General features: G+C 36.7%; 2 protein-coding genes, 1 long non-coding RNA gene and 3 pseudogenes across 9 annotated transcripts in view; 1 reads left to right on the forward strand and 5 right to left on the reverse strand.

The window, feature by feature from the left end:
• Positions 1–19,570: 19,570 nt before the first annotated feature.
• On the reverse strand, positions 19,571–20,578 carry LOC148694322 (protein FAR1-RELATED SEQUENCE 5-like; annotated as a pseudogene).
• A 20-nt stretch (positions 20,579–20,598) lies between these two features.
• Positions 20,599–21,127, reverse strand: LOC148694323 (protein FAR1-RELATED SEQUENCE 5-like; annotated as a pseudogene).
• Positions 21,128–28,499: 7,372 nt separating this feature from the next.
• Positions 28,500–40,629, forward strand: LOC137738861 (N-terminal acetyltransferase A complex auxiliary subunit NAA15-like). The gene is made up of 26 exons (XM_068478333.2): positions 28,500–28,739; positions 29,805–29,883; positions 30,981–31,063; positions 31,169–31,318; positions 32,597–32,712; positions 32,801–32,906; positions 33,820–33,891; positions 34,000–34,115; positions 34,758–34,890; positions 35,066–35,143; positions 35,229–35,282; positions 35,404–35,474; positions 35,791–35,845; positions 35,949–36,044; positions 36,741–36,869; positions 37,170–37,252; positions 37,348–37,578; positions 37,772–37,904; positions 37,980–38,087; positions 38,231–38,362; positions 38,672–38,728; positions 38,823–38,920; positions 39,024–39,082; positions 39,229–39,340; positions 39,443–39,543; positions 39,970–40,629. The coding sequence occupies exons 1-26, from the start codon at positions 28,689–28,691 to the stop codon at positions 40,158–40,160; spliced, it is 2,694 nt and encodes an 897-aa protein (XP_068334434.2). The 5' UTR covers positions 28,500–28,688; the 3' UTR covers positions 40,161–40,629.
• A 297-nt stretch (positions 40,630–40,926) lies between these two features.
• Positions 40,927–45,273, reverse strand: LOC137738862 (E3 ubiquitin-protein ligase At1g63170). Of its 2 annotated transcripts, none has more exons than XM_068478334.2 (5): positions 45,101–45,273; positions 43,396–44,233; positions 42,227–42,388; positions 41,839–42,127; positions 40,927–41,372 (listed from the first exon to the last, which is right to left on the reverse strand). In XM_068478334.2, the coding sequence occupies exons 2-5, from the start codon at positions 44,064–44,066 to the stop codon at positions 41,193–41,195; spliced, it is 1,302 nt and encodes a 433-aa protein (XP_068334435.2). In that variant the 5' UTR covers positions 44,067–44,233; positions 45,101–45,273; the 3' UTR covers positions 40,927–41,192. The 2 variants fall into 2 exon arrangements, with proteins under 2 accessions (XP_068334435.2, XP_068334436.2); XM_068478335.2 differs by having other exon boundaries at positions 42,227–42,349; positions 45,101–45,267.
• Positions 45,274–57,029: 11,756 nt separating this feature from the next.
• On the reverse strand, positions 57,030–58,168 carry LOC148694324 (uncharacterized; annotated as a pseudogene).
• An 11,071-nt stretch (positions 58,169–69,239) lies between these two features.
• Positions 69,240–72,089, reverse strand: part of LOC137738654 (uncharacterized) — a 4,196-nt gene continuing 1,346 nt past the window's right edge. For all 6 annotated transcript variants that reach the window (XR_015966131.1, XR_015966132.1, XR_015966130.1 and 3 more), the window contains 3 exons: positions 71,723–71,821; positions 71,351–71,449; positions 69,240–69,630 (listed from right to left, as the gene is read on the reverse strand). This is a non-coding gene — a long non-coding RNA (uncharacterized LOC137738654). The remainder of the gene's footprint in view (positions 69,631–71,350; positions 71,450–71,722; positions 71,822–72,089) is intronic.

Consider the following 72,089-nt stretch of genomic DNA (forward strand, 5'->3'; position numbering starts at 1 on the left):
GGGAGTGGGAACTCACGGCATTGTTGGGTTGTTTATGGGAGAATAAATGTATGATAATGGCTAAATAATTAAAGGGAATGAATGGGAGTGACACTAGGTTGGTTATGCATGTGAATGCAAGGAGGAAAGCTGAAAATGCAAGGGAAGCTCACGGCACAATGTTGTTTTGCTTCTTGAAATGCATGTGAATGCATTTGAGTGTAATATGAAAAGAATGACTAATTAATGTATGTAGGGTTGATATGCATGTGAATTAGGTTGGAAAGAGGTGGAAGTGGAATGTTATGCAATGATAATGTCTTGTAAAGATGCTAATAAATAATGCATGTAGGGTTAGCTAGGTTGGCTTTGTTTGGGTGCATGTATGTTAATGGTGGTTTTGCATGTGAATTGATGGATTGTTTTTGATGGAATGGATGGTTCTTTGCATGGCTATAAGGGATAGAATAAGAGAGAATGGGCTAGGCCCTTTGTTTTATGTCCAAAGTGAAAATAAGGCCTTCAAATTCGTCCAAACTTTGGCTCCATGGATAAGCTATCCAATCCATGCCCAAAAATGCTCCAAATGGCCTCAAAATGCACTTTCTTGCTCCCTAAGCCCTTAGAACCTGAAAACACACAAAAGAAGCATAAAGAACTAAAATAACTAAAGAAACATAACGTAAATGTACGAGAACAAGCCATTTAAGTCGCATGAATATGCTCCTATCAAATACCCCCACACTTAGCTTTTGCTAGTCCTCGAGCAAAACAGAATAAAAACAAATAAACAAAACGACACTAAACACGTAAAACACAACCTAAACCTTCCAACAACCGTCTTAGGGATTTCCAATGCACATGACATGTTAAAAATCATCATTCTCACAGATTTTTAGTCATCTTCACACTTAAGTACATTCTTAATCATAGTCACCATATACTAGTTCACAATTAAGCATTTAAAACCATGTTTTGAATGTAGTAACATGCCTTAGAGAATTTGCTCAATTCCTTACAAGATATGCACTCGATTTTCACTCAGAATTTCTAACTACACACCCTAATCTAGTCATATGTGAGAAGATTGATGTAAACATGAAAACGAACACTCACATATATGTATCATAAAGAGAGCAATTTCTGGAGTTAATAAGCATGTTTAGGTATGATCTCATGAATGGAATGCTACTACTTAGAATGAGAACCAGTGATTCCATAAGCTCATATCAATTTCAAACTCCGCAAATTGAAACACATAACACTCAAGATAGAAGTTGAGGGAGGTAACGGGGCTAAGGGTAATGGTTTAACAAAGAAAGGTAGAGTACACAAACGTTCTTAAAGCAATAGTGAGCAAAGTATTGAATTAGGCACTTAGAATTCCCTTTAGAACGCAGAAGTTAACTTTGAACACCCAAGGGGAAGTCACAACACTTAGGGCCATATTCAAACTTTTTGGGCCCTTTCATCAACAATCACACTTGTGAGTCCATTCTCACTTATTTTCACTCTTTTTCTTTTCTTTTCTTTTCTTTTTTTTTTTTTTTTTTTTTTTTTTTTTTTTTTTTTTTCTTTTTCCCGTGCCTCCTTTAAGACTTAGGCACATACATACACACAAAAATCCCTTCCCCCACACTTATTTTCTGCAACATATTAATAAAAAGGAATTCAATTAAGTCATGCTCACTATCCTTTAAGAACAAGGGTATAGGAAAGTCCTACTCTAGGCTAGGTAAGGGGTGATGTGGGTTAACAAAGAATAAAGGCTAAACGAGGCTCAACGGGGTTAAAACTTACAATAAATACGAAATATGGGAAGTAAGGCTATTTGGTTATGGTGGCAACTACACAACTTCATCTTGATATATGTTATGCAATTCAATGTCATGCTTTGAATGAAACGGATATAAGTTCTAGCATTTAGTTCTATCATGATACAATTGCATTCTAAGTAGTAACCAAGCAAGGAATAATGAGATCATGCAACAACTTTAGAAAACAAAGAATCACAGAAAATAACTCTCCAAAGAAGGTAATGGCTCGAGTCTCACAGGGTTGTAGCGTTTGTTTGAGTTCCTTCCTTCAAGCATGTTACAAAAACGAATTTTTCTTTTATGATTGCATGTGAAGTCATATATTATAACCATAACTAAGCATAAACCAAGAGTAAATCAAACTTTTCTCTATGTTTATAACTCTTTCTAACCGTCATGCAATTATAAACCAAATCCTTAACATTGTGTTGGAAGGTATCCTAAGACACAAACTCACAAAAACGACTCAAACACTCTTTTTAGGCTTTTCAAAACAATTTTTCAAATTTTTATGTGCTTTTCGGAGTTATAAAACAACACACACTAAAATAGTTTTAAAACAGTGAGAAACAACATGTGAAGTGATAGGTGATAAAATCCAACGAATTTGCATCAAATATACTTAGTTACCCCCCCACACTTAAATCAAACATTGTCCTCAATGTTTTAAGCATAGATTCACACAAAGCATAAGTAAATACACAAAAAGCACTTAAACATACTAAACATGGCAAAATGTAATTAACAAAGAGAAGAGTTTAGGGACGCAAATCTGGTTATGGAGTGTAAATTCCATCTTCTCTTTGTTGATTGCAATGAGGCTTGATCTTGATGATCCACAGGCTTACTCTCGAACTGGTTTCCGCCCATCATTGATTTTCCTTTGTGCTACTGGGCTGGAGGATTCTTTTGGTCTTCCCCGAAGGTCTGAGCTTATCCCTTTTGTCTGTTTCTTTGTTCAATCTGTGCAGGAGTGGTCCCTTCTCTGGAAGTGTATCAACCGTTGAAGATGACTACTCGAGAGCAACGCTAGGTAAGCAATCAGGAATAGGTTCCAGGCAGTTGGCTCCAGATCGGAAGACTGACTCCAAGTGCCGGCTGATTGCTTCTTTCACTTTGCCATGCGAGTAAGAACAAGGACAAAGAAAAAGACAGGGAGAGAGCATGATATGAGATACTTTTGCTTTTGACCTTGATGATATGAGATACCTTTGCTTTTGAAGAAGCGGTGAAGGAATCAGCGCATGTATTTCCTCCTGGGTCATATGTACTCCAGGTATCTGGTATCATCTTTGGGGAAGAAGAAAATTTTGAGTAATTCAAAAGGCTTTGCTGGGAGTGCGCCCTCAGAGGTGAGAGAGAGTTAGGCATTTTTCTTCAGGTTTACCCTGCCATAAAAGACGAAGGTCGACATTTATAGAGATAATATCAAGTGGTGGTACTTTTTACCTTCGTCGACAAACGTTTTGATCCCGCAAATCCGGCTTTTTGAAATAATGGCGCCTCTTCGATCTCTGAACACGCCTCTTCGATTTCTGAGCAGGCGCCCCTTCGAGTGCTGAACGACACGTGGTAGTGCAGATGCGGCTCCTTTTGACAAAGCTGCACGCGTCTTCTGAAAAGCTGAGAAAGTGTCGCCGAACTTTGCGCTTGTCGGCTAAAGACGTGTAATTGAGATGATGGCCTCCACGTGTTATCAGCTTTGTCAGATATCTTTTGACAAAGCTGAACGCGTTTTCTGAAAAACCGCGAAAGCGTCGTCGAAATTTGCGGAGGAAAATCCGGATCTCTGAATCGGTGGACGCGTCGCCATGGCTTTTTATGGAGCTATCGATCACCCCAACAAATACACTCTGAAGAAATCCCATTCTTGAAAAATCGACTCCGACCCTTTGAGAATTAACTCCAACCACCCCTTCTTTCTGAACACTTTTGAAAAATGGCAAACTCATCGAACCTTAGCTTGGAATTGAGCCTTAGCAGTGATACGGGCGCGCCGCGTCAAGGTAACGTATGGCGCCCTTCTTTCTTTTCTTCTAACGGTCCTCTCACAGGTGAAGACTCCGTGATGCAGGACGCCACAACAGCTACAATAGTAGCTAGGAACCTCCTCACTCCGAAAGATAGTAGGCTGCTGTCAGGACGGTCCGATGAGCTGGCCGTTCAAGAGTCCCTCGCACTTAGTGTTCAGTGTGCGAGTTCTGTGTCCAACATGGGCCAACGCCTGCTTGCCCGCTCCCGTCAGGTGGAATCATTGATGGCAGAAGTGGAAAGTCTCAAGCAGGAGATCCAGCAGCTGAAGTATGAGAATAGAAGTTTGCACGTGCTTGCAAACAACTATTCGACGGGCATGAAGAGGAAGCTTGATGAGCTGCAAGAGTCTGAAGGTCGGATTCACAGTGACCGTCAAAGGTTCTCGTCTTTCCTCCAGAGGCAACTTTTTCCTGGCTCATCCAGCGCTTGGCCAAGTATTGAGGCCTGGAATGCTCTATCTTCGATGCCTTCTGTTCCAACGCCTTCTGTTCCTACGCCTTCCGCTCCGATGCCTTCTGCTCCTACGCCTTCCGCTTCAAGAGTAAAGCCACGTAGTGGGGCCTCAAGCAAACACCCTTTGTGAAGCACCATCTTTCTTTGTTTAGCAGTGCCTATCAATAAATCAAACATTTTCTCAATGTTACAATCATAGACTCACATAATTAATAAACAAACAAACAATAACAACTAAACAACCTAAGTAGCGCTAAGACACAAACAAACACCAAAATGACTCAAATGACTCTAAAAACACATATTTTTGGGTTTTTCAAAAGATCTTTTTTTTTTTTTTTTTTTTTTTTTTTTTTTTTTTTATTTTTATTTTTTTTTTTTTTTTATCAAATTTTCGAAGTTTTATACCAAGACACTATAAAACACTCTAAAAACGCTTAAAACAGCAAGAAACAACATTCTAAGTGATAGGTGAATAAATCCCACGAAATTCATGCAAATACAAATTGTTTACCCCCCCACACTTAAATCAAACCTTGTCCTCAATGTTTTAAGCAGAAAGTCACAACAGAGCAAGCAAATAAACAAATACGAGAAAGAAAGCAAAGTAAGGTAGTAAAGAAAAAGAAAGGAATAAAAATAAGTCTCTTAAAGGGGTTTTTCAAGTTCTTCTCTATTCGGATGCATGGGTTGCCTCCCAAGTAGCGCTTTCTTTTACGTCTTGCAGCCGGACGGTACCTCCGTTTAAGCTTGACTAGGTTCCACGGCATGGAGGGGTACCTCCTCCACGACATGCTCCTCAAACATCTCGTAATAGGGCTTCAATCGATGCCCATTCACTTTGAATTCTTGCTGCGTCCTTGAACTTTTGATTTGCACTGCACCATGAGGGAAAACATTAGTAACAACAAACGGGCCAATCCATTTAGAACGCAACTTACCAGGAAACAACCGTAGGCGAGAGTTGAAAAGTAACACTTTCTGCCCAACTGTGAAGGTCTTGGTTCGAATCATTTTATCATGGAATGCTTTGGTCTTGGTTTTGTACATCCGGGCATTCTCATAGGCTTCATTCCGAATCTCCTCAAGTTCATTCAATTGGAGCTTCCTATGAACTCCCGCTGCATCTATGTCCATGTTGAAAATCTTCACGGCCCAATGTGCCTTGTGCTCTAACTCTACGGGCAAATGACATGGCTTACCATAGACGAGCCGAAAAGGTGACATCCCAATGGGTGTTTTGTATGCCGTACGATATGCCCACAGTGCATCATCTAAACGTAAGCTCCAATCCCTCCTTGTTGGTCCAACGGTCTTCTCCAAAATTTGTTTGATTTCTCGGTTAGACACCTCGGCTTGGCCATTTGTTTGAGGATGGTAAGGTGTGGAGACCTTATGGTTGACATGGTACTTTCTTAGCAACGCCTCAATGGTCCGATTGCAAAAGTGAGACCCTCCATCACTTATGATTACTCTCGGCATTCCAAACCTAGCAAAAATGTTAGTTTTCACGAAATCTGCAACCACCTTAGAATCGTTAGTACGGGTGGCTTTTGCTTCCACCCATTTAGAAACATAATCAACGGCTAGCAAGATATAAGTGAAACCATAAGATGGAGGGAAAGGGCCCATGAAATCAATGCCCCAAACATCAAAAATTTCAACATTAAAGACAGGGGTTTGCGGCATTTGGTCCTTGGTACCTATGTTACCCATTCGTTGGCAACGATCACAAGACATACAAAAGGTTCTAGCATCCCTAAATATAGTCGGCCAATAAAAACCACACTCTAAAACCTTGAGGGCAGTGCGTTGTGTGCCAAAATGACCACCACATGCATATGTGTGACAAAAGCTTAGAATTGAGTGAAATTCAGAATCATGCACACATCTACGTACAATTTGATCTGAGCAATACTTCCACAAATAAGGGTCATCCCAAACATAGAAACGTGCATCATTTTTAAGCTTATCACGTTGGTGCTTGTTTAGTTCATTTGGAATTTGTTTAGCCACCAAGTAATTCACTAAATCTGCATACCATGGTTCACTTACCTCAATGGAAAGCAGCTGCTCATCGGGAAAAGTTTCAGGGATAGGTACGGCATGTTCATGCTCCTCGTGGATCATTCGGCTTAAATGGTCAGCCACTACATTCTCGCTTCCTTTCTTATCCCGGATTTCAATATCAAATTCTTGAAGAAGAAGAATCCAACGGATAAGCCTCGGCTTTGCTTCCTTTTTCGTGAGCAAGTACCTCAAAGCTGCATGATCAGAATAAACGATTACTTTAGTACCAATTAAATATGAACGGAATTTATCTAAAGCAAAAACCACAGCTAGAAGTTCTTTTTCCGTCGTGGAGTAGTTCAATTGGGCATCATTGAGAGTCCGAGAGGCATAGTATATGACATGCGGCCGCTTGTCTCTTCTTTGTCCTAGAACAGCTCCTAATGCATAGTCGGATGCATCGCACATGAGCTCGAACGGAAGGCTCCAATCTGGAGGTACAATAATGGGGGCCGAGACTAGCTTCTCCTTGAGTTGGTTAAATGCCGAATTACACTCTCCATCAAACTTGAATGGCACATCTTTTTGAAGCAATCGGCAAAGAGGGTTGGACATCTTGGAGAAGTCCTTGATAAAACGCCTATAGAACCCTGCATGGCCAAGAAACGAACGTACCTCTCTAACCGAAGTAGGAGAGGGTAAATGACGTACAAGGTCTATTTTTGATTTATCTACTTCAATTCCTTTTTCTGAAACAATATGTCCTAAAACTATACCTTGTTTCACCATAAAGTGACATTTCTCCCAATTCAAGACAAGGTTAGTTTCAACACATCGTTTCAAAATTAAGGTCAGATTATCCAAGCAATTATCAAATGAACTCCCAAATACACTGAAATCATCCATGAAAACCTCAATGATCTTTTCAACAAAATCGGAAAATATACTTACCATACACCTTTGGAAAGTGGCCGGTGCGTTGCATAAGCCAAATGGCATGCGACGATAAGCAAATGTTCCAAAGGGACATGTGAATGTGGTCTTCTCTTGATCATCCGGGGCTATCACAATTTGGTTATATCCAGAGTATCCATCAAGAAAACAGTAAAAGGCATGACCGGCTAACCTTTCGAGCATCTGGTCGATGAATGGCAAAGGAAAGTGATCTTTCCTAGTCATGGCATTTAGCTTCCGGTAATCGATACATACTCGCCATCCAGTCTGAATGCGTGTAGGCACGAGCTCATTCTCATCATTCTTGATAACAGTTACTCCGGACTTCTTGGGAACGACTTGAACTGGAGAGACCCAACGGCTATCGGAGATAGGGTAGATCACTCCGCAATCCAAAAGCTTGATTATTTCCTTCTTCACCACTTCCATCATCGGAGGGTTGAGACGGCGTTGAGCCTCTCGGGATGGCTTAGTCCCCTCCTCAAGAAGTATACGGTGCATGCATGTGGTAGGGCTTATTCCTTTAATGTCGGCCAAAGTCCACCCTATGGCCGTTTTGTGCTCTCGCAGCACCCTCTCAAGCTTCTCCTCCTCCATTGCCGTGAGACTTGATGAAATGATGACGGGCAATGTTTCGCCTTTTCCCAAAAACACATACTTCAAATGGTCCGGCAACGGCTTAAGTTCAAGCGATGGTGCCTGAACAACAGAAGGTAGCATCTTAGTGGAAACTGAATTTGAAAGTGAGAGTGGAACCTTACCATATTGTTGTGGTAATGACTCAAGGGCTGCCACAACCTCAATTATTTCTTCACTAGAACCCATTGCAAAGAATTCCTCCTCCTTGCCGTGGCCTTGCATTGGCCCAAATCCTTCATTTTTGCGCTCTATGGCCTTAGTGATGGTTGTTTCCAGGGCGTCCTCATTCAATTCTTCAAGGTATACCTGCGCCAAAGAATCGATAACATCAATGGAAAAACAAGAATGGTCATCAACGGGATATCTCATAGTTTCAGAAATATTAAAATCAATCACTTCCCCATCGAATTCCATTGTCAAGGTGCCTTTGTATACATCAATCTTCGTTCGGGCCGTCTTCATGAATGGCCTACCAAGGAGAATCGGCAAAGATGTAGAATGGGCTGAATCCTCCATGTCTAGGACGTAGAAATCAGCCGGAAAAATTAAATGGTTCACCTGCACAAGCACATCTTCCAAAACTCCTTTTGGATACGCGTTAGAACGATCGGCCAATTGTATAATTACACCATCTTGTTTTAATTCACCCAAATTCATAGATGCATAAATCGAATAAGGCATGACATTTATGGATGCACCTAAATCAAGCATGGCATGTTCAAAACGATTATGTCCAATCACACAAGGAATTGTGAAACTACCGGGGTCTTTGCACTTGGTAGGCAGTTTACGTTGCAAAACAGCGGACACATTCTCGCTTACCTTCACTACCTCTTTGTTTGCCCTTCTTCTCCTTGTATTGCATAGGTCCTTGAGGAATTTAGCATACTTTGGAACCTGTTTGATTGCATCGAGAAGCGGTATGTTCACTTGCACCTTCCGGAATGTTTCAAGAATGTCCTTCTCGCTTTCTTCCTTTTTTTCTTGCATGAACCTGCGAGGAAAAGGTACATTGGGCAGATTAGGACGTGAAGTACATGAATTTGAACTTAAATTACCTGATTTGGCCGAGTTAGGGTGATCTGCCTCAGGTTGTGTCGTCTCTTCATCTACTTTCTGGGCAGATTTGGGATTGTTTGGCTCAGTCCCAACTTCTTTTCCACCCCTTAGGGTGATGGCCTTGGCGGATTCGAATCCTCCCTTTGGATTGACTGTGGTTGAGCTAGGAAGCTTTCCTTGCTCTCTAATCTGTCCAAGGAACTCAGAAATCTGCCCTATTTGTTTCTTCATATCCATCATCTCCTTCTCGTTATTTTCTATCCGGTTGTTTTGATTTTGCAACCCCTGCGAAATAGAGGTTAGTAATTGCATAGCTTGATTACTTTCCAAAGACGTACCTGAATGAGATGATGCTGAAGGTTGTTGGGATTGTTGGGGTGCATACGGCTTGGAATAAAAACCAGGGGGGTTTGGCCTAAATCCTCCTTGTTGGGCAGCTTGTTGTGGCTCCCTCCATTTGAAGTTTGGATGGTCTCTCCAACCTGGATTATATGTGTTAGAATATGGATCGTTCCTTGGTTGGTTTTGATTCCCATAGCCCATGGCATTGGCAGATTCCCATCCACCATTCTCGATTAGTTGAGGGCACTTGTCCGATGGATGCCCTTGAATTGAGCACACGCCACAAACTTGGTGTTCTTGTGCTTTTGGACCAATTACAACCTGAGAAACAAGAGAAGTAAGATTAGCAAGTTGTGATTGAATTTCAGAAATAGCACTCACCTCATTTACACTTTGTTGCCGTGGGGCTTCCCTTTGGCCCACTCCTTCATATTGTTGGGCGTTGAGCGCTCGGTTGGCTATGAGAATCTTGGCATCCCTTGGTGTTTTGTCCACCAATGCTCCTCCCGCTGATGCATCAAGCATTTGACGTTCGATAGGAAGGAGGCCCTCATAGAAATATTGAAGGAGAAGTTCCTCCTTCATTTGATGTTGAGGACATGAAGCTACAAGGCCCTTGAAGCGCTCATAATAAGCCGGGAATGTCTCACCATGATTCTGTTGAATACCACTAATTTTCTTCCGTAGGAGAATCACTCTCGAAGTAGGGAAGAATTTCTCCAAGAAAGCACACTTCATACTCTCCCACGAAGTCACAGTTCCCGGGGCTAGTTCGTAGAGCCAATCTTTGGCCTTGTCCATAAGTGAAAATGGAAAGGCCTTCATCTTCAATATACTCCCATCCACATTGACGGGGGTCATGCTCGAACAAACCACCTCGAACTCCTTCAAGTGTTTGTTGGGGTCTTCCATAGACAAGCCATGGAACTTCGGAATATGGTGTAACAAACTGGATTTGAGTTCAAATTCATCGGTCTTGCCTTGGGCAGCCGCGGGGTATTGAATGCAAAGAGGGTCTGCATTGGCCAAACCCGAGGCCGAAAGCTCCTTGATGGTTCTATTATCTGCTGCCATGGCTTGTTCTTCTTCAAAAATTTGATCCGTGGGCTTTTCTTCTTCACCTACTTCGTCTTCTTCAAGCCCAGGTTGTGGTGGCGGTTGTTGACTCCTCGTTCTCCTCAAAGTGCGTTCAAAATCACCGTCAAAGTCGGAGATGTTCTCTATAATAGGACGAGAGCTACGAGTCATACACAGTACCTAAAAAAACAAGGAAACAAACAAACTAAGAATCTGAAATAAGAATGCACGAAAAACAAAATATAAAAATAAAGACAAGGGATTAGCAACTTTGCTAATCCCCGGCAACGGCGCCAAAATTTGATGCGAGCATTATACGCATACAGATTAAACCCTATTTGTGACAATTGTAGTAATGATGTAAGTAGGGATCGTTCTAACCGGGGATTAACTAGGGATGCTAAACACTTGACTTAAATAAATAAAACTAACTTTTAAAACACTAAGACAAACTTAAAAGACTCAAAACAAGTTCAAAAGACTCCAAATACTTTAAAAACATAAAATAAGACAAATCAAATGATTAAGACTTAACAAAATAAGGGGGGGGAAGTTTGATTTGACGAAAATTGAAATAACAAAACAAGTTAATAAACTAAGCAAATTGTAAAACGAATAAACGTAAATATGAATGTGATGAAAATATGGATGATGGAATAGCCAAGGGGTTCTTCTCCACACATGTTACACTTGCAAACAAAATTGATTCTCAGTTGGTCTTTCGATAAATTATGAAACTCAATGCTCCAAGTTAATTAGGTCCGCTTAAATTAACTTTCAAATTTCCCTAAATTCATTGGATTGAATGGAATACGCATTACAACCAAATTATTCTTAATCAAAGTCCCTAACTATGGAATACGCATGATAGAGACATTCAACAAAGATCATTAAGTTCAATGAAAATTATAAGTGTTGACGAGGCACTCGTTACTATGGAATACGCATGAAACTTATGCCAAGAATTCGTTTAACGCGATTGTTTATAAGCAACCTCCACTACTTGTGAATATAAGTTCATAACGATTAGGTGAAACTCACTTATATTCTAGCGTCATATTCATGCATGAAAATTAAGCTTGCAATCTTAATGAACATACATAAATAATTTATCAATCAAACAGTTAAACGAATTGAATCCACAACTTATGAAATACCAACCAAAAGTAATCAATTCATATTGCAAATATAAACATAGTTTCGAATCACCCCCTAGCTAAAGGGGGTTTAGTTCCTCATAACTTTGAAATCAAAGAAACACCTAAACATTCCAACAACTCAAACGTGAATTGTATGAACGTTTAGGCACTCTTCTCTTCCCTTCTCATACGTACAAAACAAAGAGAATTAAATTTAAACTTTGAAATCAAAGAAACACCTAAACATTCCAACAACTCAAACTTGAATTGTATGAACGTTTAAGCACTCTTTTCTTCCTCGTTGTTGTAGCACAAGGTCTAAGGTGAGCTTTGGGGATTATGTGAAGTGTTTTGGAGGGATGGGAAGTGGTTGGATAGTGGCTGCAATGAAGGAGAAAAACTGCACAGAAAATGGAAGTGTTTGTAACTGAAAATGTGTATGGAAGAGTGAATGAATTTTGAGGAGTGTTGGATGCTTATTTATAGGTGAAATGGGGGAACAAAAGAGGGAATATTGCAGCTAGGAGGGGATGAATGATTATGGGTGCATGTGTTTGGAATAATGAAGGGGGAATGTATGTAATAAAACAACTAGGAAAAGTTATGGAAAGTTGGAAATGGGAGTGGGAACTCACGGCATTGTTGGGTTGTTTATGGGAGAATAAATGTATGATAATGGCTAAATAATTAAAGGGAATGAATGGGAGTGACACTAGGTTGGTTATGCATGTGAATGCAAGGAGGAAAGCTGAAAATGCAAGGGAAGCTCACGGCACAATGTTGTTTTGCTTCTTGAAATGCATGTGAATGCATTTGAGTGTAATATGAAAAGAATGACTAATTAATGTATGTAGGGTTGATATGCATGTGAATTAGGTTGGAAAGAGGTGGAAGTGGAATGTTATGCAATGATAATGTCTTGTAAAGATGCTAATAAATAATGCATGTAGGGTTAGCTAGGTTGGCTTTGTTTGGGTGCATGTATGTTAATGGTGGTTTTGCATGTGAATTGATGGATTGTTTTTGATGGAATGGATGGTTCTTTGCATGGCTATAAGGGATAGAATAAGAGAGAATGGGCTAGGCCCTTTGTTTTATGTCCAAAGTGAAAATAAGGCCTTCAAATTCGTCCAAACTTTGGCTCCATGGATAAGCTATCCAATCCATGCCCAAAAATGCTCCAAATGGCCTCAAAATGCACTTTCTTGCTCCCTAAGCCCTTAGAACCTGAAAACACACAAAAGAAGCATAAAGAACTAAAATAACTAAAGAAACATAACGTAAATGTACGAGAACAAGCCATTTAAGTCGCATGAATATGCTCCTATCATCATTCCTGGACAACTTTGGATTGTGTGATGACTGAATTTTATCTCGAAAGACAGTGATGAAATTTAGAATTGAGAACTATGTATATACATTTTAATGAGGCATATGATGGTTAAATTATGAAATATGTGGCAATTGGATCTTTGTGATAATTCAAAAATGATGAAAGACAAGTGGTGAGTCACAATTCGAGAAGAGAATCATGGAATAATGACAGTGATCAGATTGACTGATTAATCCAATATTTAGAGGAAAGTCATGTGTGGACGTGGTCACTACTTTTACATTTAATCATTTGATTTTACTTATATTCATATACGTTGTATTATTGTCACTCACACGAATTTCATAGCTTATCCAGGTTTTGCTTTGCCTGGAGTACCATTCCCACGACGCAGGGCTATTTTGCAGAGTAACGGGTAATAGTTAAAGAAGATAATTTCGAGTAGTGCAACTATTATAGGCAGTGCACTCGAGAGTAAAGATTGCCACCCTTTGTTGTAAGTTATTTCCGTTGAGCTTTGATGTTTATGGTATGTATGAATCTCAACATGAATTATACATTGTACCACTACTATACTACCTGTCACCTGTCAACTCCGAGCGTATCTCGAGATTGAAGCATGACAATGCGACCCTGATTTAAAAAGACTCAGGGGAACAAAAGTTGGTGTATTATATTTCTAAAGCTCTTCTCAAACCAGAAACATGATATCCTAATGTGGAAAACTCATCCTAGCATTAGTTACCGTGGCCAGAAGGTTTAGCCGTACTTTCAATCATTCAGGGTAGTCAACTTGATGAAATACCCCTACGATCTATCTTGGATAGTCCAGACGCATCTTCCAAGATCAAACAGTGGGTCATCGAATTGGGGCAACATGAAATCGTCAATTGTCTTAAAACCTCCATCAAAGCCCAAGTACCCGTAGACTTCATGGCATAATTCACAATGCTAAATCAAGACATTTATTCTTTCACGAATTCGCGGGACACACACGAAAGTCTCAAAATATGGAAGCTTTAAATGGACAAATCTTTGAACATAAACGAAGCATGAGCATGTATGGTCTTGATGAGACCAGATGAATCCATACTAGAGTAGGTTATGAAGATGAGATTTAAGGCTAGCAGCAATAGGTGGAGTACGAGACACTGCTCGCTGGGCTGAGGATCGCAACAAAACTACAGGAACTATCAGTATATTGCAAATCCGTGCTAATAGTGAATCAAGTCAAAGGTGATTACGACGCTCATCATCTAACGATTGGGGCTTTACCTCACTAAAGTCAAAGCATTACTTGAAGGGTTCAACAAGTACCTAATTAAGTAGATCCCCAGAAATAAGAATGGACACGCTGATGCCCTAGCAAACATCGCGTCAACCATTGACTACACGCTCTGGTGAACAATCTCATTCAAGTATCTCATGGTTTTGAGAATCCACTAGTCTGAGATGGAGTTAATAGCCGCTACAAACACTAGAGAAAATTGGATGGATGAGATAACCGACTATATGCAAGACAAAAAGCTACCAGAAGACCTTCAATTAGCCAATAAGCTGGTCCCAAAGGCTTCAAGACACACGGTCATACACATAAAATATATCACCGCTCCTATTCTAGACCCTACATGGTATACGTCACCTCAAAAATGGGTATGCAGATCTTAAACGACAACCATTCTAGTGTATATGGGAACCACATAGGAAGAAGATCCCTCACGTAAAAAGCGCCGATGACAAGAAATATTGGCCCACCATGCAACATGATGTAGTAAACTATGGCTAGACTTGCGACAAAATGTCAAAGGTAACGCCCCAATGAACCATCAACATACTGAAGAACTTTACACTTTAACAGGATCATGGCATTTTATGCAATGGGGCATTGACCTTGTCAGACCACTAAAGAAGGCATAAGGCAACAAAGAACACTTGATAATGGCCACATACTACTTCTTCAAGTGGATCAAAGCAAAGCCTTTATCCAAAATCACTAGGCAGCGGTAAAATCCTTCATATAGAAGAACATCATATGTCAATTTGGCATCCCTTATACCATGCTCATAAACAATGGATTGCTATTCACTAGCTCCGAAGTTACAGACTAGTACAAACAGCTAGGCATCCGCTATGTCACCTCCACTTCACGTAGTGAGTGCAATGGGGAAAGTTTTCTCTATTCATAGTAGGTACGAAGACCCTAACAGACCTTCCTAACATTCGAATACGTAACATGATCTCCTTCAACCCATTTTTTTGCCTATGGCAGAGTCATAAACTATATATATCATGGTGGAACTCTAAAAAAAAAACTTTTTCTAAGAACTGAGACCTGAAGCTTTTTTCCATCATTAAAAATACATTTTGTGTATTGCACCATGAGTAGTTCATTACCCCATCTTCTTATGTTGTAGCACCAAGTGAAATGTGAATGGTAAATGGAAAAGTCTCTCATATGCCTATAAGGTAATGGATAAGTAAAAGCTTTAAACAAAACCATTCTCAGTGCTTGAAGAAATAATTAGAAAAGAAGAGAATGGCCAGGAGAATTACCTGGAGTTTTGTGGGTATATTAGACCACTACTCGAAAGACGACTAGGATCTCCATGTCATATGAAACAAAAGTGGTCATTCATGTTCAAGTCACCGTCATTGCCTATGGAACATAAATCTTTTCAATAAAAGAGTTCTTAGAGTTATTCTATGTACTTGTTCGTTTATTTGTTTGTTTTTTTTTTTTCGGTAGTGAGAATACCCTAAAAGCCCAAATCACACAAAACTTTGAAACTTCACATTGCAAGTCAAACAACTCAAAGTGATAATGTCGAAAAGTTTCCTTTAGCCCACTTCGTAGTGTTTAGTTAGTAGCTTAGGAGACTCGAACTGTAATAAGCGCGATAACAATTCGGGGGCTACGAGCTCGGGGACATGGCATCCTAACTCAGAAGTCCAGTGCACTATCCAAGTTCTGGAAAGTTTATGCAACCTGTAGGTTGTGGGTTATATAACATTCAAAGATCCAAAAAGCGTTTTTGACCCACATGCAGGCAACCAAGTCCGTAATGAACTTTAGTTTAAGATTCACTAGGGATAGATCAACAATCTGGACTGGGAGGGCAACCCTTTCTCAATTACACACATTGCAATATCTAAAATCCTCTGACCCAGAATGGGGCAAGGTGAACGAACAAGAACGACATATCAAAGAAGGACCGCTTATTCAAAGTTGAACTCTAGGGTTATTTCGAGTAAATATATTATAAGTATAAAGTAAAGGATTTTTCATAGGCATCAGACTAGGTGTTAGAGTAAGATGGTACTTCGATAATCGCAGTGGGAATCCTTATTAATGCCAAGTTTAGGAGATTATGTTTTTCCGAATCAATGTTAGCTTAGGGATATTGAGCTTTATCTCGGGCCCACAAGCTTGCTCGAGTTCTATTCAATTACTTACTATTTTGAAGTTGGATCATTTTGAAGACATTTGTTGAATTACCAAGTTTTTACATGATCTAGATCAAGGGACAAAAAAAACTTTCCAACATTTTATTCAAACAGGATAAATGACTTGAATGAAATGGAAAATGTTTATAACATATAAAGTGCATGTTTATCGAAGTCTTATGAACAAGGCAAAAAAGGTAGAATTATTTGGTGAAGACAAACCTTCATCCCTAGCATGCAAACTTTCTTATAAAAATATGGAGCATGTTTGACGAGGATCGTCAACTATGCTGAGGTTCATTCGGGGTCAAAATACTCCTGTGAAAAGAGGCGAAGAGAGCTCCAATGAAGAACTCTCTCAAGAATCTCACGCCTTCCTAAACTTGAACATGCATGAGAAAACTAGGAAGATGATGTCGTATACATGAGGGCTAGGGATGAACGTTATGGAAATATTGCGAGTAGAAATGTTGGCTATTGTAAGATTATGGTTCATCTTTGTCTCGTTTAGTCTTGCTTGACTAAGACAAATATGGTTAAGGTATGTTTTTTTGCTGCAAATCCTAATCAACAAAGGCATAAGGAGAGAACTGGGTTTATAAGGTAAAACATGATGCAAGTAAGGAGGTTTCATGGTATAAAGGATAAAATGAGGCTAATTTGAAAACCATTGTTGCAATGAAGTTATTTAAAGGCAAAATACCAGAAAAATCTTACTGTTGAACCTGAAAAGTTTTCCTAGAGATTTGTGTGTTCAAAGAATGAAGATTGCTTGGTGATATGGAGAGCTACTCTTTGTTTAATGTGCACAAGTAATATGCCTTCTTTCATCATTGATGTATTCTTCTCAATATTCAAGGTCACACAGTTGAATCTAGAACATCAAAAGTTCACAAGAAACAAAACTAAAATGCCACTTATCTAAAAGGAAGAAAACAATACGTATTATGACTTACTCCGAAGATGATGATCTCTGGGTAACTATCCATCTTTAAGGGGAACAAGTCTTTTATGATGCCTAGTTGGGGCAATTATGAGACCTTGATTTTCTAAGGCTGAAGTAAGACGGATCAAAGTACACCTACCTCAGAAGTCCGGTCATAAACTTAACAACCTCCACACCAGAGCTAACTAAATGGATCAGCGGTGCCACCATCATCCTGTTCTGAAATCTGATGTGAAAATTAACTTGACACACAAATTAAACCTTATTTGTGACAATTGTGGTATATATGCAAGTAGGGATCGTTCTAGACCGGAGATTAACTAGGGATGCTAATCAACACATATAAGACTTAAAAACACTAAACTAGACTCTATATACTCCAAACTAACTTAAAACACTTAAAACAACAACAAACAATAAAAAAAACTCAATTCTAGACCTAACAAGTGGTTTTGATGAAAATAAAACTTAAATTGACTCAAAAGACTAAATGAAAACAGATTTTGATTCAAATAACAAGACTAAATGAAAGGGGGATTGTTTTTGATGAATTTAAAACTTGAAACATAAACTTTGCATAAAACACTTTGTAAAAACGAATTTGGGTGAATTAAATGGGTGAAAGGCCAGTTAGAGGGTCTTTCGCCACACATGACATATGCATATAAACCAATTTCCAGTTATTATTCCTTTAGACTATGAATGACAACGCTCCAAGTTAGTTGCATCGCACAACTAACCATCAGATTTTCCTTATTCCATTGAATTGAATGAATACGCATTACAACCAAATTATCTTTCTCAGGTTCTTTATATGAAACGCATAATAAAGATACATATCAAAAGTCATTAAGTTTTGTGAAAATCATAAGCATTGACAAGGCATTCATCACTATGAAACGCATGAGATTCATACCAAGGATTTACTTAACACGATTGTGACTAACAACCTCCACTACTTGTAAATATAAGTGAATAACTATTACGTGAAACTTCTTTATACTCTAGCATTAAATTCATGCATGCAAATTAAGTGTCGACCCTCAACCAACATACATAAACAAGTTTTGATAACTTAGATAAGCAAATCACATTCAAGACTTAAGAAACAATAATTGGATATCATCAATTCATATAAAACATATAATCATGGCTTCGAATTCACCTCCAACTAAAAAGAAATTAGTTCCACATGTTCATCATAATTGAAAACCAAATTAATATAAACATTGAACTAAAACTAAGGATAAAATACACCTAGAAACACTCCACACTCCAATGGCATATTTCAAACCCTCATTGGATGGCAGATTGCACAAGTCTTCTTCTCCTTCCTTCCTTGCTTGCGGCACTAGGGTGATGTGGTGTGAATTATGGTGTTTGATGGATGGATAATATGAATGGTGCAGCAAAAGCTTGAATTTATAGGCTAGGTTTTGCACAATTTTCTGAAGGAAAAGGATTGCACAATCCAATGGGAAAAGGACTAGGGTTTTGAACCTTCTAGAAATCTGAAAACCAAAGAGAATATGGAGAGGGTGCGGCACCTTTGTAGGAGGAAGATAGGGCTTCTAGAAAGGATGTTTGAGAGCATATTTCTGGACCTAAATGGACAATGACTCACGGCATAGGTGTAGAAGAGGGATTACAACTCCTAAACCTCCAAGGAATGGCCTATATGCGGCACACACAGGGATTAGGCTTCTAGAATCTGAATTATGTGTTTAAATGTATAACTAATCCCTTCTAAATAGCTTGAATTAAGGCCCAAACTGATTTGGATAAGATAAGATAATGTTTGATTTAGGAAAGGATAAGGTTGGTTAGGATAGGATAAGATAAGGTTGGATAATGTTCCTTATTTCTTGCTCTTTCCTTATCTTCTTTGTATTTGAACTTCTTTCTCTAGATTTGTAGCATTTCCTAGCCTTTCTTGACTTCAATTTCGTCCATCTACTTTGCTTCATAGTTAAGCTATCCAATCCATGCCCAAAACTCTTCCAAATGGCTCCAAAATGCACTTTCTTGCTCCTTTTGCCATTAGGACCTAAAAACATACGAAAATAGCTTAAAAGACTATAATAAGTAGTAATTAACTAACTAAATGCAAGGAAACAATATAGCTAAGTAGCATAAATATGCTCCTATCAAAATTAGTGGGTGAAGTTTGTCGACGTCATTGAGATAAACCATTCTTGTTCCACAAGTTTCAAAAAAATAATCCAGTAAGAAATCAACAGGTTTCCTATAATCTTGCAATCCTTACAATCTAAGGATTGACATGAACCGCAAGTAATCACACTCCTACGAGGATGCAATATCTACTTCCTAGATATCTTGGTCATCACTCTCCAATTTCCACATCTTTGCCCAAGTTTTTTTTTTCCTCACTCCCTGATAGATTACAAAATAACGAAAAAAAAAAAAAAAAAAGATTATACATAAGTGGGAAAAGTTAATTTGACGTACATTCATTAGTTGATTTAATCTTTCTTCTTTTGGGATTTGATGGCCAACTTTTTGTGTTAGATCGTACTAACTTATTGCACGAATGATATTTTCTTTTCTTCTTTTGTTAAGCCAACTCAATACCACGTTTTATCATTTTCAAATTGCTAATATTATCCTTCTTTCTGCCCTTAGTGTATGAGATATTTGGGTCCAATAGTGCCAGTACAAAAGAACAAATATTAGTCATGAGTTACTTTTTGTTGAAGAAGCAATGGTTGCATGTTGACAATAATATTTTGATAGCTTTTTGGATAGCTTATATATAGCTTCCATGAAATTTGTGTATGCCTCATTTGAAGTTGTAATACAAGTCAACTTAGTTGCTTAATGACATATACGGCTAGTCTCAAAGCTTCAGATTTTTCTTTACCATCATTTGTGACCAAACTTGTGGAATAAATGATCCTAAATTTGTTTGCTTCTTGTTTCCATCTTGGTAAAATAAAATATTCAAGTATTGCATCAATATCTAGGCGGACAAATCTTTCAAGAAGTGTCTGCAAAATATTCCAATAAACTCACACATACCTTTGTGCGTTTGCACATTTTGCTTCACCACAAATTCTTCTTGCTCTTTGAGTCATGCATGATATTCATTGTCACGTGGCATTTCTTTAACCTTGTACCGATTAATTTTACTCCATTTATCTTTGAATTTATTGAATACATTTCTAGTATACAATTTACTGCATGTTGTAGAAGAAATTCTCCTTCATTGACAATGTGATACTTGTGTTTTGATTCAAAATCTTCATCACTTTCCTTTTTTCATAATCTTCTTTAATGCTTGTTCATATTTGACGACAAGCTCTCTAAGATTTGTTGGCGTGACAAATCCACAAAAAAAAGTTCAGTTATGTTTTATCTTATTAAAGCACAACATCCAAATTGTATTGACTTCAAGTTATGATTTTCTCTAGTGAATGATGTAAAAGGCATATCATACTTGTTTGTCCAGTAGGTTGTATCAAATATAACATCACAAAAATAGCTATATGCCATGCGCAACTAAGCATCGACCCAAAAGAAATTAGTTGCTCTTCCATTTTCATCACATTGGATTGCCTTAAAAAATTGAAGATTTTCCGCTTACTTATCTTGAAACAAGTAAGCATTGAAAAAGCTTTTGTAATTGGCAAATACGTGCGCCACCAAGAATTGAAGAAACTTTTTCGATTGGAAAATTTTCTTTATTAAATGTTTCAGTGAAGACTTTAGCAGTTTTGGACAAACTTTATGACTTCATTTTCATTCTTCTTTCTAGTGTAACTGGTTTGTTGTTGTGAACATCTTTGAACACTTAAAAATTCCATTTATTTGACTATTTATCAAGTACAGTTTGAATACTTGCTTTACACCCACATTTCACTGTAGAACAATTCTTATTCATTTTCTTCCTATTCTCAATCTCACATGTTTTTCTATCTTCATTCTCTTCCAAAGCCTCATGTACTATATTTCATTGAACGTGTTTTCCTTGATGTGCACAAACAACTTGTCTACTTGTTATTTCGTCTAAACCGTTTCTTGTCTTGAATAAATATTAAGTTCGAATCCAAAATCCCTCTTGTGGCTCATAATCTTGATAATAGTTTTTATCTTATTCCATTGTGTCAAAAAGCATTCCTACATATAGAGCTTTCAAGCACTTTGAATTCTTATTTGGACTACTTGTTTAACCTTTCTCGACTTGAACTGTGTCTTGTACCTATTTAACATATTGATAGGAGCATATTTAGGCAACTTAGTTGGCTTGTTCTTGTGCATTTACGTTATTATTTCTTAGTTCTTTAAGTCTTTTAAGTTATTTTCGTATGTTTTCAGGTTCTAAGGGCTAAAGGAGCAAAGAAGTGCATTTTGGAGCCTTTTGGAGCACTTTTGGGCTAAGGATGGATAACTTATGCTTGGAGCCAAAGTGTTGGACGAAATTGAAGGCCTTGTATGCACTTTAGGACATAAAACAAATGGCCTAGCCCATTCTAACACCTTGCCGTGCATCCAACACACATTCTCTCCCAAAAACCGTACACACCATTCACCCTAGATTCTAATCAGCCAATCACTCATAAACCCTAAACTACAACCTCGCAGCCTCTCCACCATTCCTCACTCTCATTCCCCATCCACTCATTCATCAAACCATCTCAGCCACAAAAATCCCTTTAATCCGTAGCCTCCCATTGATCTATGAAACCATCTCAGCCGCACCTATTTTCTAACCCAAGGGCCTTTTCGTTGTTTCATTTTTCATTTACATATTCATTCAGCCACTTTCACACACATATCAACCCTACATGCATTCACTCTTCATAAATCAGCCACATGCACACTCAATCATTCACTCCCCTTGCCGTGCACATTCACCTTGCATTTCCAGGTTGTCCACTTCATCATTGCAGCCACATATTCACCCACATGCACTCTTAATCATTCATCAATATTCTCCCATTCTCCCTTGCCGTGCTTCCCCCTTCCTTCCAGCAATTCCACATGCATTTCCAACCTAGCAACACCCCTTTAAATCATTCAACCTAGCTGTCATTGCACATGCACTTCCCCTTTAATCCACATGCATCTTCAAATAAATCAGCCACATGCACATTCACCCATTCCTACCACTATGCCGTGCACTCCCATCCCATTTCCAGCTTTCCACCAACCTCCTAGCTGTCATTCACATGTTCTCCCATCCATTCTCTCCCTATAAAAACCATACACACTTCACACCAAAGAGAGCCTTGTGTGTCGTGCCACTCCACCATTCCAGAAATTCAACCATTCACACCATCCCTTTCAGCCGTGCCTTCCCCATCAATCCATTCAGCCACTCCAACCACTCCCCATTCCATTCCACATACAAATACAACCCCAAAACCTATCCTTAGATCTTGTGCCGCGACAAAGAGGAAGAGAAGAGGGCCTAAACGTTCATACAATTCAAGTTTGAGTTGTTGGGATGTTTAGGTGTTTCTTTTCCTTTGATTTCAATGTTTAATTTCAATTCTCTTTGTCTTGTACGTATGAGGAACTAAACCCCCCCTTGGCTAGGGGGGATTCGAAATACATGTTTATGCTTGCGATATGATTTGATTACTTCTAATTGCGTTTCATAAGTTGTGAATTCAATTTACTTATCTATGTGAATTACATTGATTTATGTGTGTTGGTTGAGAGTGCACGCTTAATTATCATGCATAAATTGGATGCTAGGATATAAGGAAGTTTCACCTAATCGTTACAAACTTATATTCACAAGTAGTAAAAGTTGATGATCTCAATTGCGTTAAGTAAATTCTTGGCATAAGTTTCATGCAGTTCATAGTAACGAGTGCTTCGTCAATGCTTATGGTTTTCAAAGAACTTAATGATTCTTGCTTGTATCTCTATTATGCAATTCATATAGGGAACTTGTGGGGAATGTTTTGGGTTGTCGTATGCAATCATCCAATTCAATAACGTTAGGAAAATCTGAGGGTTAATTAGTGCAATTCACGGTTAATCTGGGGCGTTGAGAATTCATGGTTTATTGAAAAGCAATTGGAAATCGTTTTATATGCAAGTATAACATGTGTAGAGATGAACCCCTTAGCTAGCTTCCCATCCATCCATTCCATTCCATCAAATTCGTTTTTACAATCTGTTCTAATTTTACAAAGTTTTAAGTTTTGTTTTCAAATTCGTCAAAACCTCAATCCCCCTTTACTTTAGTGTCCAATTTAGTTAGAAAGTGTCTTAGTTTGTGTTTCTAAGTGTTTTGAATCAATTTATTACCCAATTTCGTCCAAAGTAGTCAAAGTGCTCAAAACTGCCCAGATTGTGTTTTTAAGGCAGTTTTGAGTGTTTTGGTGCTGTTTTGAGTCTTTTGGTTTGTTTTAGTGTTTTAAGTGTTTAGTTTTACATTCTTTGAGTCTAGTTTAGTGTTTTATATTGTGTTTTTACGTTTTTGAGTCAAATCCAAGTGATTAACAATCCCTCCTAATCCCCGGTCCAGAACGATCCCTACTTATATCTATACTACAATTGTCAAAAAGAGGGTTTAATTTGTGTGCGTATAAATCACGCATCACATATATTAATCATGCTTAATGATCTAAGTTAAAACATACATGATAAATATATAGATCGTTAGAATAAATAGAGATTGTGGTCATATGCAATTGGAATTGTGGTATTAGAATAAACAAAAGGCTTACGTTCCCAACAATCTTGGTTCTCTAGATAAACTATTGACATACATGTTGACTAAAAAGTACAACTATAAACATTGATCAAAATAAAAATTGAGGAATATTAAATTGAGTACATACTAGAGACATGGAGTGAAAGTTTGATGAAAAATTTGCCACGTTCTCCGCCATTTTGAATGAGAATAGATTAGAAACAAATTGAGTAATGATGAGAAAGAAAAACTTATTAAGTTTGTATAGAAAGAAAGGAGAAGCTGACATATATTTAGGGTTTTTGCTTTGGGCCAAATCGGATAAATGGTAAGCCCTTATGGTAAAAAAATTGGATTTAAAGCCTTGTGGTGAAATCTATTAGGATTTATGCCCAAAATTGACAATTTTGTCATTCCTTCGTAAGTAACACGCACGTGTAAGGCTAATATGGTCATTTCATCCCTTTCATAATCACTCTCTCATCCTATGGCCACAAATAATAGGAGAAACACAAACCCCTTTGATCCACCGTCCACGATAAGACTTTTAGAATTTCAGCAAAGTTTTCTTTTTCACTTTCCTGACGGCCAAACAGAAAAAATAGAAACCTTCAACTGAGAAGATCTACGAGGGATCGAAGAGGAAGTGCTCACGACAACTAAGAAATTCACTGGACGATGACCTCTTTCTCCCTATGGATGCTCAAGGTCTCTCTCTTCCCTCTCTCTCTACTATTGGTAAAAGTTTTGAATTTTTATTCCAATTTCGCTTACTGGGTTGTCAAATTTACAAAGAAAAAAGAGTTGGTTCATGAATTCAAGAAGAGTCAAAGTCAAGAGAATGGTTTATGGAGGGTAAAGGTTCTCTCCAACTAAACAAGTTTACATTTTTTTACTTTTTAGTTTCTTACAAAGTTTCTCTCCAACTATTCAATTTCAGTTCGCAATGTCTTGCTTCTAATTGGAGATCGACTATTGAATGGATGAAATGACCATCTTAGCCTCACATGTGAGGCTCATGTACAAGTTACTAACAAAGGAACAACTAAAGTTTCAATTTTGAGCATAAATCCTAACAGACTTCATCACAGGAGTTTAAATTTGAATTTTTTTTTACCACATGAGCTATTTTCCGAATACCTTATGATGGGAACCATTTATATGATTTGGCCTTTTGTTTTTGTTTTTCATAGATTATTAGAAATAGATGAGAGAGATTTGATTGAAATTTACTTTCCTCGAAAAAAGAGTTAGATGAGAGAAAATTTGATTTCTTTAATTTTCAAAGTTAAAAATTCATGTCAGTTATCATCTAAGTTGAGAGTCTTTAAATCTAATGGATAGAGATTTTGTGTCAAAAATTGTGCAAAAAATGTGGTACCACGAATTCACCACATGTATATCCAAAATAACGTTTCTAACACTAAATAGATAAATTCGGAAATATGTAAATACTTTTTTAATTATTAAATTTAAATATGTTGATATATGAATGTATCATTATTCAAATACTGACATGGATAAAAACCCAAGGACCTAGATCGAAAACTAGAAATGAATTAGATTCAATCAATGAAATAGGGAAATGAGATATGACAACCTAATTTGTCATTTATTGGAATTAGGCAATCATTTTATTTTCAATAAAAACAAACTTACATAGTTAATATTTAGAAAAAAAAATTGTAAATAGTAATTGTCCTTGCCTTTACTTTTACCTTTTCCAAATGGATGGAGTTGTGCAAAGACATTTATATTGTTGAATGTGAATAGTAAGAATGATAATTTAAGGGAAAACTAATGAAAATGGCTTGAAAACTTTAAGTTTTAACGATAAGGACAAAATAAAAGATAAAGTGAATAGTATCATGATTGACTTTTTAATGTAAAAATGTGGTTTTTCATTAAAGTGAACAGTACTGTGAGCTTTTTGTTAAAGTTCCCATAATTAAACGTCTTAGACACTTACTCTTGCATTTGTCTCCTAAAATGGTTAGACTAGCTCAAAGAAAGTTACAACATGGATAGGAGAAAAAAGGACGGAGTATTTAGTGTCGAAACAGTGAACTCTTGCATTTTATTTTGCATATATGCCCACTAGGGCCTACCACCTAGCTACCCTGTTTGGCAGAACAAAGCACCTGAGGGAAAAAAGCCAGAATTAGAGAATAATCACCTGAAATCTTATATGTACAGTGGATTGAGTCTTGAATTGAAAAAAAAAAACACAATAAAATAAAAAAGAAAACAAAAATTTAGAGGCATATTTAAACAGACTTAAAAATTTCGTACATTTGGGATGATAAAAGGCTTTTAGGTTTGCATTTGGGGTTTAGGCTAACCTCACCCCAATTGATGCGTGTGTTTTGGAAAGGGAAGACCAAGTAAAATAGCCAGTAGACCACCACTCAAGACTTGCTTACTGAATCGTAGCCAGTAGCCACCAATCGATACTTTTTTATAGAAGAAGAAAGTGAGTTCTAGAAACTCGAAAAAAGGTGCGGAGGATGGGTTCTGTATAGAAGACCCAATTGCGTTTGAGAAAATCATCCAGTTTCATTGTATGCATTGTGGGGATCATGGTGGTTCCATTTTCGATAACCGCTACAACCACATAGATGGGTGGACAGTTTGATTTATCTGAATTTCTCTTTTTTTTATTTTTTATTTATTAACCTTTTATTTTTATATTTTTATTTTTTTTTACGGTGGAAGTTAGATTATGATGAAATAGTGTGGGATAATCAATCTAAATGTAAACGTATTAGGTTTATTTTTTATTTTTTATTCAATTACTGCAAGCAATTTGAAAACTGCAGTATCTCCCACAATCCCACGTTTCTTTCCAATTTTTTTCAATTTTCGTTTTTTTTTTTGGATTGGATTTTTTAGTGCATCTCTCACCTTATGTATTTATCTACTTTTTTTTCCTTTCTTTTAAATGAAGATCAGCTAGCAATCACTTACCCACTATGTGGACTCTTGACTAGTATTGGTTTTAAATTCCATTTTCTTTTTTCTTTTTTTCTTTTATATTTATTTATTTTGTTTTCCAATATAGTTTTTTTGTTGAGATAAAAAAGCCAAAATTAGAGAATAATCACCTGAAATCTTCCATGTACAGTGGATTGAGTCCTGAATTGAAAAAAAAAAAAAAAAACACAATAAACTAAAAAAAGAAAAAAAATTTAGAGGCATATTTAAATAGACTTAAAAATTTCGTACATTTGGGATGATAAAGGCTTTTAGGTTTGCATTTGGGGTTTAGGCTAACCTCACACCAATTGATGCGTGTGTTTTGGGAAGGGAAGACCAAGTAAAATAGCCAATAGACCACCACTCAAGAATTGCTTACTGAATCGCAGCCAGTAGCCACCAATTGAGAATTTTTGACAGAAGAAGAAAGTGAGTTCTAGAAACTCGGAAAAAAGTGTGGAGGATGAGTTCTGTACAGAAGATACAATTGCGTTTGAGAAAATCATCCAGTTTCATTGTATGCACTGTGGGGATCGTGGTGGTTCCATTTCCAGTAACCGCTACAACTACGTGGATGGATGAACAGTTTGATTTATTTGAATTTCTCTTTTTTTTTATTTATTTATTAACTTTTTTTAATTTTTAATTTTTTAATTTTTTAATTTTTTTTTTTTTTTTTTTTTTACGGTGGATAGTTAGAGTATGATGAAATAGTTGTGGGATAATCAATCTTTCTGTAAACATCCTAGGTTTCTTTTTTTTTAATTTTTTTTATTCAATTACTGAAAGCAGTTTGAAAACTGTAGTATCTCTCCCACAATCCCACATTTCTTTCCATTTCATTTTTCGTTTTTTTAGATTGGATTTTTTAGTGCATCTCTCACCTTATGTATTTATCTTTTTTTTTTTTAAATGAATATCAGTTAGCAATCACTTACCCACTACGTGAATCTTGACCAGCATTGGTTTTAAATTCCATTTTCTTTTTTCTTTTTTTTCTTCCAATATAGGTTTTTTTTGTTGAGATATGGTTTTTTATTAGTTTGTCCTTGCTTTTTTGAATTTTTTGGGTTTTGATTGTGAATTTTTTGGCATTTTGGAAAGCTTCACAAAACTGGGGCTCTCCCTTTATATATATACTAACATTTGCCTACACATTTTCTATGTATGAACACATTTTTTTAAAAAAATGAGAAGGATAAAGGGAGGGGAGGAGTGAGAAATTTTTGTTTTTGGTTTTTTTATTTTTTTTATTTTTTAATTTTTTTTAATTTTAAATATTAGAGATATTTTAACATTACTTGTAGGTGATGCTTCAATAAAAAACAGTAAAATTTGGACCTGGGAAATTACATTGTTGCCCATCATTTTTTTTTGTGTGATAGAAGACTAAGCTGTCTTTTGATTGACAAAGAGGGTTTCATGAATTAATAGAGAAGATATAGATAATTTTTTTTTTGATACCTATAATAGTCATTTGCACTAAAAAAAAGTAAATAAAATGCATAATTTCCATTTCACAAGCGGTACATAGAAACTTCCCCTATAAAAAATTAAAAAAAAAAAAAAAGAAAAAAGAAAAAGAAAAAAAAGAAGTAAAATCCTAACAGCTTCGAGGTCTTATTTTACTCGTTCGGTCTCTCTTTTGCTTCACCTTCACAGTAGGGTTGCAGCAGATAAATAAACGCCACCATTTTCTTCCTCTCCTCTCCTTTCTCCCTCTCTGTGAACGCAGCTCATCACCGCCTACCGCCGCACTCCCGGAAGCCTCTTCGGGCCCTCTAGTACGTGAGGCCCTTCTTCTTCGTCTGCAACAATGGGTGCCTCACTGCCCCCCAAAGAGGCCAACCTCTTCAAGCTCATCGTCGTAAGCTCCGATGCCGCTCGTTGTCTTACTGCTTATCACTAGGATCCAATTTTTTTTCACTTGTTCTCACTAACATAATCCAGAAGATGAAAAGAAGCAAAACCCTAGATTTTCTGTGCGATTCTGTGCTTTGCTTGTATACTGTATTCTATCTTGCTCAGGAATTAGAGAACTTTGGTAAATTGTAGTAATTGGGGCTCTTTCAGATTGATGTCAGGGTTTTTAAGCTAAGTGAATGGTTAAGTCTACTGGGTATTCTGCAATTTCATCAGCTTCGTTGATTTTTTTGGCTTTCGTCTGTAAGGAAGCATTACAGTTTAGGTTTTGTTTGGTTTCAGTGAATGTAAAGCTTATTACTTTGGTACTGCTTCCGTTAAAGGATTGAGTTTTCAAGTAGAAGAAAACGATTGGGAAGTGAAATTTTGTGGGTAGTGATTATTATAAACAAATCAATAAGTAAGAAAAATTAATTTGAAATAACTTACCATCTCTGGTAATTTGTTGCACCTTCTTAAGCTTAATTGAGAACTGTATAATGTGCACTCCAAAGCTCTGTGCTAACCGTGATTGTTAACGTAAAGTTGGTTAAATATTGTCTATCCATATGGTGCTGGTTCTAATCCCGGATTGTTAATATGGAATGCAAGCATTTTACAGAAACTTTACCTTATCACGACTGCTCTGCACACAGTTAACCTCTGGGTTTGTTTGTTGCCAGTAACCAAAAACCCTCATATAATTTCACCTTTTCATTTCCATTGTATGAGCTGTCTTGGTAGAAGAAAGAGATACATCCAGAAAGTTTCCAGTAAATTTTGTTTTGGTCGAATTTAGTATCCAAGTTATTATCGCAGGATTACTTTTTGTCACCTGCTGGCTTTTCTACTTGATATATGGTTATGATGCTGGGTCTTGTTATTTAGCCTGTTGTTATATTAATATGGTGATAATAATTGGCAGTATGATCTGTATCTCTTGTAATTAACTTATCACACATTATTAGTGGCTGAAGTCTTTGTGCTACTACTAATTTAAACCTCTTTTTTCTTGTTTACATCATTGTAGAAATCATATGAAACTAAACAATATAAGAAGGGACTGAAGGCAGCAGATGCCATATTGAAAAAGTTTCCAGACCATGGAGGTATGCTTACAGCCTTTACTAAATGTGTTGTTTAATTTAAAGGTGCTTGTCTTTTGGCCCAAGTAAATAATCTGTTTTGTTTTCTTACTGAGACAGTTCTGTGAATTTAATGTTTTAATTCAAATATGCTCAACTTACATAAAGTTTAACTGAAAGTCTACCGAAAATGCTTTTATGTACCCCACTGAATATTACGTCTCATTGTCATTGGTAGTAGATGATTTCTTATTTAGACATTCTCATTGATTTGTTTAATGCGTTATATGGGAATTAGTGAACACTGAAAAGAAAAGCCATGGGTTCACAAATCCAGTAGGACAGGTGATATTGAAGAATCCTGTTCTGAAAAGAAAAAGAACCAGTACAACTTAAATGCAAGAAATATATGAAACTATGGGATGATAGAAGTTCTTGAGCTCAAAAAATGATTGCTTCACAACAAAATACTTTATTATCTATCCCATATGTCCAAATACATAAACTTAGACTATGATGATTAGCACTTCTCAGAAAATTAGACTGATAATGAAATCATGATGCTGGTGATAATCATTGTCGCTCTCTTCCTGCGGGTATGGATGTCATTAGTTAGGTTGTTGATTTTGTTGTATCTCTCTGTTGTTAAATATATAGTTTTGGAATAGATGATACTGTAGTTTGGATTTGACCATATATTTGAGCCTTTATTTCTGTGAAGTATGTGGCTCATGAAACTGGAGATATTGGAGATGGTGATGAGTTTAGCGTTTTTTTTTTTTTTTTTTTTTTTTTTTTCTTCTTCGTGTTTTGCTATGTTTGTTTTTACTGGAGCTATGCTATTTTACTTATCCACCCAAAAGTTTCCTTTCGTTTTTTCCCCCATTTTGCTGTGGTTTCCTTGTGAACGCTCATACTTATGATTGTTTCTTAAGGCAAGCTGAAAAAAAACCAGTTGTTTCTTGAGTTGTTAGTTGATTATACTTGCTGTTTTTCTTTATGGTAGACTGATATTGAGCTTTAATGTAAATGTACTAATTTTTGTGTCAGTAAAATACTTTCTGTTTCCCATCCCTAATAAAAGAAAATATCAAACTTATGGAATCATGCTACCCTTTCAGAAACTTTATCAATGAAGGGATTAACATTAAATTGCATGGACCGCAAATCTGAAGCATATGAACTTGTCCGGATAGGACTCAAGGTAACGATGTGGTTTCAATTCGTTTTATACTTTATACTGTTTCGTGGATATATCCTAATTACTCTGTAATTTATAGGACTTACCCTTATGTCTTTCTTTACCCAGAATGACCTCAAAAGTCATGTTTGCTGGCATGTTTATGGTCTTCTTTACCGGTCAGACAGAGAATACAGGGAGGCAATAAAATGCTACAGAAATGCTCTGAGGATAGATCCAGACAATATTGAAATACTACGGGATCTGTCACTCCTACAGGTAGCATTAGATGTCACTTAAAGCTTAGAACCAAGTAAATGCCTTTGTTGAATTTTTCTTATCAACTTGCATGCAACAAGAAGATAGTGTTGCCTAAAAACATAAAATGGCCATTGTCACTTATCGACGTTTGACATGGGTGCATACTTTACATTTTCTAACCTACTATTGCAATATGTTTTGTCATTTGAAATTGAGATGTTATAAGTCAAGAGTGTCTTTGCATAATATTGATGATATTTCCTGTGTTCTCTCATTATACCAGTATTGGAGGTTAATGCCTATCTGGAAAAGTAATAGGATGCATTATGGTGTACCATGTAATGGTTGTTTAGATCCATTGAGATTTTATTTGCCAAAATATATGCAGGAACGACTGACTATTATAAAGTAAGACTTGTGAAAAATTAACATGAGGTTTTATATAAAGAGTGACTTTGAGTTTTGGATGGCTGAGAGGAGAGAATGTTTCCAAATCTTGTGACCTCATTGCTTTAATAAGTTGTGAATTAAACTTGGCATAACATGGATAAGTTTTTGACATTATCTTGTGTGAGTAGAAAGCGTAATGATAAATAGAGGGCTGAACATTTTTGACCCAAATTCAAGGGTGGTGCAAACTGAAGTCAATGTCGGAAATGGCTAAACAGCACACATCAGTTTGGCTGCCACTGGAAAGATGGTCCACAGTTGATTTTGTATTGGCTATCTGCCATTGCCTAAATTAATATTCTTTATCCAGTTCAAATTTTTTTTTTTTTTTAATATTCCTTATGGGTCTCTGAACTTTACCACAAAAGGGGATTGTGCTACATTTCATTAAGGGCTAATTTCACCTGTATGTTATACGGACCAGAAATCCTCATCGTTTGCAATTTGGTGCAATTGTTTAGGAAGTGGGACAATAAGGACAAGCGTATTTTTAACTTATGGAGATACTAATTACTATATATATGTATATGTATATGTGTACTATGTATCATAAATAAGTTTATACTTGCCACTTGGGGTCTATCAGACTTGTAGAAAAGAGAATTTATAAGAAAATATTTTGATCGCTGGTATACATTCGCTTTAATTCTCAAGTTCGTCAGGGTTTTTCTGCTTAACATATACATTTCACCTGTGTCGCTAATTTGTTGGTTACTGATATGATGCTTTTGTTAATTTTTATTTTTTCTATTGTGCTATCTACAACAATCTTTGACTTTTTTTAATTTGGTTTATTTATATGCAAATTTCAATCAGCTACTGATGCATTTACCCATCGTGTTACAGGCTCAAATGCGGGATTTGACTGGTTTTGTTGAGACAAGACAGCAACTTCTGACTTTGAAACCAAATCATCGCATGAATTGGATTGGCTTTGCTGTTTCCCATCATTTAAATTCAAAGTATGAATCATAATTTTTGAATTTTTTTTTTTTTTTTTTTTAAATTTTGCAGTGAGTAGTACACAAAAATTAATTTGTTATCTTTTAGTGCTTTGAAAGCTGTTGAAATCCTGGAAGCATATGAAGGCACTCTAGAAGATGATTACCCTCCAGATAATGAGCGTTGTGAGCATGGGGAGATGCTTTTATATAAGGTATTTTTCACTGATGCTTTTTCTATAGGTTCAGCTCCTCTCTGCAGTACGAAATGGAGAAGGCCTGTAAAAACAGGAACTGTAAGTCCATGTGAGAATTGTCTATGCCCTGCAGAGGGGTCTGCTTCCAGTATTGGGGGACCTGTACATTCAACTGTATGGATCAAATGAATGTACCTCTCCATTTTCTATTAAATGAAGAGGATGCGTGCTTTTTAATATAAATATCTTGTTCTACCTCTTGTACTTCTGTTTTTAGTTTTAAGTTGGGTTTCAAACTGTCAACATATGATGAGATCAATTTTGGTTTGAAATAAATTGATTCTACATAGGTGCTTAAGTAATTTGTGTAAGTGTCTTATATTAGCTATATTTGATGAATATATTTTGGAGTTTGGATAAGCCATGGAAAGACTCAAAAGAGCTTAAATGGCTGAAATTGGAAGATAAAGTTGGGGTTTGTTAGGTCAAGTTTTGATCACTACTGAGTACTTAGCTACTATACCACAAGGAAAAAAAGACTTTTAATTTGAAATGACTTTCTATTCACGGGTAACGTATCATCAAAAGGACATGTTTCATAATAATCGTAACCTTTCAATCATCATTCATTTTTAATGACACTTTAATTATTATTTTTAATGTAATGCTTTGTATAGATCTTTCTAAAGAATGATTTTAAGTGATTTGAGAAACTGTTTTTTTGGTTGTCGTAAATGGTGCCATTGCTCAAGCTAGGAATAACTCAATTTGGCAAAATTCCTTCTGCATAATCATGCCTAGTTCCTTATAACTCTGCCAGCATGACTCCATTAGCTTTTTATTGTACCAGATTTGTACTTTCATGCAAAATTAATGGTATTTTTAGTGGCTACCTCTTAAGTTTTTGATCATTGTATGTGAATGTCTCTAGATTTCGTTGTTAGAGGAATGTAGCTTAATTGAGAGAGCTCTTGAGGAGTTGCACAAGAAAGAGTCGAGAATTGTAAGTGTGTATTTCAATTTTTTCTGGTCAATCAGGTTGTTTAATTTCATGCTTTGAATATTAGTGGCTTCTGGCTCTAACCATTCTTTGTTGATTTTTTTTTTCTAGGTTGATAAGTTAGATTATAAAGAGCAAGAGGTTTCTCTTTTGGTGAAGCTTGGTCACCTAGAAGAAGGTGCTGAATTGTATAGGGTATTGCTTTCCATGAATCCCGACAACTATGGGTAATGTCCATCTTCCACTTTCCATGTTTGCGTTTTTCAAACCATTTATAGGTCCTAAATTTCATTTTTTGATATTTGGACAAGGTGCAAGAATTTTATTGGATGAACGATATGTGCTTATTTTGAGTTGGGATTCTTGGGAACAGTAGTTGGAGTTTTATGTTATTTTTAAACCTTAGAATTGCTTAACCTATGCTATCCTAGGACAAAAACTTTATTGATTAAGCAAGTTAAATCAGTTTTGTCCAACAAAAAAAAAAAATTGTAAATCAGTCAAATTTGTATCAAAGTTACTTGGGTTGGTATTATAATTAAAATGTTGACTCCTGGTGGAATATTCCCAATCCCAATACCCAAACAGAGTGGAAACAACGAGAATATGGTGTGATTTCTCATGCTTATTGACTTTGTAAACACTGAACAGGTTCCATTCTCCTTCCCACTAAACATGTCCTTAATCAGTGGTGCGTGACCTTTGTTATCTCAAGATTGTGTTCATTTTTTCTGCTTTAGTTTTTTTCTTTTTCTAATGTTGTTGACTAAGTTTTTGGTTGGAAAGTATTACTATGTATAATGTAATCTTTCTTTACACAGTTCCTATTGTTTAAGGTGAGTTTAATTAATTGCTTTTTCAATGGCCAGATATTATCAAGGCCTGCAAAAATGTCTTGGGCTGTATGCAGAGAATGGCCAGTATTCCCCTGATGAAATTGAACGCTTGGATGCATTGTACAAATCCCTTGCGCAGAAATACAATTGGTCGTCTGCCGTTAAGGTAGCATACTTTCTATTGATGTTTATAGTGCTATATCTCTTTTCCTCAGTTAATTTTTTATTTATCTATACTATCTTAGCATTCCCACATATTCAGGGGTGCGATGTTTGTTTAATTGCATGATTATTTTCTCTCTACTGTCTTAACTTTTTTGTTTCCTGTTTTGTTCAATCAGAGAATTCCACTTGATTTCTTACAAGGTGACAAATTTCGAGAAGCAGCAGATAATTATATCAGGCCTCTCCTTACTAAGGTAACTACGGTCATATGCATGCAGTTCTTATCGGACTACCCAGTTTTGGAGTTTAAATTTTAACTAATCTTTTTTGTGTTTCTAGGGAGTTCCTTCCTTATTCTCCGATCTTTCTCCTCTGTATGATCACCCTGGAAAGGTTAGTCTAATCCTTTGTATTATGGTTTGAATATTTTGAGGAGGTTGTGGGAAGTAGATGATGGTATTGGGATTATTAACTCATTGGGTTTGAAATTTTTATTTTGGGAACTCTTATCCAGGCAGACATTCTGGAACAACTTATTCTTGAGTTGGAACATTCTGTTTGGACAACTGGTCGATACCCTGGGAGGTAATACGCAACTGTAATTATTATATTGTGAAATTATGATTTGGGTATAAACCATGTTATCTGGCCGAGCATTACAACATCATTATTGTCGTATCCCTCCTTGCTGAGTGTGAAAAGCTACAACTGGTGGATTGGTTTTTAGACTCTAAATATTATTCTCTTCTGGTACTAACAACTTGCTATTTTTATTTAAAAAAAAAAAAAAAAAAAAAAAAATTCTCTTTAATTTTTTTTTTTTTTTTTTTTTTTTTGTGCCTTGGAGTTTTTTAAGTATTTGTTTACGCTTATGTGCTGTTGCTTTTCGTCTTTAATACAGGGAGGATAAGGAGCCCCCTTCGACACTTTTGTGGGCCTTGTTTTTGTTGGCTCAGGTTGACTGTCATTTATGGTTTTTTTTCTCTCTTTGGTGCTTCTGCACCTTCAATTCTTATTGCTTTGAATTCACATACACTTATAGTTTTTGTACTGATGCAGCATTATGATAGACGAGGTCAATACGACATGGCTCTATCTAAAATTGATGAGGCCATAGAGCACACTCCAACTGTGATTGATTTATACTCTGCAAAGGTTGGTTTGAACCACCTGTCTGTGTGCTTTTGCTGTTTATTGCTGTCTTCTGGTTTCACCTGCTGTGGCTTTAAATAATTGTTTTCTGAGGTGTTCCTATTCTCTTTTTTCTCTGTGATGTTTGCGAGCAAAATATAACAGGCGGTTCAAATGGTGGAGTTGTCAAGATAGTCTATTTTAGTAATCTACATATAACAAAGAAAATCAATGCATATTTTTGTTTCTTTCGGAGTTATTTGAGTTGTGAATGTGGTGCAAAAATGAGATTCAGTGCTGAGATAAAAAGCCTTGATAAGTTCTAACACATGCCATAAGGTCAATTGTAGGTGCTGTATTCTGGTATGTTCTTATATGCGTTGTTGGAAGGCATTGAATAAAATTCTTACCCTGTATATTGGGGGCCCACAAGTTTCGAGACCACAAGCAAGGCCTTATGCAGACTGTTTAAATTTAATTGTTGGGCTGCCGCTGTATTTTTGATTATTTATATTTTGTATTAACGTCAGTTCACTCTTAAGGATTACCTTAATTTAAACAATTCAAATTAGCATCCTTGGGTAATACTGTTTCTCATTGTATTCTATCTTTAACTTGCACAAAAAAGTAATGGATCATTTAAGTTGAACAATGTTTTACATGTTTAGTTGGAAAGCTTTGTTTGTGTCAATAACTAATTTTGTCTCGCCTCCTGTTCAGAGTCGGGTTTTGAAGCATGCTGGTGATTTGCCTGCTGCTGCTGCACTTGCAGATGAAGCTCGATGTATGGATCTTGCAGATCGTTATATAAATAGTGACTGTGTTAAGCGTATGCTGCAGGCTGATCAGGTTTTAGATCTCACCTTTTGTGACCTTTTCTTTGTTCTGTTAATAGGAAAATATTTTGTAGAATGAGGAACATAGCAAGGGGGGGGGGGGTGGTGAGGGGAATGGGCATAGGGTCCATTTGAACCAATCACCTAAAACAAAACAAGTAATGCCACACTTATATAAAAAACAAACGATATAGGGGAGCCATACTTAGTAGGCATTTTTATCGTAGAAATTGTTGAATTGTGTTGCCTTTTCTGTATAGCTTCTCTTAATACTGAGCCTGTTTTCTACATGTTTTTCCCCCTCCTTTTCAAGGTTCCTTTGGCAGATAAAACTGCTGTATTGTTCACAAAAGATGGTGACCAGCACAACAACCTTCATGATATGCAGTGCATGTGGTTTGTATCAATTTTCTCTGGGACCGTTTACTGCTTGCATGAAATAACATTTTTAGTCAGGAACTCTTAATATTCCATACTTTGTCCTTTTGAAGGTATGAACTTGCTTCTGGTGAGAGTTATTTCCGCCAAGGTGATCTTGGACGAGCCTTGAAAAGATTTTTAGGCGTGGAGAAGCACTATGCTGATATTACAGAAGATCAGTTTGACTTCCATTCTTATTGCTTAAGGAAAATGACACTGCGGGCCTATGTTGAAATGCTTAAATTTCAAGATCGGTTGCATTCACATGCATATTTTCACAAAGCAGCGGTTGGTGCAATCAGGTGAAGTAGAATTAATGGTTTGCAGTTTTCATATAATTTTTCCATGTCACAACTGCATCCAAAATTTGATGTTATTTACGCCTTATAGAATTTGTTGGGCTGTAGTCTGTCATTCACTTTGAAATAGAATAATATGCAGTACTTTAATTCTTGGCCCATGTTCATGTTCGTGGTTATTGAATTTGACATGCAGATGCTATTTGAAGCTTTATGATACTCCTTTGAAATCTACATCCGAAGAAGATGATGAGATGTCTAAGTTGCCCTCTTCTCAGAAAAAGAAGCTGAGGCAAAAACAGAGAAAGGCAGAAGCACGAGCTAAGAAGGTATTGTATTTTCTTTGTGTAGCTTGTGGTTGTCATTGTTGTCTTCCCCATCCTAATGCTCAGCATTCTTTTTAGGAGGCAGAGGGGAAAAATGAAGAATCTAATGCAGGTGGTGTTTCTAAGTCTGGGAAACGACATGTAAAGCCTGTCGACCCTGATCCGCATGGGGAGAAGTTGTTGCAGGTTATTTTTGTTTCCCAATTGCTTCTTACCCCTAAGCTTCATATTTCAAACTGCTATGCAGGCATCTTTAGATTTCACTATATATTGCTGTTACATAGTAAATGGTGTTATTCTCCCTCTTACATTCGTACATATTTGCTCAGGTTGAGGATCCCATGTTAGAAGCTACTAAGTACTTGAAACTGCTTCAGAAGAACTCGCCCGAGTCCTTGGAGACGCACTTGCTTTCTTTTGAAGTAAATATGAGGAAGCAGAAGATTTTGCTTGCCTTTCAGGTAACATTGAGCAAGATGTTTCTCATTTATTTTTGTTTACTTGAAGCACTCCCATTTTGTTTTATGGTTGGAAGAGTTCGAATTTTAGTATCCAAGATATCTGTCACAAACAACTGGAAAATAGTACATGGAATTTATACTTGTTAGTTTACCATCTATCACAAAGTGCTTCTGCCAGGAATGGAATTTCATTATTGCTAGTTAAATCACTTTGTATTTTGGAAGTTACTTGACCTGTTTTGCATAAATCATTCTTTTGATTTGGACAACAATTTTACTCATATTTTGTAAATTTTCTTTTGGCTGTAGGCTTTGAAGCAGCTTCTGAGGTTAAATGCTGAACACCCAGACTCACATCGCTCCTTGGTATGTCAGACATCATGTCTCGCTTGTTTGTATGTGTACATATATGTTGTGATTCTTTTAGAGGCCCTTATTGCAAGACTTAATATGTTAACAGATTAAATTCTTCCATAAAGTGGCTTCAATGCCAGCTCCTGTAACTGATAGTGAGAAACTCATTTGGAGTGTCTTGGAAGCTGAGCGCCCAATGATCAGGTTTTCTTTGAATGTGCACTTTGCTCACTCTCTCTCTCTCTCTCTCCTGTATGTGTTTGACATCAAAGTCGCTTACTGGAGATCTCTTCTATTCTTTCTGTAGTCAATTGCAGAATAAATCTTTGGTGGAGGCAAACAAGAATTTCTTGGAGAAACATCAAGGTGACTTTTAAGATTGCCCTTTAAACGATAAACGCTTAAGCTCCTCATTGTTTGAATTGTTTACTTATGTCATAACGATAAACGCTTAAGCTCCTCATTGTTTGAATTGTTTACTTATGTCATCCTTTGTTTGTTCGTCTTTTCAGATTCTTTGATGCATAGAGCTGCAGTTGCAGAAATGCTATATGCTCTGGAACCTGACAAGAAATCTGAGGCTATTAAATTAATAGAAGAGTCGACCAACAATATGGTTCCCAAGTAATGCCCTGATCCATTTTTTGAATTTTATTTCTTTGAAAATTGAAAATCGGTCTACTTTCTTTAAAAGTAATTATTGTAAATCTTTGCATGTATCATTAGAAATGGAGCACTTGGACCTGTCAGAGAGTGGACACTCAAAGATTGTATTACTGTCAGCAAACTCCTTGAAACAATTCTTGGTGACCCTGCGGCTGCTTTGAGTAAGTACTTTAACTAAAGTGTATTTTGTTCCTTCCGTACGCTTATTCATGGTCAACCTTCCTTTCGTACTCAATAAAATAATAAAAGCAGTTTTACATATTGGTGTTGGCATTTTAGCCAATTTATGGTATATCTAAGAAGTTGGTTTACTTCTCACAAAATTGAAGATATTGGTATCAAATAGCGCATTGGATTGCTCCAGTTCATCTCACTCAAGTTTAAATTGTTTGTTTCGAAAATTTGTTACCTGTACTCGTTATCTTATGTTTTTCTGTGTTGAATCTTGTCCTGGTAGTAATCCATGTTACAAAGACACTTTTTGGTTGGGAAGTAGTCGGAATTTGTATTGCTTTACGTGTATTTAGAGCGCTTCATCTGATTCAAAGTGATGTAATTCAATAATATGCTATTTGATTCCTTTGTAGGATGGAAAGGGCGATGTGCCGAGTACTTCCCTTACTCAACATACTTTGAAGGTAAATGTAGCTCTGCCGTACCCAACTCAGCATACAGCCAAAAGGGCAGGGCAAAGCATTCGGAAGAGCAGGAAAGTGCAGATTCCATTGCAGTAAATGGAAAATTAGAGGCTTTCAAAGGCCTCAGTGTCCAATCATGAAGTTGAATGGAAACTTTAACTAAAGAAACATGCAACTTTGCGGTGTTTGATTGACAAATCACAAAACCAAGCTGCAGGTCAAAAAGGTAAGCGTGGGGGGGGGGGGGGTATTAGGTTGCAGCTCTTTTGAGATAACTATACCGAGGTTTTGTGCATGTTATGGTTTGCTTTAAGATGAGGTTTTCATGAAAATGTGTATAATCTACTTTCTATTGTGCCTCTAGGGTTGATTTTTCTTTCTTAATTTTGAACCTGCTCACATTTGTGTGAGTATGTTAGTTGAGTCTGCTTCTTGGTACGTGCGACTACGCCCGAACTTACTAATAGGTCAGGGAGGAGCTACAGAAAATCATTTTTTCAGCGATGGGTTTAGAGCCGGTCGGAATAGATGCCGGAGAAATGTTGTACTTTTCCCATTTTATTTCCTTTCATCATGTATAAACACTAATTTATTTGAAATTTTTTGCCATGGATATGACTTCAAATCAATGCGTTGGTAGCGTTGGACGTGAACCAATTTTATGTATATTTTTCCAATCGAGCTTATGGTGTGGGATGTTTTCCGAGTTCATGGCGTTGGCAGTTGGTATTTGTGATCTGCCAGCTTTAATTTGTTTTGCAACAAGATTTTGAGACATGATTTCTTCAAGAATCCATGGACCCATGACGTTCCACATTTCTTAACCCCGGAAAACTATGAGCATCCGAACATAGCTGAATATACTCTACCTGAACAGAACAGAATGGCTCCAAGGTAGAATGGTCATGGACGTGAAACAGTGGTCATTTTTTTCTCTATAGCAATGGATGCCAACCACAAAAAGAATAAGGCAAAGTACAAAACTCAAGCGTATATTTTGAATAGTATCCATGAAATTTACAGATATACTTAACTGCGAGTCCACAAATAAAACCCAAGACAACGGCCTCAGTTGCGACATGAGATGGGAGATTTTCGCACTTGGATGAACCACCCGAATTGGAATAGTCTCTGCTTTCATATACGCCATTGCTGGGTTCATCTTGCTTACCCTATTGTTGGCTGGATTCCCTGGCCTCACCGCTGCTCTCTCCGACCTCACCCTTGCAGAGGGGACACGATGCATTGATTTTCAACCATTTGTCAACACACTCCACGTGAAAGACATGTAAACATGGTAGCTCCCGTAGCTCATCGTCATCTGCATACTTTGCCAAGCAAATACAACAAACCTGCACCATATGGAAGGAGCAAATCAATCAAATGAGAATTGCAGATAGGAAACGGTCTCGTTGTTGCACTTTCCAAAACTTTAGGAATGTATAAAGCTTTGTTCCTATAGCAAACGCAACGCTATATATAACCAACTACGCGAGCATATAACTCCAGTTCAAGCTAACCAAGAAGGTGATTATTGCCAGTTAACCAATACGAGTGTCATTGATTGTAATATTTTGTTTTATAGTAACATTATAATACGATTAAATAAAATTCGATTTGTTCGAATATCTGATACCTCCAGCTAACTTAATAATTAATGATGCGTGTTAGGCAATATGTAAGAAGTATACTGGATTTTAATTTAGTGTCAGGTAAAATTTTATGAACTTGATGGTTAAAGTTGGTGTGAGAATCAAATTTGATTAAGCACGGTTTAATTTCAAGACCATGAACTTGGGAGGGACAGAACCTACTCACCGCATCTTCTCCAGATATCTCACGCTCCTTTTCTGTCCCTGCAGCCAAGAGCCCACATTCACTACCTAGGTTGCCCTCCTGATCATCATTGCTCTCATTTTCCTTCAACTTGAATTTGTACGTCGGGAGAGCATTAATTGATTCCACGGTGGCTCCTCTAGTCTGAGAAAGATCCTCTCGAAATCCGAGGACAGAAATGATGCAAGGTAGGCAGCAGCAAATTGTTGCACATAGTATGAATGGCATTGCATATCCAATACAGCTGAAGGTAAGGAACACTATGCATAACCTATAAGAAACACCGGATACGTAAAAATGACTCGACAACCTAGAAGAAACCAAGGAAATGTTAGATGACTCAAACATAGCACATATTAACTTTACGTACTTGTACAGTTTAGGAGCATCAGAAGGAGAAGAGCTTCCAAAAATCCACACATTGCCTACAACAAACCAGACTGCAAAGAAGCAATCTAAGGCCATCTTGAAATGATCCACTAACCCATTGATTCTGCAAAATTGAATGAGCTTCCTCACTTCACGACACCATCTATAAATTGCATAAAACACATGGAAAGATAAAAAAGATAAGATACTTACAACTTGAAAATAGTATTTAAACTGTTTGATGTATCAAAGTGGCCTTAAAATCTTAGCGTTGTCATCGTGCTTCAGTTTATTGTCTTATTTCTATGCACATGCTACAGTAAAAATAGATCTCCTTTTGATTTCACTTTCCAAAGTAAGTAAATTTCTAATACGATCTATGATTTTATGCTAGCATGGATGACAACAGGTATATTATAGAAACCCAAGCAGGAAAACCTTTAGAGAAGAATTAGACCCAGAGCAGCAGACAAGAAACTCAAAACTGAAATTTAACATGTGGTATTTTATGTCAGCCACTTCTTGGTGATCTAGCATGCACTATGAACATCTTTCCCTATCAAAATTGTAAGTTGTGAATGAATGAGGTAGTTCATCCTTCAAGTACTGTAGATCACTTGGTTAATCGATAATCCATCCATTCACCCTTTCAGTCCATCATCAATGTCTGGAAGGCATAAGGTTCCTTGCAAGGTTTAATACTTGCTTGCATTGTTGCTCATGGAGGCTCAATACTTAAGATTACTATTCGACAGAAGAGGCCCTGTATGTTGTCTTTCACCTTCTTGGTGTGTTATGAACACGAATGAAGAGGTTCTTCAAACATTGATCATTTATTTTCTTCATTATCCAATTAGATAGTGCCAAATATTTTTGAGGAAAAGATTCAGTTGGGTGATTCTGCCGTCTTGTGTATCTTTATTAGCTGTTCGTGCATTTTAACTTGTAGAGAAGACTTGCCTTTTCGGGGACATACTGTTGAAAAAGTTATGAAATGTGTGTGTTTAATTGTCATAACAAACACAACTTAATGTACTAAACTAAATTCATTTTCCTTAAAGCATGCTCATTAGGAAACTTGACAGGTGAGGTGACTATATCAATAAGTAAAACGTAAGACATGACCACCAATTACACATAAAATGGGAAGATGAAGGAAAAATGGAAAACCTTGCACTTAAGGGTCCTCCAATTTGAGGGTTAGTTGTAACCGTTTCGGAGGTGCGATTGTGCTCTTCATCTGAAGCTTGAGTAATTGAAATAGCTGTATAAGACGTTGGTTCAGCACTGCTTACAGAAGACCCTTGATGCGATTCAATGGATTCTTGCTCAGCAGCCCTGTTGCGGTTACGGAACCTCCAGTAAAGAACAGGAAGTGTTGCAACACAACCTGATGCATAACCCACAACCCATGCAAACAAAGGGGCTTGTGGATCTTCGTTTGTTGACAGTGACAAAACAACAATAGATGCTATAATCTGACTCACTGTGACAAGAAGCTCAACAGAAATCCATAACCCTGAATTTAAGGGGCTTCTTCGGTGACGACTATACCCATCACCTCTCCTCACAAATGAGGAATTCCTAGAATTTAATCTGTTTGATGAAAATGATGCACCTAGATAAGTTGGGGCATGTGTACTCGCTGATGGTCTGTCTTCATGCTGGGGCATGTCCACTCTAGGACGCTGGTCATCACTAGATGTACTTGATGAAGCATCATCATTCCTTGTTACATCAATTACGTGCACACGATTGTTATGACTTTCCATCTGCTCTAGTAGCAAAGGAAATTGGTCACCTTGGGTGTCACTATTTGGTGCTGCAGAGGGAACATCCATCTAACTCCACCAACCAAATTGGAAGGTGAGAATGCATAGATTATGCTCAACTTTCTAGATTTTTCCCTTTATCAAAAGTCTTCCTCTTTCTTACTCGCAATACATGCCACGGTCTGGAACTGGAAGAGTCAAAGAATTTATTTCTATTTCATACCTAAGGCTGTAAGCTGCAACAATATCAGAACTATGATTAGTTCTTTTAATCATTTCTATAAAACACGAATCAAGCAATACTAATTAAATGCAGCAGAAACGGATTGCAATATCACATAATTGATCAGGATCACACAACCAAACAGATGGGTGGTTACATGGTTCAAGTGACTAGTTGACGTTCATACATTACTAAATTACTCCCCAATTTTTCGGGGATATCACCACGACAAAGAAACAAGAACGAGAACAACACATAAAAAAACATAACCAAGATTCAACAAAAAGATACAACCGGACAAGCAGAAAGTGAATAAACCTCATACCCCATCCAATAAACACTAAAGACTTGTTCTATAACATAATAAAAGCCTCAAATTTTCTTCCTAAGTGGATGATTTTCTTCCTAACTGGATGATCATGCACAATTATGCGTTCATCCGATATGCATTACATTTTTAACTAGTTTTTCGTTCTCGAACAAGTAGTACAACACAAGTCAATGCACAAAACAGCATCAAAACAGAGAGACCCACTTCATGGAAAATCAAAATAAATCAAATTTAAGAAAATCAGAGCCTTATTTCAACCTCAGAAGCAAAACCCATGTCTGAAAAACTTCATACACTCGCTCAAATCACTAAATTACACTTAGTAGTGATAGAAATTCAAGACCTTCCAAAAATTCACTGTCCCAAAACGATCGAACCAAAGAAATGGCATTAAGTTATAAACTCGATTTAAAACTTAAAAACCCCACTAATGATCATACAAAATTAATCAAAATATAATCAAATTTCCCAGAAATAACCACCCTACAACCCAAAAACGATCACAAAAAAAGGAGGAAAACTTGCAGGGATTGAATCAATCAAATATACCTGGTATAAAAGATACAGTGAGTATCACACAGTCAAGATAAAAGCTTCAGAGCTCGCTTTTTCTTCCCATTTCTTTTATTTTCTCGAAGATTTTCAGTTTTCTCTAGAGAAAAAAAAATAAAAATATAACGTCAGCTCTTTTGCTGCGTCGCTCACGCAAGCTCCTCAGAGAGAGAGAGTAAACGTTGAGAACGGAGATGAGCTGGTGGGACCTGGGGGAGTGACTGCGAATGTTTTTGCGCCGTTGGATTGTGGAGGGTGATATCAGTATGTTGTTGGGTTTGATGGACGGTTGAGATTCACTTGATTTGGTAGGAGGCACTGCACCAAATCTACTAAAATGAGACTACAACTCGGGCTTGTCGAGTCCCAACTGAAGATCAATGTTCTAAAAAATGTCACGCGCTAGTCGGACGGAGGGTAGAGATTTAAGCAGATTTATGTAAGTTTATTGTAGAAAAAATTAGTATTCGATCTCTAGTTATTAATGTTTATTGACTGAAACTTTATTAGTTTTCAGATTTTGATTCAAGTTCCAAGCATTAATGTAATAATAAATTTACATGTCAGTTATATAATTTTTTAAAATAAAAATTAATAATTGATTTAAAATTTTAATACTCACACCTTTATTAAAATCCTAACTAATTTTCAATTCAAAACATTTTCAAAATAAATAAAAAAAATTAGAATAAGTTTGTACCCATTAGCTTTTTTAAAAAATGTTTTCAATTTTTTAATCATACATGTTGTAATTTTTTTCAAATTTTTAATCTTAAAATTTACTCATTCTTAAATATACTAATTTGTTATATGTAAAATGTACCCTTTTTGTTTTATATAAAATCTATTCAATTTTTGTCTAATCCATTTTTAAACTTAGATGGGTACATTTTTTTTCCTTTGATTTGAGAATGTATCTATGTTAAGTTTAATCGAAGAAATTTACTAATGTTATTAAGCCTAATACCCTTTTTTTTTTTTTTTTTTTTTGTGGTTTTGAAGAATGTACCCATGTTTTGGTACAATAATTTTTTGGTTAATTTTGATGAATGTACCCATGTTTACACACACACACACACACACACATAAAACAATATATTTATATTTTAATATTTTTAATCCCACAAATTATGATTTTTTATTTAAAATGTCATTAATATAAACAACTATAAATTTTAATTTTTAATTTAAAAAATTAGTAACATACATAGAAATAAATTATTACATTAATTTCAGGGACTTCGATTAAAAATTAAAAACCAATAAGGTTTCGGTCAAAAAATATTCATAACTAGGGACCGCATCCAAGGTCTCCCCTTATTGTATATCTTGTCATTAAGTGCCTATTTACACTAAAAAAAATTATACTTGTATGAATAATAAAAGAATGATAAAATATTCCTAAAAAAATGATAAAATGCTAAAATAAAAGTAGAAGAATACACAAAGTATATCCATCCAACAAGTTCAATATTTAAAAATGAGGTGGCAGAAAGAGAGTGGTCCAAAAATTTCTAGAAGGGAACCCAAGGACAAGGGAGGAGTGGTGTGTGGGCCCCACGTGGCCCACAAAACAAGACAGAAAGTATCTTCCCAATATGAAATTACCAATTTGCTTTCGGTATTCGGTGTGTTGTAAAATCTTCATTATAACTCCCAATTCAATTTTTCTTATGCCCACGCGTTCGTACCATTGAGTACAACACAAATAAATTAATATAATAGCTCATACGCGTCACGAAATGAATGTCAATGAAAGTCAACAATCTTGCCTTTAGGGGCATTTTCGTAAATTTACTCTTTTAAAATTTATAAAATTGTAAAATTAGGGACGGGTTGTTACACAAGTTTTAGTACTAATTTATTTGTTATTTTGGGATAATTTTAATACTTTTCTATATGTTTTGATTATAGGTCATGTGAGATCTACTTTGCTAAAATTGTGGTTAAATGGTGGAATTTTAGTGTGATTTCAAATGAGTAGATTTGCAAGTCTTCGAAGATGATTGTGTCAAATTCTCAACCCTAAATTCCAAGTGTGTTTGATCATGGAAAATAAAAGAAGGTTAACTGAGCAATGCCGCCAGATTGACGTTTAGGCTTATTTGGGGTCATAAATCATTGAATATGACGTTTTTTTAGGAAAGTTCTTTCTACAAAGTTGAAGGGGCCCTCCTAAGATTTCCAACACCACTTCCTATGTTGGTGTAGATTTGATCAATGAACGTGTTGATTCTTTGGTTGCCCAGCTTACCCAATTAGAATAAGATTGTGTTTTCGAATTTATTATTTTATTTGGTTTTCCAGATTTGTTGGGATACCTATTTTAGGTAGGATTCATATTTATGGGTAAATTACATTTTACGCCCTCAGGTTTGGGGTCAATTTCAATTCCTTTCAACATCTTTAAAACATTTCAATTTCATACATTTACTTATCATTTTATTTCAATTTCATACATCCGTTAAGTGATGATGTGGCTGCCAAATTTGTGCCACGTGGCAATTTTTTTAATGCATTTAAAATATTATAATAATTTATCCTATTAATAAAAAAAAAAATACCCATCTTCTTCCTTGAACACACCTCACCCCACCCCACCTCCCCCGCAACCTCCCTCCCTCACCCCACAAACCATCCAGAAACCCATCTCCCACCTCACCCACAAACACCTGCACACTGAATTCGAAAATCCGATCCCAAATCAAAACCCCAACCACAAACACCTGCACACTAGCATATTGGGAAGCTTCTAGGGCTTCTTTAAGATCGAGCTACGACGCGACTTCACGGCCAATGCGGTCGGCGACGACGAGGCCTGCATGGGTGACATCGCGCATAACGATTTTGTCCTCCCAGGACATGGGGTTCGAAACCCTAGAACTTCGAACGAGCAAAATTGAGAAAATTGAAACCCTTCCAAGGAGGTGAAACTAAAATGTTGAGCCGGTTTTCCCTTCCTTTCCGAATATCTGGTTCTCAAGGGTGGGTTTTGGGTAGGGTGAGGTGGGGTGGGGGGGTTACGAGGGAGGTGGGGGTGGGATGGGTGTGCTCAGGGAAGAAGATGGGTTTTTTTTAATAGGATAAATTATTATAATATTTTAAATGCATAATTTTTTTTTGTTGCCACGTCCTCACTTAACAGTTTACTTAATAGATTTTCTAAATGATGTATGAAATTAAAATAAAATGATAAGTAAATGTATGAAATTGAAATATTTTAAAGATGTTTGTAAGGAATTGAAATCGACCGCAAACCTGAGAGGGTAAAATGTAATTTACCCCAGGTTTATTAGTTTATTTATATACCGAGTATTTAGTCCAAAGGGGAAGAACATTTTTTGTGTGAATTCTGTTTATAGAGCTTTGGACGATTGTCTTATGCGTAACTAATTCTCCATTGCTAGGGCGAGGCCAAGAGCCTTAGCATGAATATGTAGTTTTTTTATTCAATTGGATTATGATGTTATAGATGCATGCTCTGAATTATTAATCATTGTGTTTAAACTATCTATATATCTTGATGTTTGATCACCATTGGGATGTTTAGACTAGTAATCGGATGCAATTTTTGTTAGAATGTTATCTTGAACTTGGTTAATGTTGACAATTGTAGGTTCACTTAAGGTGAACCATGCTCTTAAAGGTTGCATGGTTTTTCAAAAGGTTTTATTAATGAGTCTTGCATGTTTATATTTGATATGAATGTCATAGACGGATTGCATGTTAGATATATGTTCTAGGTTGAATACCACAGGTAAAATATGCATTAGGAAAACCTAACCTTCAAAATTTGCATGTGTTAACTAATAAGTAATTGGAAAAAATACATAGGATTGTTAATGGTGACAGCTAAACTCTAGTGTCTTTTACCTTTGAATTTTCTAAACCGTGTATGACACACCCTGACCGAAATCAAGGCATGCTGATCGTCACTTGAGGGTGATGTAACCATGTGCACAGTGCGGAAGCGATAAAGATATAAGAAATACGAGTGAATAAAAACCAAACTACTAGCAGTACTAGCTAGTATAACATGCTAATGCGAGATTAAGTGTGAAATACACAATCAGAGCATAAATAGCCTAAGTGCAGTCCAACTGGACAAGTACTAATTAAACAACACCCAAATATGATCCTACATTTGTGTTGTTCTGTCAGATCCACCGTCAAGATCCTCGTGAGCCTCCAAAGCACTTATACCTAAAACCTGGAGGGGCGCAAAACAGAAAGTGAGTGGGCAAAAACAAAGCTTTTCAAAACCATTTCAATTATCAAAGCTAGTAACCCATTGCCGTAAAACCTGTATAATTTCCCATAAAATAGAATATATTCGTATCTCAAAACCATGCTCAACAAGCTTTAATCATGAATATGCCATACCAAATATCTCAATATGAAATATGTAATCCAGGTGATATAAATCAATGCAAATGATATATCAGCCGGAGTCACCTAACGTGACCTATACAGCTAAATCTAGAGCTAAAATCCACATCTCACATATATACATATCTCATCAACAATATGTCTGCACACGAGTCAGAACCACCTAAAGTGATCTGTACGACAAGCTGGGTGTACATAAATACGCTCTAGTGCTACAATCATGCGAAGGCTGTGCGAAGTATTGCAAGTCATCTACAAGTCGGAACCACCTAAAGTGGTATATACGACAGGCTGACACATGCCTCGGATCCAAGTTGAGCGTGTGTGGTGCGAGAGGTGAACGATCACGTGAAGGCTAGGCCCTCAACTTAGGCAGAGCACTAACACCGGGGTGCAGGTTAATGAGCTCTCTAAACATCTCACATAATCCTCACTTTACATAAACATTCGATAACTCACCTGGTACTTACATGAGCGTCCACAGCATTAACCATAAATATATGCAACTATTAATGCATGTATAAAACATATGAATACTTCGCATGGTACTTCAAAACATACATTCATTTAAAATGAATTTCTGGGAAAAATCAAGTATATAGATATATACTAAAAGCCAAAAGCCCACTCACTGGTATGTGGAAGGGTCGTAGCCCCCGAGCATCGAGTGACTGTACTCGTCCTCAGGATAAGTCTCACCTATATGCGAAACAACTATATAAACGTCAATTTGAAGTGCTAATAACTTTTCATACATTGCTCAAATGGGGTGATTGAATATACCAACATGATCTACTCGACACCAAGAACATCTCCATATTTTTGGAAAAATTTTCCGACCACCCACGCGCCGCCACACACCAGCCAAGGTACGACCAGATGCGCTGGCCACGTGCCTGGCACATGCACGGAAACCCTAACGGCGTTAGGGAATATTCCATCCAAAAATGGAATATACCGTTATATGTACCTGACGCCATTAATAACGCGTTAGTATATTCCGTCAAAGTTGACGGAATATTCTTCGTCTTCTTTAGTGAGTCTTGCTGGTCATCACCGTCAGCGCGCCGTCAGCAACTTGAATTTTCGCCGGTTTCTGGAAAAACTTCAAAACTTCATATCTTCTTCAATTCTTAACCAAATTCCATGAAATTTGTACCAAAATGAAGCTTACAACAAGTAGAAAAAAACCTTACTACTTTTGGAACTTAAATCCAAAGGAATCTCGCCGGAAAAATCCACGATAATCCGGCCAAACTTGAAACTCTCCAAACTCAACTTCCCGACGTCCAAAGCACTTCGTTTTTCTTCTCCGAGCTTTGTGAAGACATTCTAAAGCTCCCTAGAAGCTTAAAAACTTCTAAAAGCTTCGTGATCATGATTGCATGAACAATGCACCAATTCGGGATTCTTGGTTTCTCGGGAAAACGAAGGCCTCATGTCCAAGCAAAGGTATCAATGGGTTCCTGAGCTTGCAAGGAACTCAAAAACACCAACAATGATCTTGATCTGTGCCTAAAATGGTTGATTTAGGTGATGTCCGTACGACTTGTACGGAAATGCAGAAAAATCCGAGAGGGAGGAGAGAGATAAGGGTTAACAGGGTTGTTTAGGTGTGTGTGTGTGTGTGTGTCCAGATGGCAGCCATCAACCAAAAACAAATCACCCATGACACCAACTAATGTCCAATGGAAAAATTGTCATTTGACGCCGTCGATACAAATATTTTGGGACGAGCTGTCACAACTTACCCCCCTTAAGAAAATTTTGTCCTTGAAATTCACACAATAAATACAACCACTAGTAATCATAAAACAAGCGTGGATATAAATCTATCATCCGGTCCTCTGTCTCCCGAGTAGCTGATGCGAGATTTATACGAGCACAAATTAAACCCTCTTTTTGACAATTGTAGTATAAGTATAAGTAGGGATCGTTCTGGACCGGGGATTAGGAGGGATTGTTAATCCCTTGGATTTGACTCAAAAACGTAAAATAACAATATGAAACACTATACTAGACTCAAAGAATTCAAAACTAAACTTTAAAACACTAAGACAAACCAAAAGACTCAAAACAACACAAACACACTCAAATCTGCCTAAAAACCACTTTCTGGGCAGATTTGAGCACAAACACAAATTTGGACGAAATTAAGTAATAACTTGACTCAAGACCGTAAAAACACAATATAAAACACTAAACTAACTCAAAGAATGTAAAACTAAACACTTAAAACATTAAAACAAACCAAAAGACTCAAACATCACCCAAAACACTCAAAACTGCCTTAAAAACACTTTCTGGGCAGTTTTGAGCACTTTGGTGAATTTGGACGAATTTATGTAATAAATTGAATCACAACACTTATAAACACAAACTAAATGTATTTCTAACTAAATTGGACATTAAAGTAAAGGGGGAATTAGATTTGACGAAAATTGAAATAATGAAACAAATTAATAAACTAGACAGAATGTAAATATGGATTTGTGATAGATTAGAATGGATGGATGCTAGCCAAGGGGTTCATCTCCATACATGTTACACTTGCATAATAAAATGATTTCCAATTGCATTTCAATAAACCATGAATTCTCAACACCCCAAGTTAACCGTGATGCACTAATTAACCTTCAAATCTTCCTAACGTTATTGAATTGGATGGGTTAGCGCATACACAATTCAAAGCATTCCCCACAAGTCCTCAACATGAATGCATAGAAGAGATACAAGCAAGAATCATTACGCTCTATGAAAATTATAATTGTTGACGAGGCATTCGTTATTATGGATTGCATGAAACTTATGCCAAGAATTCGTTTAACGCGATTGTTTATAAGCAACCTCCACTACTTGTGAATATAAGTTCGTAACTATTAGGTGAAACTCACTTATATTCTAGCGTCATATTCATGCATGAAAATTAAGCGTGCACTCTCAATAAACATACATAAATAAGTTATCAATCAAACAGTTAAACAATTTGAATCCACAACTTATGAAACGCAATTAGAAGTAATCAAATCAAAATGCAAGCATAAATATATATTTCGAATCACCCCCTAGCTAAAGGGGGTTTAGTTCCTTATGCGTACAAAACAAAGAGAATCAAAGAAACACCTAAACATTCCAACAACTCAAACTTGAATTGTATGAACGTTTAGGCCCTCTTCTCTTCCATTCCTCATTCGTACAAAACAAAGAGTATTGAAATTAAACATTGAAATCAAAGAAACACCTAAACATTCCAACAACTCAAATTTGAATTGTATGAACGTTTAGGCACTCTTCTCTTCCTCTTTATTGTGGCACAAGGTCTAAGGATAGTTTGATGGTGTGAATGGTTTGGGGAGTGGTGGAAATGGAAGGATGGTGTTTGGATTGTAAGGGAGAGGCACGGCAAGGGTGGTTTGATGGTCTACATTTTGAATATGGAAGAATGTATATGAATTGAGGTGTGTATGGATGATTTTCTGAATATGGAAGAGTGTATTGTGTTGTGAATGGAATTGTGGAGATGCACGGCATAAGGGAATTGGAAAGGTTTAAATGTCCTAAAACTAAAGGGAACAAGGTTCCAACACTTTGGTCTTCAATTAGGTTTTCAATTTCGTCCAACACTTTGGCTCCAAGCATAAGCTATCCATCCTTAGCCCAAAAGTGCTCCAAAAGTCTCCAAAATGCATCTTTTTGCTCTTTTAGCCCTTTGGACCTACAAACACACGAAAATAGCTTAAAATACTAAAATAACTAAAGAAACATAACGTAAATGCACGAGAACAAGCCATTTAAGTCGCATGAATATGCTCCTATCAGTAGCCTCTTCCACTGAATGATTTCTCCACAAAACTTTCACTAAACGCACAGTCTTGTTCCTCAGAACCTTTTCTTTCCAATCCAAAATAGTCACTGGTTCCTCGTCATAAGTCAAATTCGAATTTATTTCCAATGGTTGAGGAGGAATTACATGCGATGTATCTGTAATGTAATGACGAAGCATCAAAACATGGAATACATTATGCACTTGAGACAATTCTAAAGGCAACTGAAGCCTGTAAGCAACTTCACCAACTCGTTCGGTGATTTGATATGGTCCGTTATATCTAGGACTTAGCTTGCCTTTCTTTCCGAACCGCACTACACCTCTCCACGGTGAAAGCTTTAAAAACACCCAATCGCCAACTTTATATACCATGTCAGTGGCATGCCTGTCTGCTAAGCTCTTCTGTTGATCTTGGGCCACTTTTAGGTTAGATTTAACTACTTGAATATTTTGAGTAGTCTCATCTACAATCTCAGGGCCCACCAAAACTCTTTCTCCGACCTCTGACCAAAATAAGGGTGTACGACAAGATTTACCATAAAGTGCCTCAAATGGTGACATGCCAATACTTGAATGAAAGCTGTTGTTGTAGGCAAATTCCATTAAATCCAACCGCTTGTGCCAAGCGTCACCAAACTGCAATACCGAAGATCTCAACATATCCTTCAACGTTTGAATCGTTCGCTCTGATTGTCCGTCTGTTTGAGGATGATATGCCATGCTATAAAGTAATCTCGAACCCAAAGCTTCCTGAAAAGCCACCCAAAATTTAGAAGTAAATCTAGGGTCACGATTCAAGACAATACTAACAGGAACTCTATGGTTCTTCATAATTTTCGATATGAATAATTCAGCTAATCAGCTTAAAAAATACTTCTCCCTCACAGGAATAAAATGTGCTGACTTAGTAAGCCGATCAACTATCACCCAAATGCTATCATAACCATTACGTGTACGAGGAAGCTTGTACACAAAATCCATAGTAATGTTTTCCCATTTCCACTGTGGAACGGGAAGCGGATGCATCAACCCAAATGGCTTCTTCCTTTCAGCTTTAACTTGCTAACTAATGGCACACCTGCTCACATACTCAGCAATTTCTCTTTTCATACCCGGCCAATAATAAAATGGTTGAATGGTATGATACATCTTAGTACCTCCAGGATGCATTGCATATGCTGAAATATGTGCTTCATCCAAAATTTCTTTCTTTAATTCCATATTATTCAGCACATACATTCTACTCTCCTGCATAAGCATGCCATCAGTTTCTCGAATGCTGAAGTCCTTATCTTTCCCTTGACTTCTTGCTTGAATTATTTCCTGGGTCTCTTCATCATCCAACTGGGCTTCAAGTACGCGATCACTTAAAATTGGCCTAACTTGAAAATTAGCAAGTAAAGCTTCCTCCCGATCTTCTACCCCTAACTTCACTCCAGTTGATCTCAAGTCTACCAGAAGGGGAACACGACTAGTGTATAAAGCATTAATATAGCCCTGAGATTTCTTGCTAAGTGCATCAGCTACCATATTTGCACGACCAGGGTGATAATCAATCATGCAATCATAATCACTAAGTAGTTCCAACCATCTCCGCTGTCGAAGATTAAGATTCCTCTAAGTGAAGAGATATTGAAGACTCTTATGATCTGTAAAAATCTTACATTTTTCTCCATAAAGATAATGTCTCCATATCTTCTGGGCAAAAATGATGGTTGCTAACTCCAAATCATGAGTAGGGTAATTCATCTCATGAGGTTTTAATTGTCGTGAAGCATAAGCAATCGCCCTACCATGTTGCATCATCACACAACCCAGACCATTCAAGGAAGCATCACTATAGATCTCGAAATTACCACTATTATCTGGGAGTGCTAAAACAGATGCATGAGTGAGATAATACTTCGACTGTTGGAAACTCTGCTCACAATTATCATCCCACTCAAATTTAACATAGTTAGCCTCGTCAGTGGTAAAGTAATAACGGAAAAATCTTTAACAAACTGTCTGTAATATCTTGCCAAGCTAAGAAAACTCCGTACCTCAATGACGGTTCGAGGTTGCTCCCAATTCTTCACTGCTGCTACTTTTTAAGGATCCACCAGAATACCTTGAGCCGATATGATGTGTCCCAAAAATAACACTTGATCCAACCAAAATTGGCATTTGCTAAACTTAGCATACAATCGATGTTCCCTCAGTTTTTTCAACACCAAAGTAAAATGTCGAACATGCTCTGATTTAGACTTAGAATATACTAGAATGTCATCAATAAAAACAATGACAAACCTGTCTAGATATGGCTGGAACACTCGATTCATCAAGTCCATAATAGATGCTGGTGCATTCGTTAATCCAAATGGCATCACTAAAAACTCATAATGACCATAATGATTCCTGAAAGCGGTTTTAGGGACATCCACACTGCTGATCTTTAACTGGTAATAACCAAACCTCAAATCAATTTTAGAAAATACACTTGCACCACGAAGCTGATCAAACAAATCATCTATACGCGGCAATGTATAACGGTTTTTAATTGTTACTCGATTCAATTGCCTATAATCAATGCATAACCTCAAACTCCCATCTTTCTTCCTCACAAATAACACTGGAGCTCCCCAGGGTGAAGTGCTAGGCTGAATAAAACCCTTATCAACCAAAACCTGCAACTGGATTTTCAATTCCCTCAACTCAGCAGGAGCCATTCGATAAGGAGTTAAAGATATATGATTTGTACCTACAAGCAAATTAATAGTAAACTCCACATCTCGGTCTGGCAGCAATCCAGGTAAATCATCAGGGAATACATTAGGAAAATGCCTGACTACTTTCACATCATCCACATTACAAGGAGCAACATCATTCAATACCATATGAGCTAAATATCCCTGGCAACCTTTTGATAATAATCTTTTTGCCCTCATAGCAGAAATAACGCCATGCCTCACCCCACTCTGCTTGCCCACAAAAGTAACCTCAGATAATCCAAGATGATGGAAAGTAACTGTTTTCTCGTAGCAATCTACATTGGCACGATTATAATGCAACCAATTTGTGTCCAAAATCCCCCATCAAAATCAACAATATCTAACGGGATAAGGTAGGTTGGCATAACTATATCCTCCACCATCACTGGACATCCTAGATATACATAATCAACGTAACTCTCTCCCCTCTAGGCATAGCAAACTCTAAATCATACCCTAGAGATGTCAGATGAGGTTGCGTTACTTGAGCAAATGTATGAGAAATGACAGAATGTGGAGCACTACAATCAATTAACACTCTAGCAAAGTGACCAAGAACATTTAACGTACCCATGATCAAGTCAGGATTATTCTGAGCATCCTGCAGCGTGATGTTGTGGATACGCCCCTGGGTCTGCTGTCGTCCACCACGACCTTTGTTAGTTTGACCACCTCGACCCTGCACACCTTACCCCTGACCAGGCTGACCAGATTGCCTTGATGATCCTGCACTACTGGAAGCGATCTCTACTTGTTGGGGATGTCCTCCCTGGTACCATTGAGATCCACCAGCTAAAAACTGCCGATATGGCATATAACCTCTAAAAAATTGGGGATACCTACTCTGCTGATACGGTTCCTGAGGATATGAATACCGCCCTGCCGAATAGGGGGCAACATCACCCTGATAATGATATGCACCTCGACGACCCATCTGAGGATAACTACCAGGTCTTGGCGCTTACTGCATCGGCGCAGGTGGTGGTAAGGAATGTTGATGGGGCCTTTGCTGATTCTGAGGACAATTCATAACTCTATGCCTCACTTGACCACAAGTAAAGCATCCTCTACTACTTTGCCTGCATTCCCCAAAATGTCGATTATTACATCTACGACACAAATGAGCACTTTCTCTACCAGAATCCCCCTGTCTTTGGAATCTAGGAACTCCAGAAAATCTACCACCTTTCCTCAGACCATTGGAACTAAATCCCCCGCTAGAAGAACTAGAACTAGCTCCACTTCTCTTAAAACTCTGGGTCTTGCGAGGTCCCTGAGATGAATGACCTTTGCCTTTATCATCTTTCTTCTGATTGTCGTCATTCTCTTCTTCCTCACTTTCACTAGGCATATTCTCTGAATCCTTAATCTTCAACAAAATCCTGTAGAACTCCTTGTAAGTATCGCAAGGAGTAATGGTCGCCATAGAATGCCACTTCTTCTTAGTACCCAATCTAAAGCAACGAAGCATCTCAATTGGATTAGCAGCAACCTCCAGATGATAACGAGACAAGTCAGTAAATTTCTTGTAATACTCATTTGCTGTCATCTTCCCTTGTCTCAAATGAGTAAACTCTTACTTCTTATTGTCAATATAAGCTGGAGGAATAAACCTTTTCTGAAACAACTGTTTAAATACCTCCGAGTCAGCTACTTCCTCGGGTGTCATCGAATAAGACTCCTGTCTCCACTAGGATGCAGGCTGAGCACCTAGAAACCAAGTAGTCGTCTCAACCCACTTATCAGGAAGAAGATTCCCTTGACTTTGCATTACGCGAAAGGTCTTTTCCACATGATTCAACCATTTCTTTGCTCCTTTAGGTCCTTCATTCCTCATAAAATGATTCAACTTCAAATTATATATAGTCTCAAGAGGAGTCATCTGAAGAAGGCGAAGCAAAGACTGAATCGCATAAGCTGTAGCTTCCCCCAACTAAGCAATATCAGGGAAACTAGGCTCAGCTGAACGACATGGCTCTCTACGATGCGGCATAGTTCTGACAGAAGACACCAAAATAATTAGGGAATTCACAAAATATGCAAGACTGCAAACCTATGCTCTGATACCAAACTGACACACCCCGACCGAAATCAAGACATGCTGGCTGTCATGTGAGGGTGGCGTAACCATGTGCGCAGTGTGGAAGCGATAAACATATAAGAAATACGAGTGAATAAAAACCAAACTACTAGCAGTACTAGCTAGGATAACATGCTAATGCGAGATTAAGTGTGAAATACACAATCATACCATAAATAGCCTAAGTGCAGTTCAACTGGACATGTACTAATTAAACAACACCTAAAGGTGATCCTACATTTGTGTTGTTCTGTCAGAACCACCGTCACGATCCTCATGAGCCGCCAAAACACTTCTACCTAAAACCTGGAGGGGCGCAAAACAGAAAGTGTGAGTGGGCAAAAACAAAGTTTTTCAAAACAATTTCAATTATCAAAGCTAGTAACCCATCGCCATAAAGCCTGTATAATTTCCCAGAAAATAGAATATATTCGTATCTTAAAACCATGCTCAACAAGCTTTAATCATGAATATGCCATGCCAAATATCTCAATATGAAATATGTAATCCAGGTGATATAAATCAATGCAAATGATATATCAGCCGGAGTCACCTAATGTGACCTGTACGGCTAAATCTAGAGCCCAAATCCACATCTCAGCAACAATATATACATATCTCATCAACAATATGCCTGCACACGAGTTGGAACCACCTAAAGTGGTCAGTACGACAAGCTGGGTGTAAATAAATACGCTCTAGTGCTACAATCACGCGAAGGTTGTGCGAAGTATCACAAGTCACCTACAAGTCGGAACCACCTAAGGTGGTCTGTACGACAGGCTGTCACCTGCCTTGGATCCAAGTTGAGCATGTGTGGTGCGAGAGGTGAACGATCACGTGAAGGCTAGGCCCTCAACTCTTGCGGAGCACTAACACCGGGGTGTAGGTTAATGAGCTCTCTAAACATCTCACATAATCCTCAATTTACATAAACATTTGATAACTTACCTGGTACTTACATGAACGCCCATAACGTCAACCATAAATATATGCAACTATTAATGCATGTATAAAACATATGAATACTTGGCATGGTACTTCAAAACATACTTTCATTTAAAATGAATTTCTGGGAAAAATCAAGTATATAGATATATACTGAAAACCAAAAGCCCACTCACTGGTATGTGGAAGGATCGTAGCCCCCGAGCCTCGAGTGACTGCCCTCGTCCTCAGGATAGGTCTCACTTATATGCGATACAACTATATAAACGTCAATTTAAAGTACATAAACAAAACTAGCTAATAACTTCTCATACATTGCTCAAATGAGGTGATTGAATATACCAACGTGATCCACTCGACACCACGAACGTCCCCATATTTTTAGAAACATTTTCCGACCACCCACGCACCACCACGCGCCGGCCAAGGCACGGCCAGATGCGCAGGCACGTGCCTGGCATACGTATAGAAACCCTAACGGGATTAGGGAATATTCTGTCCAAAAATGGAATATACCGTTATATATACCTAACGCCGTTAGTAACGCCATTAGTATATTCTGTGAAAGTTGATGGAATATTCTTCGTCTTCTCTGGTGACTCTCGTCGGTCGCCGCCATCCGCTGCCGTCTGCAACTTGAATTTTCACCGGTTTCTGAAAAGACTTCAAAACTTCATATCTTCTTCAATTCTTAACCAAATTCCATGAAATTTGTACCAAAATGAATCTTGCAACGAGTAGAAAGAAATCTTACCACTTTTGGAACTTAAATCCAACGGAATTTCGCCGGAAAAACCCACGATAATCCGGCTAAACTTGAAACTCGCCAAACTCAACTTCCCGACGTCCAAAACACTTTATTTTTCTACTCTGAGCTTCGTGAAGACGTTTTAAAGCTCCCTAGAAGCTTAAAAACTTCTAAAAACTTCGCGATCACGATTATATAAACAGTGCATCAATTCGGGATTCTTGGTTTCTGGGGAAAACGAAGGCCTCACGTTAAAGCAAAGGTATCAATGGGTTTCTGAGCTTGCAAGGAACTCAAAAACACCAACAATGATCTCGATCCATGCCTGAAATGGTTGATTTGGGTGATGTCCGTACGACTTGTACATAAATGCAGAAAAATCCGAAAGGGAGGATAGAGATAAGGGTCAACGGGGTTGTTTAGGGGTGTGTTTGTGTGTCCAGATGGCAGCCACCAACCAAAAACAAATCACCTATGACACCAACTAACGTCCAAGGGCAAAATCGTCATTCCACGGCATCGATGCAAATATTTCGGGACGGGCTGTCACAGTGTACTATCTTTACTTTCTTTGATTTATATTGTTGCCAATAAGTTAACTTTAATTACTTGCAATTAGGGGTGGTTCGGTATGCGATCCCAAACCGAAAATGGAATCTTGAATCCCAACGAAAAAATTTTTTGGGACGGGAATTTGAAGACAAATCCCAAACCAAAATTTAAGTAATCCCAATTTTTGGGATTCCCGAAATATTTTCGGTATTTCGGGATGGTTTGGTATTCCCAAATTTCATACAAATTGAAATGACAATCCTTCATACCAAGTTAAATTAACATGCAACCCAAATAAAATAAGAAACAAAACCCAAAAGCAAAAAAAATAAGTTACAAACCTAATATGTTAAAAAACTAACAATATAATTTTTGTAATTTCGTATTGAAGAAATAGACACATTTGCAGGAGGTTTATACTGACAAATGTGGTGATAATTGGTTATGGTTATTACCTGTAGACCATACAATTATATTGCTACTAGTAGTTAGCAACTGTTCAAATGTATAATATATATATATATATATATATAAATATAAATATATAAAATAAAATAATAATCTATATATATAATACTTATTTTCAGTTCGGTATGGGATTACTGAAAATTGAAGAGACAATACTAAATCCTGGACCAAAATTTCAGGATTGGTTTGGTATTTGGTCGCGAAAATTTCGGGAATTTTGGTTTGGGATCATGAATTTTTTGGTTTGGTTCGGAATTTTTAAGAATTTTTTCCAGTCCTACTTGCTATCTATATTTTATTTCATGATTTCAAAATTCAAAATTCAAAATTTCATATTTTGTGTTGAATAGTTAATTGGTTTTAAAGACAAGTTATTCTTATCAATTCTTGTGGAGAACGACCTTACTTGAGCTATTTATGCTATAATAACCTTGTAAGTATTTTTAGGTTTTTAATCCTATTTTCGCAGGTGGTAAAATCCCATCAATACTCCATAAAAGAATAACCTCCTTATGGTCATAGAAAATTCCAGTCCCAACTTGAGTCAGTTATATATCGGAATAAACTCTACATTATAATAAGTTATAACTTTCCTAAGCTCCGTCTTATGAAATTTGCCTTTACATAACAATAATTTGTCAATAAGTCAAAAGATCATGTCTACTATAAATGATATGAATCGAATATAGTTTAATCATTTAAATGTATCCTATAAATCAACGATTCATCATGAATATGCTATTTGGTGTATACACCTTTGATTTATTTAATACATTTGGATGATTAAGCGATCTCTGATTTGAATGATCTTCAAATGAAGATTAAGAGATTAAACGGTTCCCATTAAGAAATTTCTACGGCAAAGATGCGTTATTTGTAAGTGGGGGAATGAACTCATTTTCCAAGAAAAGAAGACATACAAGTATTAATATTTCTCTAAAGTTTGGGACAACGATTTAGGAATAATCCTTGTGTTTCCCCATTGGAGAACCTAGTCGTCCTCCATTTATTATTTATGTATCTTCATCGTACAATTACAATCGGAACCGTTCATTTTCTTTATCATCAACTAAAGATCGTATATGCGAAAATCATTAAATTTGGAAATTTTCTTCTAATTTATATGTATCAAACAAATGGATGGTTCATCATGAGATACTACTTGTTACAAAAAACGCTGATTAGTTTGACATGCGTGGATAATTAAACGATTTTCAAATTGAATTATTCGAAGCTTGAAGCATCACCACAATCTAAATTGTCTAAATCTGCTGCATGAGGCACTTGATCATGATAGACATTCTGAAAGAAATGATATGATTTAACAAAATAAATCACTTAGGAGAATGAAAAGAAACATTCTCCTAATTTTTTTCATACAGAAACTCAATACAAGGAAACAAGGAAATTCTGATTTTTTTTTTCCTTTCTAATACACTTGCTACCCACAGACCCAATTATCTCCTTTTGTTTTCCCCTCCGGTTGTAATCTTTATTAGGTTGTAGAAAGCCAAGGTTTAAGGATGCAAGTTGGAAAGAAATTTTTGATTTGCTATTAAAAATTCCGTTTTGAATCTAAAAATTATCGGATCCAAACATTTCCAATAGATCTGATGGAAATTGGAAGGATATCGATAATGTTGAATATTCAGTCTAATTTTATCCAAAATTACCAAACTCTTCTAATAATATAATAATTATGAATCTTGTAATCAACTTTTGATTTTTAATGATATAGAACTAGCTAGCTGAATTGAAGAGCAGCTCGAGAAGTGCAAAGCTGGCAATAAGCCGCAAAGGATTGTAGATTCGGGCTTCTGCGTTAGAATCAAGGCTATAAAATGTCGCTTCGAAGTAAACGATGTGTAGAACAGTACTCACTAACTTTGCTTGTAGGCAATTTTGACTAAATTCCCGCGTTTAAATCCCAATATATAGCATCTTAAATTTTGACGGAAAAAATGATGGCGTTAGTGAAAAAGACCAATGGTACAACACATTTTTAAGTTCGAGAGTAAAGAAACTAATGTGAGAGTTCAAAAACTCAAATTAAACTAGGGATAAAGCTCAGAGATCATTACTACAATTAAACCTTATTTATTTTGTTTCCTAGTGCAACTTTAAGTCCTTATAGGGTTTGGTTTTATGTCTTGGACGTATAAGTATACCTCTTGGGTGTTATGATTGTTATCTTTCGACTAGTTTCAATAAACTTGAGATTCTCAATTTTCATGGTACATTCTAGGGTATTGCTGGTGGATTCTAGAGTTGAGATGTTGTTCGATTTTCTTTGTTATATATATCTTGATGCATCATTTTAACGTATTCATTATTTTTAATATGTTTTATTCAGAGTTTCTTATATTCATTTATCCACTTATATATTAAAAATGACTCAGCATTTGATTATACGTGTTTAGTATGAACATACAATACTATTGTATTCTGTATATGCTAAACAATTCTAAAATACTAATATACTACAAAATTAACCAATTTATACACAAGCAGATAATAAATAATAAAAATTAACATTACAATGCGTATAACATAACATTTTCGAATATCCAAAAACTGTTAAAATGTTAGAATTTCGAATCATGTTTTGAAACTTTCGAGATAATTTCGATTTTGAAAATTTCGAAGAATCCGAAAACTCCAAATTTCGTAAGGAAGTCAATCTGTTTGAAAATGACCCATACCTAAGTTATATAAAGATGGGTTTATTAACTTCTAAAGCCTATGTTACCTAATTACTTCACTGCGGATGAAAATAACAATCAAAGCTTACGATTCAATTAAGTTCCACATATTATAACAGTTAAGCAGCATTAAAACCACCGACAAGATTTTATCCGGAAATTTAGAAAAATATCTAAAATTTGACGAGTATTTATCAAATATAGCAAAAAATTAACTCTTAATTTAAAAAATGTCACTTTTTATAAAACCTTTCAAATATATCCAAAATTTCCCTTAAATAGACACAAATACCCTCAAATTTAACAATTAAATAAATTAAAGGCTTTTTAGCTACTGTCGCCTTAAGCTCTGGTCTGACTTCACCTTCGCTTTTACGCTCCACCATCGCAACCCTATCCCCTTCGACCCCCTCATCATTGACATTGAGCGCCGCCGCGGTTACTGCAAGTGGGAGCAGCAGAGTTTCAATCATGCCTTCAACACCTTTTTTTCTTACTAATATCATTTTTAGTTTTAAATATAAAAATAGTTTTTAAAGTTAATCCACATATCATTATATGATTGTATTTGTGATACCCATGTAGCGCCACATCATCACATTAACAGAGCAATTGACAAATTTTTCACGAAAAAACTAAAATGACCACGATGGACAAATTCAAAGAAAGACTAAAATGATTCACAATAGACAAATTCAAGAACACTACTATTGATTATCATTAATTGTTAAGGACCAGATTAAGGAGTTATATCAGTGTCACGAATCATTTTGGCTAAAAAGCCTTTAATTTATTTGATTGTTAAATTTGAGGGTGTTTGTGTCTATTTAGGTGGAATTTTGGATATATTTGAAAGATTTTATAAAAAGTGACATTTTTTGAAATTAAGGGTTAATTTTTGGCTATATTTGATAAATACTCAATTGAATAGTTAACTTAATTGAATAGTTACGTGGAAAATAACAATCAAAGCTTACGATACTTAGTGAGTCGTGGGAAGAGGATGAACTTGCTTGCGGCTAACAAATTTGGATCTTAATGTCGTGGCATAGGATTTAAGGGTACATTAGTATTTTAATATCAACTTTTGGTTATAATTATCATAAATTCAAAAGTGTGGTTATAAGTATATATGGAGTCCAAATTTTAGTTACTTTTCCAAATTTTCTGATTTTATCGAGGCCCATATTTATGCAATCTATTCTCTTATTGGATAATACTTAGGTGCTTATTAGTGAGTATTCTCTGCTTACTTTATGATTTGATCAAATTAAAAGATGTCGCATGTTCTTTGTTTTTCAAAGCTGAAAAAGAAAAATTAAATAATATGTACAATATTTTTAAAATTTTTTTATTAACACCTCAGATAAAAAACTTATTATTAACTTGCTTATAAAATGTCTATTTAGCCCATTGTGCATACAATCTTATTGAAAGTGCTTAACAAAAGCTTTCTTCTTCGAACTCAAAACCTCATCTCTTCCAACTAATATCTGCCGTCTACAAATGTCTCAAGACCACCAAGGTTTCATATGGGGAGGAGAAGCCAAGGTCTAAATGATTTGGCATGGAGCTCACAAGGAGGTAGGGACCACTTTGGTCCTTATAAGCGGCCTTGCCACTGTATCAAGGTTCTAAACAACGCTAGGCACTGGTCGGACGGTGGGTTGGGGTGTAGCGCCTAGGCGGCTAGGTAGGGTCTAGGTGGGGGCCTAGGCGGATTTAAGTAAAATCCATTATATATCGTATAAATAAGTGCACTCTTATAATTAAAAAAATACATAATTGCATTGAGATACATAAATTGCAAAATATAAAGACATATAGATCATAAAGTATTAGAACATAACGAAAACATTGGGAACAAGCATATAATTTGTGTTAATCTAAGTATTCAACAACTCTCTTACAATTTATTAAATAATAAAATGCAAAATAAAAGTTATTTATTTTCTGTCTAAGTGAGAGTAGCGACCTAAGCGGGGTGCTTAGGCAGGTTTGGACTGGCTAGGCCGACACTTAGGCGCTCTAGGAGAAGCAGGTCTAGACGCCCTTTCTTTATTTCAAAGCCTAGGGAGTAATCGGAGCTGTGACCAGCCGCCTAGCGCCCAGGTGAGAATTTTTAGAATAGTGCACTATATAAACACGGAACCTAAAATTTATATTTGACAAATTCTTGAAATTGATAGAGAACCAAAACTTAGAATGAACAAGAAATTAGATGTGCAAGAATGAACAAGAAACTAGATGTGCAAGAAATTGAATAGAGGATATGAAACCCTATATTGCCTAATAGTCAGAAACTCCAAAATTGAATGAAGACTTTGACCTAAGTTCTGTCAAGATTTTCTTTTTCAAAACTAAATACAAATAGAAATGATCTGCCAATAGTACAAACGTCATGCATGGAACTGAAAATCCATGAACAACAAAAAAATCATCTCAACAATCAGCAGTATTGCGATTTTCTTTCTTTCTGTCGTTGATAGAGAAGAGTTTGATAGGGGGTTTAAGTGCAGTATGTGGTGTGAGGGCAATATTGAAAAAGAAATAGACACGGAATGTATTAAATATGTGAGAGTTTAATTAACAAAATGTTGGGTGTGTATAAAACAACCCTTGTGTTTTAATGCCATAAAACACGTGCTAAAATATCATTGACCAAATCAAAAGATGGAATACTCATTAGTGAGTACGTAAGGATTATCCCCTCTTATTTGTATCTATTCACCCTATAAATATCATACTTGTTAAAAGAAAACAACATTAAAACCCATAGCCCAAATAAAATAATCACTTTATTTGTCAATAAATACTTTTTTTCCTCTTCAACTAAGATCAAAATCACTTACCAAAATTTATCTCGCTAAGGTGAAAATGTTCGTTGACTTAGGCCCAGTTTGGCATTTTTTTTTTCACCAAAAACTGCTTTACTTTAAAGTCAAGTAGTAAAAAAGTATTTGGTAAAATTAAAATATGCTACTTATTTTAAAAGCAATGACCTCTAGACATCAACTTTTAAAAGTAGCCTATATGTTGCTTTTAAAAGCTACTTTAATAAAAAATGGAGTTGAGCCTTTAAAATATTTTTAATTCTGTAAAAGGCTCATTAATTTTAAACAATGACATTATTTATCCTTCTAGACACAACTTTTACATTGTTTTTAATACTCACAACATTTTTGAAAATATAGTTTAACAAATGCTCAACTTTTTTATTTTACAGCTGATTATTCTTAAAGCATAGCAGAAGCAATTTATTAAAAAAACACATAAATCCCAAACTGGCCCTTAATCCTAAAATCAATGTTTAAAAATCCTCATCTAGACCTTGCCGGTTAGGTGCTAAGTTGTTGGCTATCGACAAAATTTTCTCCTAGCCGTTTAAAATTCTACGATTTTATAAATTTAAAAGTGGGAATGGACGAAAATGCCTTTAGAGGCGAGGATGTTGACTTTCATTGACTAGCGTATTGTGAAATGTACAAAACATTCTTTTAGTGTATCCTCGTAGTGCTCGTCATTACAAACATGTAGGTGCAAGTGGAATCAGAATTGGAGCTACAGTGAAAAGTTTACAGAACTATGATCGTAAAGGGAGTTTTAGTAATTTCACGTTTACGAGAGATAATTTGATTTTGTCTTTTGGCCTTGGGTTGTGTACCACGTGGGGCCCACGCCCCATTCCTCCAACTCTCTTCCGTGCCCCCTATCTCTGGGGACAGTCTCACTTAAAAATAATAATAATAATAAAATAATTCCTTTACCTCACTTCCACCACTCATTGGCTGCCAACTCATCTTTTTCCCTCTAACCTTCTCAGCTTTCATCTTCATCCCTCTTAGACTCCCTCTTTCTTTGCACACGCGGAGAGGTCGAGATAGTCTACCCAAAAACCAAACCCTGATGATGATTTTTCACTCGACCAACACCACATCCTTGTTTCTCTTAAACTTTTCTCTAAACTCTCAATCTTTTTCTCATCCCTTCTACCTCCGCTGGTATGGAGAAAGCAATAGTGCATAGTCACCTAACCAAGCCAACTCCGGCGAGATTTCTCAAGATTCCGACCAAGGTAAGGTTTGAAATCGACAGCTATCATCTTAGATCACTGTTTTGTACATGATTCTTGTTTTATTTGAAAGAAATGTTGAAGTTTTAGTGCATATCAGTTTGGGAGAAACTTTCCCCAATTTTCTTGCGAGAGATCTGGCGGTTTCGAATCGTTTCCTGGCCAACTTCGGCGACGACATGACCTCACATTGGTATATTTCTCTTCATTTTGGTAGGAAGCGTGTGAAAAATAGTTGAGAAATCAAGCTATTCGAACCTTGTTTTGTTCTCTGGCGAGATTTCCAGAATCCGGCGATTGTAGCGGTAACCGACCAGAGAAGAAGAAGAGAGAGAAAAATGAAAAAAAAGGCTTTAGGCCCAAAAACCTAGTCCAAAATCCTTGGCCCAAATCTTTAGCCCAACCGGCCCAATCCTTTGGGCCATTATTCTAGCCGGCCCAGTTCTGAAATGGATTATTCTTTGTGTTGACTTTTTCGGAATTTTCTCGGAAACCCTCCTAGACTAATTTCGACATCTCGAGTCCGTTTTTGACATCCATTTAGTGAAATTCTAAAGTTTTAACGTAGTTAACTGCGGGGGCGTCTCAGTTGACTTTTTAGGGTTGACCGTTGACTTTTTACAAAATTTGCCGAGGACCCTCTTTAGCTTATTTTGACACCTTGATTTCAAATCCGCACTCCATTTTCCCAAGTTTAATTTTCTTAGCAGAGTTTACTAATGGGTCCCAATATTATGCTTAGGTGCAGAGTTTACCAAGTTTACTAATGTATGAACGGATGTGACACCGCAAGTAACTGTGAGTGGGTCTTTACTTTTAAATAGTATATATTTATTTAATTTCTATTTATACATTGAAAAAGAATTTCCTACACATGCCTATGGTTAGACTAATGTTTATAAGAATTAGTGAAATGACAGAATTTACGAAATTATTCCAAATCCTGCGGGATGCAAAGGTATGCATACTATTATGGGATGCCTTAATTAAATTTATGGCTATGATGAATGTTATGTTGACTAGAATTATCGAATCATTGTGGCATGACTATATTTATGTTATTTGCTCATTGTTTGCTGCACCGGTGTTAGTACTCGCCTAGGCCAGGGCTAGTCTTTCACGTGTATTTGCACATCGCACCGTACACTCACTTTGGATCCATTGTAGATGCTAGTCTTGTCCTAGATTGTTATAGGCAATTAGGACTCGTATGTGCTGCGCATAGCACTAGTTTTCACGTGCACTAGTACAAAAAACACTTTGTACGACGTAGGTCCTTTGTCGTGCAAAGTCAAAAAACGTCGCGCAAAACTTTGCACAATGGACCTTCATTTCGCGCTAACCGTCGCAGCAAGGCAGTGATAGAAAGGTTTGCGCGACGAAGAAGATACCTACATCACGCAAAGGGGCTTTGCGCGACGCATGTCCTTAAGTCGCGCAAAGTGATTTTGTGTGACGCAGCCTACTACGTCGTGTAAAGGGGCTTTGCGCGACGCAGCCTACGTCGCGCAAAATGGATTAGATCACTTTTTGGTTTTGGTCAAAAATATATTTTTTTTAATTGTTAATAATATTGTAATTAAATTCTAAACGATAATTAATTAACCAAAGAAAAGTATTTTATTATAAAATATATGAAAATGTACATACAAGATGTCCGAACAAAAAAAAAAATAATTACAAGTAGTCTTCTAGGTGAAGTGGCTCGGAGGTTGAAGGTGGAGCAAGATCAGGTGCTGGTAGCGAGATTTGGATGCCGATCAACTGTATGGCTCGTACAAGGTCTCTCACGTGCCCAACACAGGCCTTCAACTCCTCGCCTTGGGTCCTCTTCTGCTGGCCCTGGACCGCAAGCTGACCCTTTAGGGTTGTCACTTCCTCCTTCAATGCATCGACCTCTGCGGTGTTCGACCTGGAGCAGTAGATGCTGATAATGCAGGAAGCTCATTGGTCACACTCCAACAACGAGTGATCAACTACGACATCTATACACTTTTTGAACCATAAAATTGTAACATTAGAAACTAATCATTTCTTGCATTTGAAACTAATCAATTAACAGCCAAAGTAATAAGTAGGTTACCAACATTCTCAATTTCCAAACAAGAGGAACTACCTATCCATTTTCATGGCCAACAAAAAAAAGTGCATCAAGTGAAACAAAAAAGAATTGGTAGTCCGACACTATTTTATAAACAGTAAGCTCTATTTTATTTAAAAAAACCTATAAGGCGTGTTCGCTTGGGTTGGTTCTAGTTCAAGCCCTCATTTTAACAAGGTCAAAATAAGGAGACTAGGTGAGGCACTAGTTCCACTTAGTGAGATTGCTAAATAGCACCTTGTTTGATACAACTTAGACTAACTCATAATAGCTCAATTCGGCAAACTAATGCGGTGTAGCAAACATAGCCATAAAGTCCAAGCGAAGCAAATAGCCGAAAATCCTACCCCCTCCATTTTTCTGATGTTACAAAATAAGGAACACAAAAAATTGGATCAAGAAAAGTTCTAGAATCTCTCATGTTCATCGGGCATAACCACGTTGTACACACACACACACACACATATATATAATATATATCCCAGTAAGTATGCTTTATGAAGGCAATTTAAGGTCCCATGTAGGTCAATTCAATTAAGCAAATATGGAGTGTTCGAGTTCCAAACAAATTTGGGCATTCCAAATTGCAGTGCCAAACATTTTGCAATCCATCATCCAACCAATTAATCTTCCAATTATTTGCACATACATACACACACACACACACACACACACACACACACACACACACACACACACACACACACACATATATATGCTTGGAATATGTATTTAATTATTGTAGAGAAGCAAAACAGAGAAACGAGAAAATTAAAGGGAAAAGGAAAACGGGAGAAGAGAAAGAGAACTGAGCAATCTTTCTTCTTCCCCTGAAAAATTAACAAAGGTTTCAGAATGGTGCTGATAATGATTTCTACAGCTTGCAACTAGTGAACGATTGTGGCTGAATTTATAGAGAGAGTGTTCTCTTAAAAACGATTCTAAGAAATCAACTTCCACATCTTTCAATCAGTGCGAGCATATAAGAAATGGAAAAGACATAATTTGTTTATACATAGTTGACATCGGGAGGGCCACATTTTCGGCCTACCACTCCTCCGAATATTTGTGTAAAACGTGTAAGTTCAGGGCATGCAGAGCATCAAGAAAGCATTCAACTCAACATCATTTCAAAGACAAACTTATCAGTAAGAAATTTAACATAAGAATAGAAAACAAAAAGCGAAAGCATAAATCTTTTCTCGCTAAAGAGAAAGCAAAAGGCTTAAAGCATGTCACACAAAATGCTGAAAGAATACCTTTTCAGCTTTTATAATATTTGCTTAATGGAATATAGGATTTCAAGTTCAACCACCAAGTTCTTGATGAGAAATACGTAACAAAAAGAAATTGTGCAAAGGTCTAATTAAACCAATGTCAAAACAATGAAATGAAAAGTTTCACATGCCGAAACTGAAACACACACAACACTGCTACAACTTAGAAATTAAAATGCCAATTATCTAAAGCTAGTCAATTCTACTTCACATGGCATTGGACAATAACACAATTTTTTCCGACTAATGACAAGTCCGCTTCTAAATGTAATTGGTTTTCTCAAATCATCTTAAACACAGAATACTGAATGTACAATTACAGGGATTGTCGTACCTATGGACTCTTGCAGATGGGTAAGAATGACTTGTAGCAGGACGAGCTCTTTCAAAGACCAAATGAGGTGAATGCAGCTGTCCTGGAGCTTCAGGCCCCCTATGTTGAAATAAAAATCAATAAGTTTTAATACATAACAAAACCTAAATGCTCAATGGCTATTCAATCACAAGTGTTTATGCATAACTCAGGCACATTCATGCATCAATAATATATCACAGCACTATATTCTTCTCTGACATGTCATAAATTAAACATGTGCCACAAGAATGTGATCACATTGAGACAGATACACACGGAAAAAAACATAAAACACTAAGTGAAACACATAGTAATGAATTTATATGTTTAATTTACAAGGGTTGTCCTTACCTATGGACTCTTGTAGAAGGGTAAGGTTGACTCGCAGCAGGACGAACTCTTCTAAAGCCTAAAGGAAGATAATACAACTGCCCTGGAGCTTCAGGCCCCCTATGTTCAAATAAACCAATAAGTTTTTACCAAAGCCAAATGCTCAATGACTATTCAATCACAGGTTTTTATGCAGGACTCAGCACACTCATACATCAATGATATATCACAGCACCATATTTTTCTATGACATATACATTAAACATACACCAAATAATTTTGTGATCGCATTGGGACTGATAACAAAGACAGAAATCATATAACACCAATTCAAACACTTCTAAGGAATTTAAAAGTTGACAGTTCTTGGTGTTGTCATTACCTTTGA

Source organism: Pyrus communis, chromosome 9 (assembly GCF_041283825.1).
Source record: "Pyrus communis isolate YQ-2024b chromosome 9, ASM4128382v1, whole genome shotgun sequence".
Lineage (NCBI taxonomy): Eukaryota > Viridiplantae > Streptophyta > Magnoliopsida > Rosales > Rosaceae > Pyrus > Pyrus communis.

Bases quoted from the DNA above. Each gene is read 5' to 3' on its own strand.
- LOC137738861 (XM_068478333.2), top strand. From the start codon at position 28,689: ATGGGTGCCTCACTGCCCCCCAAAGAGGCCAACCTCTTCAAGCTCATC. The intron at 32,713-32,800 runs GTATGAATCATA...GTTATCTTTTAG, and splicing joins TCCCATCATTTAAATTCAAA to TGCTTTGAAAGCTGTTGAAA. The intron at 39,341-39,442 runs GTAATGCCCTGA...ATGTATCATTAG, and splicing joins ACCAACAATATGGTTCCCAA to AAATGGAGCACTTGGACCTG.
- LOC137738862 (XM_068478334.2), bottom strand. From the start codon at position 44,066: ATGGATGTTCCCTCTGCAGCACCAAATAGTGACACCCAAGGTGACCAA. The intron at 42,128-42,226 runs GTACGTAAAGTT...TGTTTCTTATAG, and splicing joins GATGCTCCTAAACTGTACAA to GTTATGCATAGTGTTCCTTA. The intron at 41,373-41,838 runs GTGAGTAGGTTC...CATATGGTGCAG, and splicing joins AGATATCTGGAGAAGATGCG to GTTTGTTGTATTTGCTTGGC.